At 51.6% G+C, this 65494-nt stretch overlaps 19 protein-coding genes across 19 annotated transcripts in view; 8 read left to right on the top strand and 11 right to left on the bottom strand.

Annotated features, from left to right (window-relative positions):
- Nucleotides 1-22, top strand: part of chl1 (DNA helicase) — a gene marked incomplete at both ends in the record, with an annotated part of 3077 nt that extends 3055 nt beyond the window's left edge. The window contains one exon of the mRNA XM_025572243.1: nucleotides 1-22. This exon is cut by the window's left edge and continues 680 nt beyond it. Within this exon, the coding sequence (XP_025427113.1) occupies nucleotides 1-22 (22 nt within the window).
- Nucleotides 23-369: 347 nt separating this feature from the next.
- BP01DRAFT_328451 (60S ribosomal protein uL15) lies at nucleotides 370-1606 on the top strand (the record flags this gene model as incomplete). The annotated part of the gene is made up of 3 exons (XM_025572944.1): nucleotides 370-401; nucleotides 561-759; nucleotides 947-1606. 3 exons carry the CDS (start codon nucleotides 370-372, stop codon nucleotides 1163-1165), a joined length of 450 nt encoding a protein of 149 aa, XP_025427112.1. The 3' UTR covers nucleotides 1166-1606.
- A 106-nt stretch (nucleotides 1607-1712) lies between these two features.
- Nucleotides 1713-2886, bottom strand: BP01DRAFT_426599 (uncharacterized protein; the record flags this gene model as incomplete). The annotated part of the gene is made up of 3 exons (XM_025579800.1): nucleotides 1713-2087; nucleotides 2127-2431; nucleotides 2487-2886. 3 exons carry the CDS (start codon nucleotides 2884-2886, stop codon nucleotides 1713-1715), a joined length of 1080 nt encoding a protein of 359 aa, XP_025427111.1.
- A 977-nt stretch (nucleotides 2887-3863) lies between these two features.
- pld3 (phospholipase D) lies at nucleotides 3864-10036 on the top strand. The gene is made up of 4 exons (XM_025575972.1): nucleotides 3864-3979; nucleotides 4049-9448; nucleotides 9507-9575; nucleotides 9632-10036. The coding sequence occupies exons 2-4, from the start codon at nucleotides 4050-4052 to the stop codon at nucleotides 9636-9638; spliced, it is 5475 nt and encodes a 1824-aa protein (XP_025427110.1). The 5' UTR covers nucleotides 3864-3979; nucleotide 4049; the 3' UTR covers nucleotides 9639-10036.
- BP01DRAFT_186163 (uncharacterized protein) lies at nucleotides 9919-10935 on the bottom strand. Its single transcript, XM_025570905.1, has one exon. The coding sequence runs from the start codon at nucleotides 10755-10757 to the stop codon at nucleotides 10350-10352; it is 408 nt and encodes a 135-aa protein (XP_025427109.1). The 5' UTR covers nucleotides 10758-10935; the 3' UTR covers nucleotides 9919-10349.
- Nucleotides 10936-10960: 25 nt separating this feature from the next.
- BP01DRAFT_186141 (uncharacterized protein) lies at nucleotides 10961-11992 on the bottom strand. Its single transcript, XM_025570904.1, has one exon. It carries the CDS (start codon nucleotides 11761-11763, stop codon nucleotides 11164-11166), a length of 600 nt encoding a protein of 199 aa, XP_025427108.1. The 5' UTR covers nucleotides 11764-11992; the 3' UTR covers nucleotides 10961-11163.
- A 1651-nt stretch (nucleotides 11993-13643) lies between these two features.
- orlA (putative alpha,alpha-trehalose-phosphate synthase subunit Tps2) lies at nucleotides 13644-17304 on the top strand. The gene is made up of 3 exons (XM_025578388.1): nucleotides 13644-14351; nucleotides 14440-16684; nucleotides 16786-17304. The coding sequence occupies exons 1-3, from the start codon at nucleotides 13929-13931 to the stop codon at nucleotides 16953-16955; spliced, it is 2838 nt and encodes a 945-aa protein (XP_025427107.1). The 5' UTR covers nucleotides 13644-13928; the 3' UTR covers nucleotides 16956-17304.
- Nucleotides 17305-17337: 33 nt separating this feature from the next.
- On the top strand, nucleotides 17338-20883 carry BP01DRAFT_349850 (putative MFS monocarboxylate transporter). The gene is made up of 5 exons (XM_025573770.1): nucleotides 17338-19088; nucleotides 19187-19240; nucleotides 19526-19665; nucleotides 19855-19922; nucleotides 20058-20883. The coding sequence occupies exons 1-5, from the start codon at nucleotides 17665-17667 to the stop codon at nucleotides 20715-20717; spliced, it is 2346 nt and encodes a 781-aa protein (XP_025427106.1). The 5' UTR covers nucleotides 17338-17664; the 3' UTR covers nucleotides 20718-20883.
- On the bottom strand, nucleotides 20816-22484 carry BP01DRAFT_408284 (unc-50 family protein; the record flags this gene model as incomplete). The annotated part of the gene is made up of 4 exons (XM_025578811.1): nucleotides 20816-21600; nucleotides 21656-22039; nucleotides 22141-22240; nucleotides 22375-22484. The coding sequence occupies 4 exons, from the start codon at nucleotides 22482-22484 to the stop codon at nucleotides 21289-21291; spliced, it is 906 nt and encodes a 301-aa protein (XP_025427105.1). The 3' UTR covers nucleotides 20816-21288.
- A 1683-nt stretch (nucleotides 22485-24167) lies between these two features.
- On the top strand, nucleotides 24168-28601 carry BP01DRAFT_306638 (Sec7 domain protein; the record flags this gene model as incomplete). The annotated part of the gene is made up of 2 exons (XM_025572245.1): nucleotides 24168-26685; nucleotides 26746-28601. 2 exons carry the CDS (start codon nucleotides 24168-24170, stop codon nucleotides 28599-28601), a joined length of 4374 nt encoding a protein of 1457 aa, XP_025427104.1.
- A 2031-nt stretch (nucleotides 28602-30632) lies between these two features.
- On the top strand, nucleotides 30633-31542 carry BP01DRAFT_360696 (putative anucleate primary sterigmata (ApsB)). Its single transcript, XM_025575971.1, has one exon. It carries the CDS (start codon nucleotides 30698-30700, stop codon nucleotides 31235-31237), a length of 540 nt encoding a protein of 179 aa, XP_025427103.1. The 5' UTR covers nucleotides 30633-30697; the 3' UTR covers nucleotides 31238-31542.
- Nucleotides 31543-34378: 2836 nt separating this feature from the next.
- On the bottom strand, nucleotides 34379-35782 carry BP01DRAFT_349837 (nicotinate-nucleotide diphosphorylase (carboxylating); the record flags this gene model as incomplete). Its single annotated transcript, XM_025573769.1, has 3 exons — nucleotides 35463-35782; nucleotides 35336-35391; nucleotides 34379-35126 (listed from the first exon to the last, which is right to left on the bottom strand). Exons 1-3 carry the CDS (start codon nucleotides 35616-35618, stop codon nucleotides 34379-34381), a joined length of 960 nt encoding a protein of 319 aa, XP_025427102.1. The 5' UTR covers nucleotides 35619-35782.
- A 1885-nt stretch (nucleotides 35783-37667) lies between these two features.
- BP01DRAFT_185898 (aldose 1-epimerase) lies at nucleotides 37668-39229 on the bottom strand. The gene is made up of 3 exons (XM_025570903.1): nucleotides 39115-39229; nucleotides 38347-38870; nucleotides 37668-38281 (listed from the first exon to the last, which is right to left on the bottom strand). The coding sequence occupies exons 2-3, from the start codon at nucleotides 38844-38846 to the stop codon at nucleotides 37783-37785; spliced, it is 999 nt and encodes a 332-aa protein (XP_025427101.1). The 5' UTR covers nucleotides 38847-38870; nucleotides 39115-39229; the 3' UTR covers nucleotides 37668-37782.
- Nucleotides 39230-41957: 2728 nt separating this feature from the next.
- On the bottom strand, nucleotides 41958-43346 carry BP01DRAFT_360692 (uncharacterized protein). The gene is made up of 2 exons (XM_025575970.1): nucleotides 43184-43346; nucleotides 41958-43105 (listed from the first exon to the last, which is right to left on the bottom strand). Exon 2 carries the CDS (start codon nucleotides 43093-43095, stop codon nucleotides 42403-42405), a length of 693 nt encoding a protein of 230 aa, XP_025427100.1. The 5' UTR covers nucleotides 43096-43105; nucleotides 43184-43346; the 3' UTR covers nucleotides 41958-42402.
- Nucleotides 43347-47044: 3698 nt separating this feature from the next.
- On the bottom strand, nucleotides 47045-48611 carry BP01DRAFT_349828 (putative RAS small monomeric GTPase; the record flags this gene model as incomplete). The annotated part of the gene is made up of 5 exons (XM_025573768.1): nucleotides 48218-48611; nucleotides 48012-48060; nucleotides 47929-47945; nucleotides 47424-47858; nucleotides 47045-47370 (listed from the first exon to the last, which is right to left on the bottom strand). Exons 1-5 carry the CDS (start codon nucleotides 48270-48272, stop codon nucleotides 47045-47047), a joined length of 882 nt encoding a protein of 293 aa, XP_025427099.1. The 5' UTR covers nucleotides 48273-48611.
- Nucleotides 48612-50556: 1945 nt separating this feature from the next.
- lreA (GATA transcription factor LreA) lies at nucleotides 50557-53466 on the top strand (the record flags this gene model as incomplete). Its single annotated transcript, XM_025578810.1, has 4 exons — nucleotides 50557-51219; nucleotides 51291-51362; nucleotides 51424-51862; nucleotides 51931-53466. The coding sequence occupies 4 exons, from the start codon at nucleotides 50557-50559 to the stop codon at nucleotides 53220-53222; spliced, it is 2466 nt and encodes an 821-aa protein (XP_025427098.1). The 3' UTR covers nucleotides 53223-53466.
- A 58-nt stretch (nucleotides 53467-53524) lies between these two features.
- Nucleotides 53525-55104, bottom strand: BP01DRAFT_360686 (uncharacterized protein). Its single transcript, XM_025575969.1, has one exon. It carries the CDS (start codon nucleotides 54890-54892, stop codon nucleotides 53654-53656), a length of 1239 nt encoding a protein of 412 aa, XP_025427097.1. The 5' UTR covers nucleotides 54893-55104; the 3' UTR covers nucleotides 53525-53653.
- An 847-nt stretch (nucleotides 55105-55951) lies between these two features.
- Nucleotides 55952-60895, bottom strand: BP01DRAFT_377277 (uncharacterized protein; the record flags this gene model as incomplete). Its single annotated transcript, XM_025577002.1, has 6 exons — nucleotides 55952-56902; nucleotides 56958-57258; nucleotides 57991-59294; nucleotides 59361-59572; nucleotides 59622-60468; nucleotides 60761-60895. 6 exons carry the CDS (start codon nucleotides 60893-60895, stop codon nucleotides 55952-55954), a joined length of 3750 nt encoding a protein of 1249 aa, XP_025427096.1.
- Nucleotides 60896-63119: 2224 nt separating this feature from the next.
- On the bottom strand, nucleotides 63120-65249 carry BP01DRAFT_306601 (uncharacterized protein; the record flags this gene model as incomplete). Its single annotated transcript, XM_025572244.1, has 2 exons — nucleotides 63120-64518; nucleotides 64600-65249. The coding sequence occupies 2 exons, from the start codon at nucleotides 65247-65249 to the stop codon at nucleotides 63120-63122; spliced, it is 2049 nt and encodes a 682-aa protein (XP_025427095.1).
- Nucleotides 65250-65494: the final 245 nt, after the last annotated feature.

Raw genomic sequence — 65494 nt, 5'->3', positions numbered from 1 at the left:
CTTCCAGGGTAGCAAGCAATGAGCCAAAAGGGGTTTTCAGAAAGAAAATATAATACCTAAAGACATAGATTCAAAGCCACTATTCCTTCGTCCAAAAGTACTACTCCGTAGTACATGGTTTGCTACGCACTGAACCGTCAACTGGCGGTCCCACACATAAAGTCACGTGGCTTGCCTCCACGCGCGCAAATGCCAAGATTCACCTGAAGGGCAGAAGCCCTACTTTAGGGTAAGCAGCTTAGCGCACATTCTAGCCGCTCCCCCCTCCCCCAAGCCTTGATTTCAATATCTGAGCCCAGCACCCACGACCGCATCCCCCCATCGCCAAACTCTCAGACCGGTCTTGTCGAGCTCAGCACCGTCGACAAGATGCCTACCCGTTTCTCGAAGACAAGGAAAGCGTGAGTCGAAAATGCCTTTCCCCTTCGCCTCATACCTCCCGATTGTGATTTCGCGCTTTTCGTGGTGGAATGCGACAGACCTATGCTCTATTCAGCGATTTAGGACCTCACGCGAAAATGACAACAATACACAGAAAGCTGACAACTTCCGTTATATAGCCGCGGTCATGTTTCCGCCGGTTACGGTCGCATTGGCAAGCACCGTAAGCATCCCGGTGGTCGTGGTATGGCCGGTGGTCAGCACCACCACCGGACCAACCTTGACAAGTACCACCCCGGTTACTTCGGTAAGGTCGGAATGAGATACTTCCACAAGACCCAGCAGCAGTTCTGGAAGCCCACTATCAACATCGACAAGGTACGTCGCGCATTACCCTGATAATAAAGATCAGACTCGGTACGGCCCACGGGAGTTTCTGGTTCGCAGAATGGGGAAGCGACGTGAATACGGACACTAGACCCTAAGAAGATGGGAGATTTCAACTGGGAACTAAAGTGGTAGCCGTGTGAATGTAACAAGTTGCTAACTGAGGCTTGTGTTGCAGCTGTGGTCTCTCGTTCCTGCCGAGCAGCGCGATGCCTATGTGAGCGGCCAGAAGACCGACACCGCCCCTGTCATCGACCTCCTTTCTCTCGGTTACTCTAAGGTTCTGGGCAAGGGCCGTCTTCCCGAGGTCCCCATCGTCGTCCGCGCCCGCTACTTCAGCCGTGACGCCGAGAAGAAGATCAAGGAGGCTGGTGGTGTTGTTGAGCTTGTTGCTTAAAGTATGGGAATTGGCGTTCTACCTGAAGGATTAGACTTGGACAGGTGCTGCGCTGGCTACGGCTCAGGGCACTAGAGGGTCAATTTTCTCCCCTGGTGATGGAAACTTCAAATGGGGCCGCGGATCGGGCACCTTGGTCCGTGTATCTACAAAAGAAAGGGTCTTCTTTGACGAGCTTCAAAAGGCCGCTAGATACCCTGACGATCAAATCTTATCAAACAATACCATGAAGGAGGATTGAATCTCTAATTTTTCTTCTCTTCTCGTTTGACTCATCTTCTGACTCCTGCTGTGCTCATCATGATTCGGGTGTACGGGCTAATACAAGGTCATTTGTTGCCACTCACAGAGGCATAGTCACGCTCACCACATGAGAACTATAGTATCGAGCGGATATTGTTCCCCATCGCGTATGACCATATATTCCGGTAAAATCATGCTAGTCAGGCGCTTTCTTCGAATTTTGTTACTATGACTGCGGACCTGTGTTTTGACTAGAAATCCCTGGTAATATCATTATAATTGTTTCTGGTCTATTGTGGTATACCTATATCTTAGTTTCTCGTACGGAGCCCGTTCTAGGACCAGCGCTATCGGTCTCGAGCGTCTCATGAATGAACCGGATTGCCTCATCGACCATCTTCGGAGTCACCTCGTGGCCTGCGCTCTCATCAATAATGTCTTCGAGGGTAACCGCCTTACCAGCAAACCAGCCATTAGGTGAGATTGCTTGCTTCAACCAAGTCAAAAATGCGCTTCCCCGATGGTAAGGCACCAATTTGTCCGCACCGCCAGACAGGTTGAGGATTCTCTTTCCTGCCAAGCACCGCTCGAATAAAGGGCGTAGAGAGGCCTGCTCACTCTCTGTAGGCATCGGCAACGATTCGCTGCGGAGAGCACTGATACCCAGCATTGGGCCCATCTGATTCAGAAACAGGCTTGCAGGGTCGTATTTACGTACCACGTCCAGCAACGAGAATGGGAAATCCTCGGATCCCAGAAACTTGGAGCCAGGAGCTTCACTCTCTGTCCACGATGGCAGCTTCGACAATCTTGCGCGATCGGCCATGAGGTTTACATAGTCCGGGCAGCCAATGATGACAACGCCCGCACTTACGCGCGGCTCATGCAGAATACAGCTCCAGGCAGCATGCCCGCCCAAAGAGACACCCAGTACCAGGTTATCGGATATTTGGCGTTCTGACTTGGGAAAGACAAAAGAAGGAATATAGTCGATCAGGAGGGATACATCGCGAGCAGTACCCTCTACGCGGCAGACATTAGAGGTTTTCTTCTTGCAGATCACATGTATGACACTTACGAAAGATTGAAAACATGTCTTGCGCGTGACGAGGATTCCCTTGTTTCCAAGCTTCATTAGCTAGGGGATCAACAAGCCTTGTCCCGTGGTTTCTCTGGTCGAACGCTACAGCTATCAGGCCTTTGCGGGTATAGCCAGACTCGGAGCGAGGCATCTTGGCGTTCCAGTCGGCGATGACTGCCGTGGCGATACTAGTCATGCGTTCTTGACTAGCCAGCCTCGGATGTAGTAGCCAGAGACAGGCGACTTCTGACCCCTCCGATGGCAGTTCGTCAAGACCGAAAACTGTCGTGAGTATCCCTGCTATGTGGTATTGGTGTTGAGACACAGACAACGGAGCGTTGGCGTCAACTATTTCGGAGCGCGAGGCAACATCCAGAGTCTTGAAAGGGTCCGCCATGATCTCAAATGATCGGTTGGGTTGATGCTCCAGGTTTATTTCGTTGTCCCTTGAGGCACTCTTGGTGTGTCACTCTCTTCCTAAAGATTGCGATTTTGCAGGTCGATGCAAGCTGATATCATGAGAGGTGGGGGGAAATTTCTCTGTCCGACGTGTCCGTCTGTGGGGTAAAAGCAGGAGGGGGGTGGGTGAGGTTTATTAATATCTGGAGATTTAGGACGAGGGATACATTATATATACGTAGTACGTACTCCGTCCGTAATTGTACACGATGGTCTTTGAGCTATGGAACAAGCCTAACCGAGGTACGCCAAAACTATGTCTTGTACTGAACATACATGATACGCACGACTCCGTACATGTACTTCGTACAAGCTTGGTATCTGCGTGACGAACATCCTACACTTTCTCTTCAGTACTTCAATTATCCGACCCTTGGTCAGGATTAAAACCTTGTCTGTATTCTTGGTATAATTACAAACAGAATCATCTCCCTCTTAACTACTCCGTACATGTTTGTTATACTGGCGGCTCTTAATTTATGCAGAAGTACTCCGCAGTGGTGAGTGGATGGATATATGTATGTATAGATGTATGAGTGACGTCCAATTCTGCTATCACAACACTGACTGAGTACTCCGTACCTTATGAGGCAAAAAGCATGACTTACTATGTAGTCAATATGTATACACAGTAGTTAGTTAGTTAGTTGGTTACTGAGCTCATACTCAGAATAATTAGTTAGTCTACCGTACTCCGTACCCCACAGCGGGCGGCTCAAGGAACCCAGAACCCTCCTTTACTCCATATCCCTTGACTTTCCCAAAATCGAACAATCGTCCATTAGTTACGGAGTACATTTCTCCCCTTTGCGATCCCCCCCTTTCTTCTTTCCATCGTCTCCCCGCCCCCACCTCCCTCTTTCTTTTTCTTCCTCTGTTTTATCATAGGTAGTCCTTCCTCGGACTCTGGCATTGACCACATCACTCCCTCACTCACCACCTTGATTTTGGCTGAGATTGTCAAATTTTAGAATGACCCGCGCATATTGAGCTCCGCGGTCGCCTTCGACGGGACTGTCTTGATCTTGCATGTATGTCTAGCTGACGCCTCTCCTCTACCTCTCATTGCCCACTCACTGACGCTCGAGCTTCAATCCTAGCATGACAGACTCCACAGCTGAGCCCTCCGAGCCGAGGAGCTCGGAGAACACTCAAAGTCGCCATCATTGGAGGAGACCAGAGCCTATGTCGCTGTCAGATGGAATCAAGCTATCCGCGTCAGTCCCTTCGCCCTCGTTTTCGACCGCACAGAGAGATACACAGCACCTAGCAGAGGAACAAGATCAGTTGAACGATCTTCAACCCGTACAAGACTCGGGGGAATCTACACCCAGAAATAGATTCAAAACGCGTACAGGACAGACTGTTGGCTACCTTCAAGAGGGAACGACATTGGGCGACCCTATAATTGCCGATGATCCCGTCTCCCTGGTGCCTCGACGGCTGAATGAGGCGACTGAAGTACCGCAGACTCCCGGGAGTAGGAAGCCGCAGCAGCCACAGTCAGCTGCGAGCCGCCGACCAAGTGTTCAGTTCACTCGAGACCCGCCTGAAGTCGACCCTCTCACCGAGTTGTCCTACTCTAGGCCACCATCCATCAGAGGGGATGATGCGGATTTTGGACTGAAAGGAAAACAGTCTCTACTTACGAAGTTGAAGTCTTTCGCAGCTTCGCCATCTTTCGCATCGCATTCTCGCTCAGCTAGTGGCGCAACTCTGAGTGACTTCAGAACCACTAACAACGACCTGGCAACCCCCGGCTCAGAACGGGGCGAGTTTCGCTTTCCAAACACGTTGGAAGAAGAGGGGAGTGACATCGACGCTGATGCGGAGGAGAGCGCAGGAGAAGGTCGTATCAGCCAGCCGAGAAAGAAGAAGAAACAACGTCGACACCAAATAGACGATTTAGATCCGCAAACGCAGACGAATACACCGAAGACCACTAGTCGCCCGTCGTTTCATCTGTCCAGCTCATTTGCACCTTTTGAGAATTATCGGTCGAATTTCTTCCCACGGCGAGGTAGCACTGGAAATTTTATCCCACAGCAAAGGGAAGGTGTGTCGGAGGATGAGGGTCGCGACCGTCTGAACAGAGATACAGCTTGGAGACGAAGAAGTGTCTGGCTTGCGAATGCGCGGGGACTAACCTATAGCGGACGACAGCCAGATACTACGACGAACCCCGACGAGAGAAGACCGAGCAACCTCAGAAGATTAACCGGTCTGGCTGCGCCATCTGATAATACCGAAGGTACCACGCCACCCTGGCGACGCCATCGGGCCGACCGTGGTTCTAGCTTGAGCGCTCAGAAATGGCGCCAGATCAAAGCTGGACTCAAGTTGATCGGGCAGAGACGCAAGGTTGATAACACGGTCGATCATGCGAAATCAGCAGAACTTTTGGCAGAACTTACCTCTGGGGTACCGGCCGCCCTCATTCTAGCCAGTATGTTCCAAAGGGACGAGCACGGCAGCAAACGCATTCCAATTTTACTTGAACAGCTCAAGGTGCGAGTCACTGATAGCAAGATCGACTCACACTCGGGTGATCGTCACTTGGTCTTTCGTATCGAACTCGAGTACGGAAGCGGGATGACACGAATGAAATGGATTATCCATCGAACCTTGAGGGACTTTGCAAATCTCCATTTGAAGTATAAGCTGCATTTCGGAACGCAGAAGTACATCCAGTTGCGGAACACCGAGAGTGGACAGAATCTACCGCGCTTCCCTCGCAGTGCGTTTCCCTACCTTCGAGGTGTTCGTGGCTTAGAGAGTGACATGGAAGATGACGAGGACGAAGGTGGGTATGAGACCGCTGCAGAGGCAACAAGCGGCAACGAAAGGGGCGGCAAGAAGCAAGCACAGCGGCGCCCGTCTGGTGGGCTGTCTCGCAGACAGTCGAGTGCCACAATACCAGATGGAGAGAATGAAGCAGGTGTCTCCGGACCAGTGGAAGCTGGGTTGGCTATCAAGAAAGAGAGCTACCCAGAGAGGCAACGAAAGAAGCTGGAATCATATCTACAGAAACTTATTCGGTTCCTCATCTTCAAGCCAGATAGCAACCGTCTGTGCAAATTTCTCGAGTTGTCGGCACTGGGAGTCCGTCTTGCGGCCGAAGGGAGTTACCATGGCAAAGAAGGATACCTTGTCATCCAGTCGTCTAAGGGTCTCGATTTTCGGAGAGCTCTGACTCCAGGTATGGTGAAAAAGCGTCACTCACCCAAGTGGTTCCTTGTAAGGCACAGCTATGTTGTATGCGTCGATTCGCCCGAGGAGATGAACATATACGATGTTTTCCTGGTCGACCCGTTCTTCAAACTCCAAACACAGAAGGTTAGCTTGCGCAATCAGAAAGCGAAGGAGTTTGCCAAGTCTGCAACAGAGTCAGCTCGACACCCGCAACACCATACTTTGAGACTCGAGAACTCAGAGCGAAAGCTTAGATTGCTGGCCAGGAATGAGCGGCAACTCCACCAGTTTGAGGATTCAATACGGTTCATGGTCAATACCACCCCATGGGCGAGGCCAAATCGATTCGAAAGTTTCGCCCCCGTACGGCAGAAGTGCTTCGCGCAATGGCTAGTAGACGCTCGTGATCACATGTGGGTTGTGTCCCGCGCAATCAATCAGGCCAAAGATGTCATCTACATCCATGACTGGTGGCTCAGTCCTGAGCTCTACATGCGTCGACCCGCCGCTATCAGTCAAAAATGGCGCCTAGATCGTTTATTACAACGCAAGGCGCGTGAAGGCGTGAAAATTTTCGTCATCATGTATCGGAACATCAACTCCGCCATCCCCATCGATTCGGAGTATTCCAAGTTCTCTCTTCTCGATCTTCATCCGAATGTCTTCGTTCAACGATCACCCAACCAATTTCGGCAGAATACCTTTTTCTGGGCGCACCATGAAAAGCTATGCATCATCGACCATACTTTGGCCTTCGTTGGGGGCATTGATTTGTGTTTTGGCAGGTGGGACACTCCCCAACACCTCTTGACAGATGATAAGCCTACCGGCTTCGAAACACGAGATGGACCGAAGGACGCAGACCATTGTCAGCTTTGGCCCGGCAAGGACTATTCAAACCCTCGGATCCAAGACTTCTACGATCTAGATAAACCCTACGAAGAAATGTACGATCGGAATGTCATTCCCAGAATGCCGTGGCATGATATCTCCATGCATGTAGTAGGTCAGCCGGCGCGCGATCTTACGCGCCACTTTGTCCAAAGGTGGAATTACATCTTGCGCCAAAGAAAGCCAACCCGCCCGACACCTTTCTTGCTTCCACCCCCTGATTTTGATGCGGCAGATCTGGAAGCTCTAGGTCTGGATGGAACTTGCGAGGTCCAGATTTTGCGCTCCAGTAGCATGTGGTCAACTGGCACACCGGACGTAACCGAGCACAGCATCATGAATGCTTATGTGAAACTGATCGAAGAATCCGATCATTTTGTTTATATCGAGAATCAGTTTTTCATCAGCACCTGCGAGATTGACGGCAGGAAAATTGAGAATCTGATCGGTGATGCACTAGTAGAGCGCATCACCCGGGCTGCAAAAAACAAAGAAGCCTGGCGTGCGGTGATTGTCATTCCCTTGATGCCTGGGTTTCAGAACACGGTAGACAGCGAGGGTGGAACTAGCGTCCGTTTGATCATGATGTGCCAGTATCGCAGCATCTGCCGTGGGGAGACGTCAATCTTTGGACGACTACGTGCCTTGGGGATTGAGCCTGAGGACTACATTCAGTTCTTCAGCCTCCGATCATGGGGTAAAATCGGTCCGCAAAAGCAGCTCGTAACCGAGCAGCTGTACATTCATGCCAAATGCATGGTTGTTGATGACCGTGCGGCTATCATCGGGTCAGCAAATATTAACGAGCGGTCGATGCTTGGATCCCGCGACTCGGAAGTTGCGGCGGTCGTCCGTGATACAGACATGATATGGTCTAGTATGAATGGCCGTCCCTACCTCGTGGGGCGCTTTCCGCATACGCTTCGCATGAGACTCATGAGAGAGCATCTTGGCGTCGATGTTGACGAATTAATGGAGCATTCTATGGCAACTGAGGAAGAGTTGCTAAGAATTCAGATTGCCGAAGAGGGGTCCAAGCCACCCGAATCTCGCGAGGTACCTGACTCCGAGTCTCTGATGATGGAGAAGAGGGACGAGAGAGACATGATAGAGCGCCGTCATCGGATTCAGGACGAGTTCTTATCTCGATCAGAAGACATGCACAGTTTCAACCATGACGTAGATTGGGAGCAGGGTAATAATCCCAATCTCAAGTCGAATAGGAAACTCACAACAGACCCGCGAGTAACCTCTAACCCAGAGCACAAGAAAGATGTGGACGGGCTTGGGCCGGATCACCACAAAGTGGCCCAAGAGGTCGGCCTCGAGAATGGTCGCGATTCTGAGATATTGGAAGACAAGACGGAGGTTCTGGTCTCAGCCATTGCACCGGAGGGTAAGGGCACGCTGCAAAGCCCCAAGCGTCCTTCGGAACGCACCGTGGGGCATAAAACTCCTCATAACACCGATGGTATCAGCCAGCCGGGTTCTAGTCTAGCTGTGCAGTCGCATGATTGTGCACAGCTCGTCGAAGGAGTGCCAACTATCAGACACCCAGCACTAGTCCCGGAACATGAGACAGAAAATAGTAACAGCGGCGGCCTTGCAGCTATACGGGACATTGGTGATAACGCTAAGTCTTACCTGTCCGCTGCGGAAGTGAAGCATGTCTTCATCGACAAAGATTGCATGAGGGACCCTATACTTGACCTTTTTTACCTGGACACCTGGTCTGCCGTTGCTGAAAAGAACACAAAGGTCTTCCGTAGTGTTTTCCGCTGCATGCCTGATAGCGAGGTGAAATCCTGGAAGGAGTACAAAGAGTACGCTGCATACGGGGATCGTTTTGCTGAAATGCAGAGCCAGCCAGGAGTCAAGGTTCCTCAGCCCTCAAGTCAGCGACAAACCGGGCCCCCAGGCACAGCTGCCGGCTTCGCTGGAGCAGCTGCCCAGATCAAGCATAGTCTGACATCACACGGCCAGGCTAATGAGGCACACAAGGTGGACCAGAAAGAGCAAGCCAACGTTGGAACGCTTGGCAATCGTGAGAGCGACTCGGTACCAGGTCCGAATGAGCAACAAGCTGATGTGACTATCCACGAAGGGCTGTCCCCTATTGATGAGAAGTCTACTCTGAGAGCAACAGCTGGCCCAACATCAGGGCAGATACAGACCGGACGGATCGAGGATAGCGGCTCGTCTGGGGAGGACGTCGAGAAACAGCGATCAGATCCCCCAGTCATAGATTATTCCGAGGCTTTAAATAAAAATGCTACCGGTCAGTCCCAACGGCGGAGACGACGAGCAACAACACTCTCAAAGCGTGAATTCCATGCGGATGAAGTGATGGACAAACAACGAGCGGAAGATCTGTTGAATCGGGTCCAAGGTCATCTTATTCTATGGCCTTATGACTGGTCGGTGACTCCCAAACGCAATCGTATTCAATCTTGCTGACCTTTCAACTCAACGCAGGCTTGAGAAGGAAGAACAAGGCGGTAACTGGCTCTACACATTGGATCAAATTTCCCCATTGGAGATCTAGTAAGTGCCCAGTGCTCAGCTCTCCAATTATTGGTTAATCTCTGACTTCTGAGTAGCAACTAGCATGATCATTGAGCGCCTGGCTTCTCGCCTGTGTATTCAAGGGGCTTTCTTTGGCACGCAGGGCATTACGGATCCTGCCACCATGAGGTCACAACACGTTTTTGCATTTCCTCTTTTGTCGAATATTACACGCCCCTCTGACTCAGTGCCTTGGGAGGTATACTTGTCCTCAAGCATAGCAAGCGGGCCTTCTTTCATGACACTATCCTCTCCATGATACATTTGTATTATGTTATTCCGTAGTAGTTGGTGAGGTGGATGTATCGAGAGCCGGCGGGATTTAACTACACACAAGCAACGAAGGTGACTAAGAGCTCTAACATGTCGTATGAGGTAGTCAGGTGACACTCTGGTTGCTGCAGAGCGAAGATGCTTCGGGCCTGGTTGTGATCGAATGGCGTGCCCGTTCAGACTCCCGAAAATTGAACTGGAGGATCTCTCCCAATATACTCGTGGCCGGGGTGACACGTCCTGGCCCCGGAGGTCGAACGCGCGAGGCCGGCGTAGAGCCTCTCAACTGCTTCCCTGAAGTTTGATTGCACGTACTTCGTATGCAAGCACGTATGGCCCAGATCGTGGCGAAGCTCTGCAGGGTTTTGGGCACATAGTCGTTGTGCCAAAGCATATTTGCCGGTTTCAAGGCAACGTCGCTTCAGGTCCATGAAGTACAGTTGGCCACGAAGACCTGGGGGACTCGGTTTTCTATACCTTTTAAAATGTTTGCGGCACTTCATCGCCGAGTGCCAGTCGAAAGACGATCGATGGCGACTCCAGTCGTTTGAAGATTGACCCCCACTCCAAAAAAAAAAGTGCAAAAACGCAAGAAGTTGCTGCCCTAGTCGTCGTTCCCGGGAAGCGGTCACGGTTCCTCCTTAGAAAATGCCCAATGAGGGCGGCGAGCGCCTCACGTCTCACACCCGCACCAGTGCTCCCGTACAGAAAGTTTGTTTGCAGGATAGCGCGGATTGCTATGAATAGATATTCAAGCGACGAATACAGCTTCACCCAGCGCTGAATCCAGAGGTCCAGAGAGCGTGCAATCATCGGGCCATACGAAATAGAGCCAGACACGTGTTTTCCAGTCGTGTACCATGAGGCGCGGTCCATACCTGTATTCATCTTTTTGAGAAAGGTTCTTTATTTCATGATCCGGGAAACGGTGAAGTACCTCCTGCATCTTGAGGGAGAGCCTTAAGTAATCTTTGTAGCTTTTCCATTGTTTCGTCCTCTTGATATTTGGTAAACTTTGTTTTGGGCCTTTTTTTTTTGAGAAGGGAGATATGCACGCCATATATATAGCGGAGAGAATCGACCCAAGTCCAGTATCGTGACAGTCTGAGACTTTTAGCGAAGCATTGCGCCGACCAGGTATAATTTCTTTGTGCGTGCGGCAGATATCGTCGACGATTCGAATTTTCTCGGTGTGCTCGGCGGGAGTGACCTGTAGGTTAATTCGTAAAGCCTGAATCTCCGCACTTAATTGCGAACCCCCATCGACGAAGGTCTGCTCTGAAGGCACCCGCGTTCACCATAAACAACGGCCTGATGCGTCTTTGGCGGCATCTTCAGGAAAGTTTGAAGTGGAGGAGGCCACGGGAGCTCGAGGGGGGGATGATGTCTGCTTGTTAGTGTGACCGGGTTCACCACCGAGCCGAGAGCCTTGTGAGTTGAATGGTATCTTGTGGAATCGACTTTCATCACGGACGGGGACTTTGGCGACATCTTCAGGACACTTTGAAGATGAGGAGGCCGCGGGAGCTTCCAGGGAGGATGATGCCTGATTGACAGTGGGACTGAGTTTACCACCGAGCTGATATTCTCGTGACTTGGATGGTATCTTGAGCAATCGACTTCGGACGGGGACTTTGCGAACAAGGCTTGCGCGATTGGCGTTGCGGTGCGCATTCAGGGTTTTTTCCAGGCTGTCCGGAATAATGACATCGTTTTTGCAGCTCGCTGGTGTGATGCCGGTATTCTGCTTACTTGCACGTTTGCTACTGCAGCCGTCGGTCTGATGCAAGTGTCGACCAGACACTGTCAGGCGAGGGGTGCTCCAAGACACATTTCTGTGCGTAAGATGTGTAAGACGTGTAAAAGGGCTGTTTCGATATGGGAGGGTTGCCATGGTAGCGCAACAGAAATGACAGAAGAACTCATAACGCTATTGTGTAAAACAAACATGAATGGGAAGGAAATCGCACTCTCTACAGAGTATGTAGTACAGAGGTACGAAGTACTGAGTTACTGCAAACTTGCTCCATGGTCACGGAGTAATCACGTGATTGTATGAGCACATGATTCGATCGTGTAAAATGTGCCGAGTATAGATGAGTAAGCTCTGTGTAGATAATGACTTAGCTTAGTTAGTTATGCAAGTACGTTATCCATCACTTGAGTCAACTAAACTTATAACCGATTCTCACCCGCGCTGAATCGGGTAAGGGCCATTTATTTGTCCGTCACCCAACTCTCCCTGGAGGCTGGAATAACAATGATGTTCATTCATCATCATCAGACTATTATTGACGAGACCCTCTCTCCCAGTGGGGAACTTTCCGGTCATTCCTCGCCCGGTCCACCCAGGCAAGCCAGGGAAAATGCAGCCAAATCCATGGAAGACAATTATCTCGTAGGATCGATCGTCGGGTTTCTACGCGGGACATGAGACCCTGCACTCCATGCCCGACCATTTTCGATGCACGTCCGGAGACTTCGACAATCGAACTCGTTCAGGGACAAGGAACACTCTCCCCACGGAGGGGCCTGTTGTTGGGTGTCACAATCGACCATTATTAGGTCTACCTGCAGCTTCGGATCATGACGTAGGGATGGAGGCTGGTCTTTCGTGGGTAATTCTTCTCTTCGGTGCGTCGGGCCAAATCCCCGCCCACTATGATGGATGGATGTATTTCCAGTGGGCTTGAAAGCCTGAACCGGTTTCTCTTCTTCTGTGCATCAGGCTCTCTCCCTCTTGCGCTCTCTCTCTTTGTTTAAGTTTCTCCGTATCTCTCCAGCCTACACACTACTAACTACACAGGACGTACTTCATATTGTATTTCTCCACTCGTCGGGCTATATGATTTCTTCCCCTTTCGAGCCATCCGCCCCGCGGAGCCTGGAACCTTTTCGGCCCATCCCATGCCTCATAGTCTTCTTCCCTCCGTCTCTTTCCCCTTCTTCGTCTTTCTACCTCACTCGTGCAGGAAGGATTGGAAATTAGAAGCCGATGGCAGCAAACCCCTTTCCAATAATAATACATGTAGTCACCGGGGCCAGCTTGATTGTCCGCTGGCTTTTTTGCTTGCCAAACCGACCTATTTGTAAATATTTTCTTTCTTTTTCGGTATATTTACGATATGCCTCATAGGTATATAACTTTTTGGATTGTAGTCAACATGCTTATAACGGGAAGACTATCTCCAACGGTGCTCGCTATAATTATTGATTCTGCTGCTTTATCTGCTGCTTGATGAGTTGGCCTGGACTAGCTAGGCGGTCAAGGTCAGTCAGTCAGTCAATCATCATCATCATTATCATCATCATCATCATGGTCGTCGTCGTCGTCTGGATTCAGTGAGTGGGCAGTGGGGTAGAGGTTAAAAAAAATCCCGATACGTAACTCCTCACCCCCTCACCCCTCCCCGTGCGCTTCACCGCCTCAGGCTCCGACACATCTTCCTCTTCAAAGTGAACTCTCTGCTTTTCTCCTTCCAATTCATAACTTCCCCGACTTCCTTGGATCTGATTGTTTTATTTTCTCCTATTCTCCTGTTGTTTCTTCTTCTTCTTCTTCTTCTTCTTCCTTTTCCTTCTCATCCCCCTCCTCCTACTCCTGCCTTTTCCCTTGCTTTCATGGCTTGATGCACAAAGTTATCATCGAGCTTTCTTCTCCCCCTCCCTCCCCTCCCCACACCCTACAACACCTATAATCCACCATTACTACTACTTTTTAGCTTATCTCTCCCTCAATCGCCAGCCCCCTCTCTCTCTCCCCTCTCCCTCCCAGGTAACTCAACCCCCTCTTCCTTCTAGCATTTAATGAATTATATCCTCCCCCGCCACTCCCCTTGAACCTTTTCTATGTCTATCCGCCGCATTTGGTGAAATTCAAGGTCCATTCCTTTTGGTCCCAACTCCAAAGAAAAAGAAACAGAAGAAGAACAAGCAGAAGAAGAAGAAAGAACAACGAGAAGAAGGAGAAGGAAAAGTAAAAACCCGCATTGAGCCAGCACTAATCCGGGATACTCATTTCCAGTATCTGGTCTCCCGTCCTTGTCCGCTTTCGTCATCATGGCCTCCGAACAACGCGTTTCTACCAATGTGCCCGATGACCAGCCCAATCCGAGTCCGATCGGGTCTGGTTTGAGTGTTCTGGGCGAAGACGCTTTTCTACAAGCATCTAATGCCACACCAGACTTGGCTAATGAACCGAAACAACCTGTTCTCTCCGATACTCAATCTTACTTCACCGATGGTGCGGTCCATGCAACAGCTGCCACTTCATCTGTTGCCTCCCCTTCCACCCCTGCCCAGGCGGCTGGAGACGTGAAATCAGGACGTGAACTGCTCCGTCGGTTGAGCCTCGTAGGCACGCCCACCTTGTCAGATATGGATCCACGTGAGCAATATCCAGGTCTGCGCCTTACCGGTCGAATTATCAGCGCTGCCTTCTGTGTCCCGTATAAACTCTTCATGCGATCTGGTTCGGACTGGGTATGTTGTCTCTTGATCATCAGCTCGCGTACCTCCTCTGGCTGAAAGATGTCGGTCTCGTTCAGAAATCAAACTGACTTGGCTTCAGGAATTAAAACCACGCCCGGGAACATCTGCGTTGTTCGACTCTCTGGCCTATCTCGGCTCCCAGGACTCGAAATGGTCTCACACCCTCGTTGGCTGGACTGGTGAGGTAGAATCAGTCCAAGAGACGGCGGTGCCGTTGCAGCAGATTCCCCTCAACACCAGCGCCAAGATTCCCACCGCTGTGAACGGAACCGCCGTTCCCCTCAATAAAGCAGCAGCTCCAGTCCCCGTTGATGCTAATCAGCGGCCCCCGAGCCACCTCCTCATGGAAGGACTCCGGGTTGGCCAAGCCGACCGGGATCGACTCGATAGGCAAATGAGCTCTACTCGCTACGGTAAAATCGCCCCTGTCTGGCTATCAGCTGAGTCGGATGTCGCTGAGGAGACCATCCACTTGGAAGACCAAGGACGGTGGAGACGATATGCCGAAAGGGAGCTATACCCTCTGCTTCATTATAAGCAACATGGTCCTACCGATGGGAGATCAGAGCGCACGTGGTGGACCGACTATGTTCGAATGAACCGTCTATTCGCGGATCGTATCGTGGAAGAATACAAGGAGGGTGACATTATCTGGATTCACGACTATCATCTTTTTCTCTTGCCGAGCATGTTACGACAACGCATACCAAATGTTTACATCGGCTTCTTCTTGCACGCACCATTTCCCAGCAGCGAATTTATGCGTTGTCTCGCTAAGCGAAAGGAGGTACTCACCGGGGTCCTCGGTGCGAACATGATCGGATTCCAAACCTTCTCCTACTCTCGTCATTTCTCCTCGTGCTGCACCCGTGTCCTAGGTTTCGACTCCAATTCAGCTGGAGTGGACGCATACGGTGCCCATGTGGCCGTCGATGTGTTCCCTATTGGTATTGATACCAGTGCTATCCAACAAGCAGCCTTTGGTTCTACCGAGATTGAACAAGCGGTTTCCGGAATCCGCAAGCTGTACGCCGGCAAGAAGATTATTGTTGGCCGCGATCGTTTAGACAGTGTCCGAGGTGTTGCACAGAAGCTGCAATCTTTTGAAGTATTCCTCGAGAAGTACCCGGAATGGCGTGATAAGGTGGTTCTGATCCAGGTGACTAGTCCTACCAGTGTCGACGAGCAGAAGGAAGAAAACAAGATTGCCAGCCAAATTTCCAATCTTGTCTCCACCATCAATGGACGATTTGGATCCCTGAGCTTCTCACCCGTCAAATATTATCCCCAGTATCTCTCTCCACACGAGTACTTTGCGCTGTTGCGGGTGGCTGACGTGGGCCTTATCACGACTGTTCGTGATGGAATGAACACGACGAGTTTGGAATATATCATCTGTCAGCAGAACAACAATGGTCCTTTGATTCTTTCCGAATTCTCGGGTACTGCGGGAACCCTCTCCAATGCGATTCATATTAACCCATGGGACACGGTGGGTGTGGCTGCCGCGATCAATAAAGCTCTCTGCATGTCTCCCGATGAAAAAACGGCACAGCAGCAAAAGCTCTACAAGCATGTTACGGCCAACACCGTTTCAGCCTGGTCTAAACAGTTTATCACCCGCTTGCTCACAAATCTCTCTTCGTTTGATCAGTCGGTGGCCACGCCAGCTCTCGATAGAATCAAACTATTGAAGCAGTACCGCAGAGCTCGTAAGAGGCTGTTTATGTTCGATTATGATGGAACCCTTACTCCGATTGTGAAGGACCCCCAAGCAGCTATTCCATCGGATCGCGTTCTGCGCACTCTAAAGACTCTTGCTGCCGACCCACGGAATGCAGTATGGATCATCAGCGGTCGCGATCAGGCTTTCTTAGATGAGTGGATGGGTCATATTCCTGAATTGGGACTGAGCGCCGAGCATGGATGTTTTATTAGAAAGCCCCACTCTGACGATTGGGAAAATTTGGCCGAGCGAAGCAATATGGGCTGGCAGAAGGAGGTTATGGAAACATTCCAGCACTTTACTGAACGAACACAGGGCTCTTTCATAGAAAGAAAGCGGGTCGCTCTTACATGGCATTACCGGCGTGCCGATCCTGAATATGGTGCATTTCAAGCCCGCGAGTGCCGAAAGGCGCTCGAAGATACTGTGGCCAAGCGGTGGGAGGTTGAGGTCATGTCAGGCAAAGCCAACTTGGAGGTGCGCCCGACTTTTGTGAACAAGGGTTTCATCGCCGCTCGCCTAGTCAATGAGTACGGTCCCGAGCCAGGAGATGCACCCGAGTTCATCTTCTGCTCGGGGGACGATTTTACAGACGAAGGTACGCCCGCTTTTATCCCCCTGTCCTGTAACACGAATCTGGCCCTCAGTGCCACTTCCTCCAGCAAATGCTCGATTGCTGACTACGTTTGTTGTTCCCAGACATGTTCCGTGCTTTGCAAGAATTCGACTTGCCACAAGACCATGTTTACTCGGTCACTGTCGGGGCAAGTTCAAAGCAAACATCCGCCAGTTGGCATCTGCTCGAGCCTGCGGATGTGATTGAAACGATCTCGATGTTGAATAACAGCTGTTCCACCCAGGAGTACTAAGTCGCTCGAGGCTCCTCTCATGACCCGGGATGTCTTTATTCTCTGTTTGTTTCGTTTAGACTTTAGCTTCGCGTTCATGCTTATATATCTTCGTGTTCCGCGCCGGGCGTTGAGGGCGGAGCAGCGACATTGAGTGACCTGTTAGAGCTCCAAGCGACTTGGGGAAAGGACTTTCGCCGGGGCATTGGAGAGAAAAGGCTCTACTTCTGTCGCTTCTGAATCCGATAGCCTTTGATACGACTTCCTTTGTGAATTCCTTCATAGATGGTCAAAGTGAAGATGATGTGCTTCCTTTCTTCTTCTTTATTGTTGTTTAGAAGTATTACGCACTCAGCAAATATATATACACACACACACATAGAGAGAGAGAGAGAGAGAGAGTACAAACCAAATCCTCATGAGTTCGACCCTAACTAGCCGAGGGATGGTGTCTTGTCGGTCTGATTCGGTCTTCTGTGCGAAGAATACCCCAACAGGGGAAGACGCTATTCTTCACAATCCGGGGGATTCGGCGCATACTCCGCACTGAACTGTCACAACCCCTCCCCTCCCCACCGCAATTGTTAGTTTTCTGTGTTGCTTCTTCGTATCTTTCCGTGGTGTCTTGCCCTCGACTGCGCCGGTTCTCTTGAGTTTTGTCAGTCAGCCCTTTGACTAGTCCAGTTGCATGTTCTTGCTGCAAAGGAGATATCCAACGTCATAGACCGGTATGAAGACAAGGTCACAGCCACCCTGCAGCGCCGAGCCAAGCAGCGAAAAGAGTCTCCCAGAGGCGAGTCAGCATACTCAAACCGCAAGTCAGATTGTCTTCCACAGAGATCAGTGGGTGGGGAACGAAGAGGCCATTGACCGTCGACGGCTAAAGGAGCTGTCCACCAATTTTAGCCATGTCGGAGCCCTGACCACTCGAGGTCTGACGCTCGTTCGAACGAGGGACTCAGGAAAAGACCCGGGGCCCCCTCCGGATGGTGGCTTCAAGGCTTGGTCGCAAGTGGCCCTTGCCCATTTCGTTATTTTCAATACCTGGGGCTATATCAATAGCTTTGGTGTCTTTCAGGACTACTATACGCAAACCCTGGGGCGGCCACCTTCCGATATATCTTGGGTTGGTAGCGTTCAAATTTTTCTCCTGTTCTTTATCGGAACCCTCTCTGGACGTGCTACCGACGCCGGTTATTTCAAAGCTATCCTCACATGTGGGGCGATACTCGAGTTGGTTTGCATCTTCATGACTTCCTTGTGCACTCAATACTGGCAGCTGTTTCTGGCCCAGGGCATTGGCCAGGGAATAGGCTGCGGGCTCATGTTTTGCCCGACTATCGCTTTGATGCCGACGTATTTCACCAAGAACCGAGCCATCGCCATCGGCATAACAGCCTCAGGATCGGCCACAGGAGGGCTGGTGTTTCCGGCGGTGGTCATGCGGCTTCTGCCGCGAATAGGGTACGGATGGACGGTACGGACATTGGGCTTCATCTCGTTAGCCACTTTGACGCCTTGTTTGATCTTTCTTCAGCAGAGGCTGCCACCCCGTCGGAGTGGGCCACTTGTCGAATTGGCCGCGTTTCGGGAACCATCGTATGCTCTCTTTGCTCTGGGAATGTTTCTGAATTTTTGGGGTCTATATGTGGGATTCTTCTATATTAGCAGTTTTGCGCAGGACATTATCGGCGTATCTCAGTCTACGTCGATTGATGTGCTCCTGGTTATGAACGGGGTAGGACTAATGGGTCGCTTGATCCCGAACCTGCTGGCAGATCGGTTCACGGGACCGTTGAATATGCTCATTCCTTTCAGCTTGGTCACTGGCGTCGTGGCTTTCTGCTGGACCTCGGTAGAGAGTTACAATGGCCTATATGCCTTCAGCGCCTTCTATGGTCTTGCAGCAGCCGGAATCCAATCTCTATTCCCCGCTACACTAAGCACACTGACCACCGATTTGAAGAAGACGGGAGTACGGATGGGGATGGTGCTGAGTGTGGTGGCGGTTGCCGCCCTGATTGGTACCCCCATCGCAGGAGCATTGGTGGTTCGGGATAGCGGTCAATACCTATACGCACAGATGTTCATGGGCAGTGCCATTCTGGCGGGCACATTGACCCTAGTTGTGGCGCGTACGAGCAAAATAGGTCTGTCCTGGCAGCGCGCCTGAAGAAGGTGATGACCATGGGATGTCGAATATCAAAGCAGCGCGACAGAGGAAACTGACTAACAGATGGACGGACCGAAAGAATATATAGTAGAGGGGGACATACATACATTACATATCACACAAAATCGTCTGTGTAAATTAGCTAAAACTACTCCGTAATTCAGTACGATATATGATACAGGCCGTACGTACTCCGTATATACTACCTATATACTCCGTAAGTTACAGTGGCAATTGGTTACATCATTACAATACAATACTCAGACACTCCTCCTCCTCTTCATCTCCTCCTCCCCGCCTTCTCTTCGGAGTAAGCATCGGTGTGACTGATTCAACCCCTCATTGACTGATAGCTGTTTGTGCATCTCTCTTATTTTTCTCTCTCTCCGATCTCTTTCGTACCCACACATACACATAGCACGCGCGCGCGCACACACACACACACACAAACACACACACAAACAAACGCATATACATACGCTCTCTCTCTTCCTCCTTTTCTCAATCTCATCATGGCACCCCGCGGTCGCGGAAAGTTTTCCAAGCCTTCACGAGGAGGTATGTGCAAAAACCTCAACTTCAATCCTGAAAGGGCATGAGGCGGGCAGCTCTCCTTTTTTTTTTTTTTTTTTTTTTTTTCTTTTTTTTGGTTTTTTTTTTCCTTTCTTTTAATTAGGCTCACCACAAGAGAAGGATATTTGGGCTGGGACTGACCAGGTGCAATTTTCCTGCCCACCCTTCGAACAGGTGGAAAACATTTCAGTCGCGATGTGCAACCGGTCGACAAAGATGGAAATCCTGTCGGCCTCTGGAGGGTTCGTATGCCTTACCGTCAGCCCCAGGCTGCCCCCTACATTCCCGTAGCGACAGCATCATTGGTTATGATCCGGAGGTGTCTGTGTAGCCATTGCCTGAAACCTCGGCCTCACTAATTCGAAGCACACATGTAGGATCCCGAGGAAAACAATCTTTCTGTCTCCGAGGAAGAGGAGTCTTCAGAATCAGGTTCCGAGGAGTCATCCGATAATGATGACAACACTGCCCACAGCCCCCGAGCCGGTTCCTCCTCCATGCCTGCAGCGAGCGGCAGCAGCAGCGGTACCACCGAAATGACCCGTGAGGAGCGACGTGCCGCTGCGAAAGCAAAGAAACAAGCTGCACAGGCTCGCCGGATGCAGAGCGCCGCTCAACCCGGTGATCTGCCGCCCTCAGACACCGAGGGGTCGGGCAATGATAGTGATGATGAAGACCTACCTGCAAACCCCAATCACACGGCCAAATCGCGCTCCCAGCTCAGCAGCACACAGGAAGATGCGCAGAAGCCGGACGGAGATTTATCACAGCTCTCGCGGCGGGAGCGCGAGGCTATCGAAGCCCATCAAGCGCGACAGCGCTACCTAAAGCTTCATGCCGAAGGCAAAACGGAGGAGGCTCGCTCTGATCTGGCTCGCTTGGCGCTCGTCCGCGAGCAACGCGAGGCAGATCGCCTGCGCAAGGAAGCCGAGAAGGAGGAGAAGGCCGAGCTCGCGAAGCAGCGCGCCGCCGAACGCGAGACCAAGCTGCAGGGTGCAAAGGGTGGAAAGAAGAAAGCTGCGCCAAAGAGAAAATGAATGCCACAAAAAGGACATCATTAGTCTCGCCTCCGTTCCCCAGCTTCAGTGCCGTTGCTGTTGGTGCATATCGTATATATTCTATACAGGTATTGAAATAACTTTTGGCCATTGAATTCCCTCTCAGATCCCTCAATCGAAATCAAATAGCAATGCAAGATTACATGGACACAACAAGTTGATGCATCATGTGTAGCTAGGAGCCATGTTGTACAGTACAAAGGTGGTGCCCCCTCGCCCACCTCAGCCCCAACACCTTTCCGTTTCGGCAATTGAGGACGACGCTTGCTCCTGAAGAAGGGCTTGTTAAAGGGAATAACGCTAGCGCCTTCGGTCTTGAGCGGGCATTTCGTGCCCAAAAAAAAAAGAGATGAATGGACATTGGCATTGGCATCTGACCATGCGTAACTGACGATATAATTACCAATGAACACGAGATCACATATACGCCAGCGCTGAGCAGAAAAATAGTAAGAAAGCTTGCTGTGATTCGCGGAAATGGCAACGAAGACAAGGGTCCGGCTGAAGCGGAGCGAATGATTTCGAGCGAGAGAAGGGGATGAAGCGGTGCTTATGCGCCCCAAACCAACCACTCCACACTCCGGCCTTGCATAACCAGACCCCAACCGGCAACCAGGCTAACGAGCCAGAAGATAGCAAAGGCCAGAATAGGGAGCAAGAGCAGCTCAGTATTATGCAGGAACGGAAGTGCATTGTATCCCAAGAACGTGATGTAGGTGTAATATGTTATTGCGGACAAATAGAGCGTGTTACCAAGGAACGTGGCCAAGAAGTTGCTTGGATTGCGAGTAAGCAGTGGCAGAAGAAGGAACTGCACTACATATAGATGCAGGTAAAGAGGGAAGAATGCCCGGTTTGACACCTAGAGTTGGTGAGTTTCAGCTTCGCTGCTCCTGGTCCGGGTGGGATCGACTTACATCGAAACAGTAGCCAAACTCCAACTGATCCTTTTCGCCGGGCTGCGAGAATAAGCCTTGCGCCGCGCCGCGCCGCCGACCGCGACTACCTCGAAAACCAGCAAATGAGGCTGCGGCCCCTTCAGGGCCGAAAATCCGGGGAACCACGAGATACCCTAAAGTCGAGACCAGAAGCGAAGATCCGATGAAGTGAATGAAGACGAAGATGAAAGACAGCCGAACAATAGAACCGAACGAGGGCGCATAGGCGAGGCCCCAGGCGAGGGCCGTTAGGAGGAGAAAGAAGGAGAGCAGGTAGGTGAAAGATGGATCAGGGCGATGCCAAGTATTTTTGGTTTCTGGAGGACAGTCAGTTTCCCACCGCGAACGGACTGAGTGGAAATGCTGATCGCGCATAAGTCACGCAACCTACGTTTCTTGGAGTCAGGCAGGGGAGTCAGTAGACGACCAACATTGTCTGAAATTTGGAGGCAGGAACGACTCACATGATAGTATATTGACTTGAAGACTTTCTTGGGCGCAATCAACAAAGAGGTCATTTCCCATATTGCCATTTCAAAGTCCATCTGCGGGAATTTGAAGAGCCTGGATGATAAGTGACGAGACATGGTCAGTTAACTGGAACGTGCTGAGGACAGTGACGAAGGGATCGTCTGGGAAGCACTAGGCTGGTTCTATGCCTCGTACTAGAAGGTCTGGAAGCGATTCGGACGGCCTACCGTTTGAAAAAGCGCGGCATCCGTAGACTAGATCTGCGACTAGCAGGGGCGGTACCGCCAAAGTTCGATGGACTGGCATGTTGGCGGGGAACAGATATGTGAGGGTTCATATCTCTCAGATGAGCGGGCAAGAAGGAGGAGGGATCACAGAAGGGCGCGCAGGAGGAGGTAAGCAGGAACGAGACTCATGCAAACGCAGTGCGTGGCAGAGCGCCGAAATAATGGAAGCAAGTGAGCCGCCGCACGAGTAAATTTTGATATTTCTTAGACAATCAAAGATTGAGAAGTAGGAGGAAGTAAGTGAGTGAGTGAGTGAGTGAAGAGACAAAGGATAAGATGGAGGATGGGGATGGGGGGGAAGTGGAACCTCCATCGGAGCTGAGCTGCGATGGAGGAAACAACGCATCTTATGTCATCATCATCATCATCATCATCAGCAGCAACAGCAGCAGCAGCAGCAGCAGCAATATTAACATCTATCAATCCATTAGGCTTTTTGCCGCGGATTGAACAACGACCCGCTTTCCTGGAATCATATGTACTGTAATAACTTCAGGGTCAAAAAGACCTAACGAGTACCTAATTTGTTCAAAAACCATCATTCTGAATAAATTGGTATATGGAGTGGCATCTTAAACGAATCATGAATCGAGGGCTGCAGCAGTGGCCCCTGAACTGCTCGGTCCTCACTGTCAACTACTCCGTATCCCGTAGAGGGTCCATGACTAGTCAATTATTATTTTTTGATTGGATTCCAAAAAGGGTACATAATTCACTCAACAAGTTAGATGAAACTTACAAGAGTTGATGAACTAACTAGTAACTACAACACTACGGAGTACACAGTAATTCAATTAATTCTTTCTTCTCTTCTTCCTCCTCTTCTTCCTCCTCTTCTCTTTCTTCCACTTCTTCCTCCTCTTCTTTACCCTGTCGACTTCAATTTCCAATGTTTGCTTAAAGACGCTTGCGCATGCATTACCTTTGCATATCTCCTGAACCACTACTTACTTCGTGTACCGGATTTACTTAACCTATCATCCTATCCTTTCCTTTCCCCCTTCCTCCAGCGCGCTCGCCCATCCTCGTGGCCCGTTCGCTCCTCCACCCCCACCCACTATCTCTCACTTCGTGGAGATTTGAATTGAAATCCCTTGGTTCGTCGTCTCTATCACGCTCTCCGCTCTACCAACCCATTGCGTGTCATTCATTCATTCAACCAAAACACCTCTCTCCCCCTCTCCGCGGGCAATCCTTCGCCAACCTTCTCTCATACTGTCGCTCAGACTAATGATCAGAAGAAAGATCGAAGCATTGATTTTGCTGGGTTTCAACCACTAGATACCTCAATTGCAATTCTCTGCCACCCCCGCCCCTTTTACAACACAGAATTATTTCTCTATCCACTCTTCACGCAATCACCAACCACTGGTTAATTTCGACCTACATTGTGCGTCACATACGGACATTGCTATGTCGCGTATCTAATGTCCGCAAATTGGCCCCAGGCACGTTCTTGGTATTGGAAGAGGGGCCAGGGCTTCTGAGTCCTCCAAGGCGGACGGTGACGCCCAACAGTTTATCAAGCAATCCGCTTCCGATCAGGCAGTCGGTGTCGCTCTCACGGCTGGATTCCGATCCTGCTGTTTTTTGTCCTCTCCTGTCCTCCGTTGTTCGTTCGCCTCTACATTCGCTTCAGGCCCCGTCACTCGCTTCGAATTCATGCCACGAACTCCGGCCTTTCGCAGAACTCTTCTCTACCGAGCAAAACCTCTCTTTCTAGAAGTCGCACAATGCCCCCGCCACAGTCAAGCAGGTCGCCCCCTCAAACTCCCCCGGTTGAACCAGGCAATCACAGGGCCGCGAAAAGGGGGATTCAGTCACGACCTTCCGTACGAGAGACCTTCTTGGACGATTTCAATCCAGCCGATAACACCAATGAAAGCGATGAATCAGGCGATGAGCGCGACCCACATGACCTGTCGCTTTCTCCGAAACATGCAGCTCGCACCTCGATTGTGGATAACATGCTCTTGTCACTAGACCAATTTGCTTCTGGTTCTCTGCTGGACGACTATCGCTTGTTCAACTCGGTCTTTGAGACCGATCTATGTGGCAATGGTTCGCCGGAGTCTATAGCTCAACGCCGGTATCGGGGCCACACTTTCTCTTCCTCTGTTTCCTCAGAGGTAGAATGTACGTACGATGAGAGCACTGGGCGCTACGCAACACAGCCGGCGAGAAGCCGTCGAAGCAACAGCAGCTCGAACTATCATGCCAGCCTACAAAGATACGGCAGCACTCGTAGTCGGGAAGGGACTGGCTCCCGCGGTCAACTGTACGATTTTAGAGCCAGTTCGAATATTGCATCCCCGGCGAATATCCGAGTTTCTCGGAGTGGGAATCGAGGCAGTTCGTCACCCCCGGCAGAGCTGAATTCTTCAGTGCAGCTCGGACGGATCGACGCGACCGGCGAGAGACGATCCGCGAGTTTCGACTTCGGTAGCAGACAGCCATTCATCTCCTTTCCAGATCTTGTCTATGACCTGGACTCCTCTTCATATGGAGCGCTCGATGCAGCACCGACGCCGAGTGTCCCCGGTGGACCAAGCAGATCCCATTCGTCGCCGCAGGCCGGATATGCAGACCCCCTGAATCTCCAACAATCCCGGACAACACCCATGGCATCGCGCCGAAACAGCGTCAAGTCCCCACGGTCGAACACTAGTCGAAAAGCTCGACCGGAAAATCTGGGCACAACAACAATTCGGAGCCATCATTCAGATCTGAACAACCTCGGGGAAAGCGGACTCGAACTTCCGCCGACGATCCCTGCATCTCTCGACCCGCCGGCGCCCAGCCCAACCATTTCCTTCAACAAGCCAATCTTCACCGCGCCACCCGACCCCGCTCCAGCAGCCAAAGAACGGCCGGGGTTCTTCCGGCGTGTGTTTGGCTCCGCAAGGGTGTCGACCGCTACTTCAAGCGAGTACAGCCATTCCGACCACGTCTTTACCCCAGAAAGCGACTACAAAGATTTCAGTGGACTAGGGACCAATGTCAGGGGCTGGAGACAGCCTTTAAAAAATAGTGCACCGGGGATCAATTCGCATCGCGAAGCAGCAACGCACCAGGTGGTGACCAAAAAGTCTTCTTTCTTCCGTCGGCGCAAGAAGTCCGTGGCTGAAAGTGCTCCTCCTCCCATATTTTCTCCTCCAGAGCTCACTGGCCAGCATCGCATACTAGAACCAGCCAAGTTGGAGGCTATCTCAGTAAGCAGTGTTGGGAGAGGAATGACCCCTTCGTCCGCTATCGACCCCGGCAGTAGACCCTTGGACCTGCGCCCAACTGCGGAGACCCAAAAACGAGGAGGTTCGCCGCCGCCAAATCAGAGAGGAAGCTTAGTCACAGCCACCCCGGGGCCTCCAAAGGCCAAATACAGCCTTTACCCTACGGTTCCGCCGAGCAGCAACACTCCGGAGACCTCATACCTGTGCGCCAATGATGGTGGGGATGATGAGTCAACTATCAAATCAAGCGGCTCGGATCAGCGACAGGAACAAGATCAACCACGGCTTGCAACAGACTTGGACTCGAACAGTAAGGAAGTAGATCCCGGTTTGGATCCTCGCCGTGCTCTTCAGACCAAGCTGAAACCTGAGACAAAGCTGAAACCTGAGGATAACCCCGTTTCGTCGCTCTCGCCTGTGGTTGAGAGTTTTGCTCCGACGGGTGCCGCCTTCGTGGAGAAGCTTGACGATATATCCCAGATTCAGAAGCCATCGGTGTTGACTGAGACGCCGCATGAACCGGATCCCACCGAGGTGGACAGAAGTACTGCTGAGATGGGGAACAACATGTCTGCCGCTGCGGCTGGCATGAATGGATCCGCGCGGGCATCAACTTTGGAGACCTCAAATTACTACACAGCTTCAGAAGCCCCCACCACACTGTCAACTGAACCACAGCTCATAGATCCTCTCGGAGAGGAGTCCGATCGTTTACTTAGTCCCAATAGCGACGACCCGACCGACTCCGACCGGGAGCAAGCGAGGATGTTGTACGATAGTCAAGAACAAGTGGTCGGCAACGAGCCTGCCGCTGCATGGCTCGGGGACCCCGATCGTGCTGCGATACGCAAAGCGTACATGGAGCTTTTCGATTGGTCCAACCTCAACATACTGGCGGCCCTGCGAAGTCTTTGTACTCGGCTGGTGCTGAAAGGTGAAACCCAGCAGGTGGATCGAGTTCTCGATGCCTTTTCCACTAGGTGGTGTGCGTGTAACCCCCGCCATAGCTTCAAAGCCGCAGGTACGAGTAGCGTGAGCCCCCATTTTTGAGTAACTGACTGTACTAATGGTGCCGGTTTAGACGTTGTGCATACAATCTGTTACTCACTTCTCCTGCTGAACACCGATCTACATCTTGCCGATATTGAGCAGAAGATGACCAAGACTCAATTCGTCCGGAATACGATGCCGACAGTCCATCGTGTGGCTGCCGAAGCCGCCCCTGATGGGGTTGCTGGTGGTAAGTCGAGAGCCTCAACGCAGGATCTAATTTCACCCACAACCGATCACGACCGAGGCTTCATGGACATAGATAAGGCCGCCAACCAGCCGGCAAAGCTAATCAACCGGCTGTCTCGGACGGATTTGTCTGCAAAGCATGCAATTGATCCCGATACCGAAACTGGCCCACTAGTCAATACACCCTTTACCGGGTCGATGAGGGTATGGGAACAACAGGTGGAGGCTGTTCTCCGGGATTTCTATTCCTCAATCCAGAAGCAGAAGCTCCCTTTGTATGGCGCTTCGATGGAGAAGGAAGGGCCGCGGCCTTCAGCTCACAACTTGCTTGGTCCTCATACCAGTGGACTCCGCCGAAGTCCTAGTACCGTGAGTAGAAGTGGCTCTGACATCTACCCTCGCGGTCGCTCTGCCGACTCCCGTTATGGGACTGCGCGGTGGTCATCTAAACCCCGTTCGCGGGCGAGGTTATACCCTCCGTCTACCATGGGATCCAGTCGAACCAGCTTGGACGATCAGGCATCGCTTTGGAGCCCTTCCGCGTCAAGTACTTGGAGTAAGTACTCCTCGGGCAAGTTGACTTCCGCATCAGTAGATTCGTTCGGATCAGACTATCCGCGTGGGGACTATCAGCAGTCGATAGGATTCGCCAATGCGCTAAGTCAGGCCATTATCCGTGAAGATTCGGCCCACTCGATTACCAGTATAGAAGATGCCGAGAGGGACACCCCGCTTCTAGAGGATGAGACTTTACAACTGGCTGGTGCTCCATGGGCCAAGGAAGGCAGCTTGAAGCATAAGCATCACCTGGACTCGGTTGATAAGAGGGCTAAGGATCGAAACTGGAACGAATGCTTTGCTGTCATCCAACAAGGCTGGATGCGCCTGTTTTCATTCAACGCCTCTGTGAAAGGCGCCCGGCAGAAGCCCAAACAGCGCCACCCAGGAGGGGTGGTGGTGGGAGGTGGAAACTGGACAGAGAACGCCGAAGAGATGTGGAAGTTTCTCCTACGTCAGACCATTGCCAGCGCTCTACCACCGCCCGGCTACTCGAAGTCTCGTCCCCATGTCTGGGCTCTAAGTCTCCCCACTGGCGCTGTACATCTCTTCCAAGTAGGAACGCCGGAGATTGTGCGCGAATTTGTATCAAGTGCCAATTATTGGAGCGCCAGACTGTCCAAGGAGCCTTTGATCGGCGGAATCAGTAACATAGAGTACGGCTGGAGCGATGCCGTCATCAATAGCGCTCTCATCACGGCCGAGAGCAGTCGAACGCCACCTTCCTCGTCTGGGGCTCGCCCCAGCATTCAAAGTTCGATCCGGAGCTCAATTGATCAACAAGGCATTCGACCTCGATTGCCAGCCGATCGCGTGCTTATCAGCGATTGGGCCCCTCCGCAGCAAAGTATGGTGGCCTCGGCACTTCCAGAGGCTGACCAACTGAAAGCTCTGCAGGCATATGTCAAGAATGTTGAAGACGAGCTGCAGCGGCACAATGAACTCCGCTCTGCCATGATTCTGGCCTTCTCGCCGCGCCATCCCAACGCTGGCAAAGCACTAGCCAATTGGGAGCGAAAGTCCTCGTATCTCCTACGTGAAATTGTGAAGTTTCGTACATATATCGATTCACTTTCAGGCGCACTGGAGCAGAAGAATCGGATTTATGCAGCCCGCGAAGAGGCCCCTGCTGAAGAGTAATTAGTCTCCTGTTTCCGGCGCAGGATCCTGAGCTAGAATGCCCTTTTGCTCTTTTTTTTTGTTTTTTTGTTTTTTTTTTCCCTTCAATATGGCGCAGCTCATGCTTTCATTATACCCTTATTTTCTTTGCAGTTGCTATGTATGCATTGTCCTTTCGCACTTTTCTTATCTAATCTCCCTTCTCCGCCTCTATCTATTTTTACAACCTTTAGCATTCACTACTTACTCACTTAGGATTATGCTTTGTCTTGGACTGGGGCGCATGATCAAACTTAAGCTCGTTGACAAGATGCAAAAAAAGAACATATAGTTGATATAATCATTTCCCTCTGTAGTTTGGGATTTGCAGAGCGAGAGTAGAGAAGCGGGAGCCCGACTTGGCAGCCTGAGGTGTAAACAAACTGGACGGGACAGTGAATAAGAAGTCAACAGCGCATCCCGCCCGAGACCAACGACGCATCAACACCTGAAGCCCATAGGACTTCCCCTTCCCCCCCTCCCTATTCTTCTCTCCCTTTCCATGTCCCTTATTCTATCTTCCTTTTTCCTCTTCGATTCTTCGAATACCCCCTATGCGAGCGCATCCACCGACTTGAAACACCTCCCTCCCCGAACTTCCGCGGGGAGATCTGCTCGCAAGCACAATGGATGCCATCAACACAGAAGGCGAAGCTGGTCATATTCGCGCAGACACCGCGCCTCCCGACCCGGTCAGTCCACCTGACCCTACGGTCAATACCTCGTCCCTGCGACAGCAACAACCCGAGGATACCAATCTACCGCTGCCCCCTTTGCCCGACAATGACGACAGTAGTTTACTCCTGTCGAGCGAGGAGGACGATCACGAGCGAGCCGATGATCAAACATTTCTTCAGGAAAACGAGATGCGGAGACGGTTGATGGAGATGGAATCGAGTTTTTTACCAGACACTTCCACCATTGAAGTCCCCGCGCCGACGCGAAGCATTACCGCCCATGATACGTACCTGGTTGGAATGCATCGTGATGACTACCTTGGCCCTGCCGGTGCGGACATCAATCAATTGTCATTTGCGGCACCAGATGAGTCCAATCTTGACATCACAACCGCTGGCGACGAGGTCCCCATTCCGCAAACCCCTAGCCCGCCTCCTGGAGTGGCTGATGCTAGGGACATGGACGCGAGATCCGCGGCTTCCCCCGAACGAACCCCTGGTATTACGACAGCACTCGAGGAAATACATTCGTCATCTTTGGCAGCAGTGGCTGTTAGGACAACCAACAGAACCCCTCCCACGTTCGCGGAAGAGTCCCCGGATATTAACCAGATCTCCCCAGGCGATGTTTCACGATATGAACTCCCCGAGAACGAGCCCAACCACCTGCTACAGCCAACGCACCAGCATCCTTGCAGTTTACCGCGCAACCCATCACCCTCATCGGCGAATATATTCCGTGAGAATAGTGGCAGCGATCTAGAAGCGAGCTCGCAGGCAAGCAGCCGCAGAAGTAGCAGGCCAAAGTACCTAACCAGCCGCCAATCGGCACATCGACTTTCATATTCATCGGTCACGAGTAACGTTACAGAAATAACAAACAGCGATGCGACATTGGGGGCTGACTATGCTCTACAATCGGGCGGTGCGGCCCCTGGCATGACGAGTAGTATTCAGACTGGACAGCGCAACACCTTGGCACGATCGGTGAGCTTGGGGAGCATGGCATCAGGCATCTCCGGCTACAGCGATGATACCGTTTTCGAACGCAAGGCGCCTGGCGGAGCTACAGAAGGGGGTCTTCAGACTCTAAGCGAGGAAGACGGACCCTCAAGGTCGCGCCCGGCCTCATCTTACCAGCAGCAGCAGCAGCATCAACCACAGTATGGACAGCATAACACTGAGCAATCCGCTGGCCCAGAATTTGCGGAGCCCGTCACACCAAAAGCTAAACATCATGATATCACCTTGCCCACAGATACGGCTATTGCGGAACGAATAAAAGATGTTCAAATCCCAAGTACATTTGCTAAGCAATTCAAAGAAGATTATGGCAGCCGTTCACTATCTCCGGACAAGCGTACAAGTGCCACTCCTGGATTTACCAAAAGCGGTCGTACAATGACGCTGAAGGAGCAAAGTAGTACGATCGACCGTCTCTCGAAAGAAAACTTCGATCTCAAGATGAGAATCCACTTCCTGAATGAAGCTTTGAATCGGCGTTCTGAGGAAGGTATCAAGGAGATGATTTCCGAGAATGTTGAGCTAAAATCGGATAAGTTGAAATTGCAGAAAGAGAGCCAGAACCTGAAGCGCAAAGTTCGTGAACTTGAGAAACAGCTCAAGGACCAGCAATCAGACAAAGAATCCATGGTCAATCACGATGCTGACGGCTCCGAGGATGAAGATCGAGACACAGCACAGGATGAGGAGATATTGTTTCTGAGGGAAAGGATGGAAACCTATGAGCTAGAAATTGAGAGGTTAAGGTCAGAAAACATTGTGCGAGAGAGCGAGAAGAGAAGACTAGCTGAGATGGTGAAATCACTCAGCGATGGAAGGGGCGACGGCAGGTCCATGGGTTCGGATGTGGGAGCAAGGGAGGAGAGAGTCAGTCCCCCACCATTCTGCGAACAGCTTCTTCTGAGTCACCTTTGCTAATGTTTCATCATAAAGGATATGTGGAAGGACATGCTCGAAGCCGAGGCTGCAGCACGTGAGCAGGCCGAGGAGGAGAACAAGAGACTGCGGGAGGAGGCGCTGCGTCTGAGGACCGACATGATGAGCTTTCCACTGATCACTGCGAGGCCCAGCCAACGAGATCGGGTTGGATCCGTTGCTTCATACTCGGCCGCTTCTGAAAGGGAATTCATTCGCAATGCAAATACTGGGAGTTCTTCCAGTTCTACTCTGGTCATGGAACTGGAGCTCCTGAAGCAGGAAAATGCTGAGCTGAGAAAGGAAGTCAGCGCGCAGACGTCGATGCTTACATCTCGAAATCGGGAGAAAGAGCGCCTATACCAGGAGATCGAAGAACTGAAACTAGGTCAGCGACGCGACGGTAGTCGATCAGTCGCGAGCGACAGTATCTTTGACCGATCTGCATCTCGAGCTCACGGCAGACCTTCATCCCGTGCTAGTGATGGAACAGGTCAATCTCCAGGCGACGAAGCGGAACGAGAAGATCTAGAAGTGCGAATTGGAGAATTGCGTGATCAAGTCTCGGCGTTGAAGCTCGAAAATCAGGCTGTTCGAGAGCAAGCTGAGGAATATCTTCGAGAGCTGGAATCGGTTGACAAGGCTTACCAAGCAGACGTAGATCAAGCAGATGAAGAGATTGAGGCCTTGACTCAGGAGCGCGATCAGGCCGTGCAGGAACGTGATCAGGCCTTGCAATTGGCTGAAGAGCGCAACGAGGCTTTTCAACATTTGAGATCTGAGGCTCAAGAGGAGATAGATGCTGTTGGAGAAGAACTGGACCAGAAGATGGAAGAATGCCAACAACTTAACGAGGAGCTTAGAGTGCAGGATGAGAATTTGAGAGCTTTGCAGGCTGAAATGCGTTCAGCAAGTGAGGGTATCATTCGGCTCGAAGAGGATGCCCAAAACAACCTGCAGCGGTATAAAGCTGTCCAGCAGGAGCTAGAAGACTGCAACCGGGAGCTGGAATCTCTTGGAAAGAACCTATATGAGTCAAACACCAAGGTTCAGCGACTAACTGTCCAGATCGAGTCGAGTCAGAACGAGATTGCATTCCTGCGCGAAGAGCAGGATGGCGACAAGATCAGGATCGGAGATCTCGAATCAGAGCTCAAGACTTATAGGGTGGCACTTCAAAGTGAGCGCGACAAAATCAAGGAGCTTGAAGAACGACTTGCCGAGGAGCGACATCAGCGGGAAGTTGTGGGCAACAAAGAGAAACAAGAAGTCCAGCGAATTATCAATGAGCTTAATCGCGAAGCGTCCACAGCGAAGGAAGAGGTGCGCAAATTGAGGAAGAGCCTCTCAGCACAAGAGATTGACACGAATATGTGGAGAGAGCGGCTGATGGATTTGGAGAACAACTTGCGTGAAACTCTGGGTGATTTGACTGGCAGTCGCTCCAGTCTCATTTCCAATATCATGAAACTGCAAAAGGAACTCGAATCGACTGCCCTCGAACTTGAGAGTACTCGCTCCAAGCTCGACGAGAAGGAATCATTGTTGCGCAACCGGGATGCGCTCCTGGAGAGTCATGGTCTGGAGTCACGCAAACTGGCTGAGCTTCTCGATCGTGAGCGCCAGGCTCGCCGCGCCGATAAGCAGTCATTCGACCAGGCTCTCAAGTCACATCATCAGGCGTCCCGGACCATAACGCAAAACAACTCGCGGATCTCAGACCTTGAAAACGCACGGAATCAGGATCGCAAACGGTTCACCACTATAGAACAACAATTCAAAGACCAGCTAAGTGAAAGGAACGCAATGCTCCTAGCGATCTGGAAGCGTTTGTCCTCGATGTGTGGGCCGGATTGGGCTCACTCCAATAGTCTTATCAATGGCAATCTGCCTAGCCAGGAGGTCATTGGCAATATCCTCTTCTGGCCTGGCTTCAGCCGCAACCTTTTGCTTGCGGTCAAGACACTGGAGAACGTGGTCTCAGGATTCAAGGTGCGTATCAAGGGTGTTGAGCGCGAGTTAGCCAAACAGTATCAATCACTCGAACACACTTTCAGCTTACGAGTCAAAAAACTGGATCGCCTGGAAGAATCGATGATGAACATGCGCGCTCAACAACACAACCGCAGCCTCACTGGGGTGTCTCCGGAGGTCGCTAAGCTCCGTGGAGAGAATCGACTTCTTAAGGCTGAACTTAATCTGCTACAGTCTCATTCGCGCGCACGGGGACCGACATTACACGAAGCCACGGACGGTGCTCTTGTACCAGGCACGCGTTCCCAAGCGCTATCAGCCGACCTCGGCAATAGTGAGAGGTGGATTCAGCGGCTGCGTGAACTGGAGAAGAGACTCAAGGCCGAACGGGAGGCTCGGATTCTGGACCGCAGTGGCGCGCGCAAGCGGCTCGAAGAGCGTGACGCGGAAAACCAACGACTGCGCGCTCAGCTGGAGAGACGGCGTCTGCATCAGGATGTGTCAACGGGCACTTCATCAGTTGACGAAGCTGGCGGTCATATGCGCGTGCCAACTCAACGGCGGCTTGGCGGGTCGGATCCCGGTACAAGCGACGGGTACGAACGCCATCACGACGAAGAGCCGAGTTCAAGTGAAGGGGAGGGCATCTACGTTGACATCGAGGTGTAGGCTTGCTGGCTGCATGCCATTCGTCCCTTCCGAGCCGTCTCCTCCTTTCATTCTTTGATCGAGCGCACCCATCATAGTTTTGTTTATTGTTTCTTCCCGCAACTCCTTCGCTTGTCCAACACACCAGGTTGGTGATATGGATGTTGTATATGTTTTTTTCCTCCCGCGCGAGTGTGCCAGATACCCCTCCCTCTTGGGTTTTGTTTCATTATTGGCGTGTGTTTTGACTCCAAATATTGAGGTCCTGTGCTGAACCCCTTGTCTAATGTGGTCCGGAATGGAAACAATCATTTTCTCTCGCAAGTGCCCAAGGCCCATGACACACCCCGTCTAGGGTTTCAAAGAAAAGCGTGCTGGCAAGAATAGGAAGACGTAAGACATGAATCATGAGTCACCACAGTCTACATAGATTTACAACAAGGTAGCATCGTAATACCGCCCGCGCCCCCCCTCCCCCCCCCCCCCGGGGGCCCGCAGCACACCGGCTCGGATTTCGCCGATTCATCGCAAAGAGACCTTCAGGGAAAAGTCCACAATGCCGGTACCCTGATGAATCGAGCTAGTGGACAAGATATCGACGTCGGGACAAGCGTATTGCGCGGCATTCTCCTCCGTCAACCCGCCGCTGACCTCTATCAAGAACTTCCGTTGTCCCGCCCACTCCGCCTTGAGCTGCCTCGCGGCCTCGCGCACTCCCTCCGGAGTGAAATTATCCAGCATGATCACATCTGCCCCGACGGCGATGGCCGCATTCGCTTCCTCCAGATCCCGGACCTCAACCTCAACCTTGGTTGCGAAGCCGCCGACCGCCTTGGCGGCGTCGACCGCGCGCGGGATGGCCGCCGCGATCGACGAGACCCTGCTGCTGTCCCCGCCGTCCGCCGCGGCCTGATTGTTGGCGCACGCCCAGACGTGGTTGTCCTTGAGCATCGTCATGGCGCTGAGATCATGGCGGTGGGGGTCGGCGCCGCCCACCAGGATGCCGTACTTCTCGACGACGCGGAACCCCGGGGTGGTCTTGCGGGTGCCGGCTACGGTGCCGGTCCAGCCCTGGCGGCGGACGGCGGCGACCAGGGCGGCGGACTTGGTGGCGATGCCGGAGCAGCGGGCGAGAATATTCAGGGCGACGCGCTCGCCGAGGAGAATCTTGCGGATAGGGCCACGAACGGTGGCGCAGTGGGTTTTGATGGGGTCGCGGGAGTGTCCCGTGGTGGTAATTGGGGATCCTTCGGGGAGGTGCCATTCTACTCTGTTCGTTTTGTTTCAATAACACAGAATTTCATGGAACTTAGTGTCTGGTCTGAATGTAAAGAGTTGCCAAAGCAACGCGACTGGGGATATATAGCCAGCAAAAGAATGTGTCTATGGTGGTATGTATGTATGTATGTATATCGTGGAAAGGATGTGTTGCAATGGGGTTTTGAGAGAGAGAGAGAGAGACATCATGGTGTGACATACGTGCATCCGAGTTGCGCAAAGACTTCATTGAAGAATGGAACACCGGCAATGATACCCTAACATTTACCCCTGCGGTCAGCCTGAGTCGGTTTCAAGGAAAATTTAACCAAGGAAGCTAACGACATACTCTGCTTTTGCCCAACAAGCGGGCCTCGCCCTCGGATTCGCCGACGACGAAGCCGCCATAGTCAAAGCTGGGACAGTCCTCTTCCAGCCAAGCGGTGATAAGACGCTTGTAATTCCCGGGTAGGAGATGACTCAGATCACCGTGTTTGGCGGCCATTGTGATCAAGGGTCAGAAGTCGGAGTTGGGGGTGGTAAGGAGGAGTTGATGGATGAATGATCACTAAAAATGATGAATCAAACCCCACGCGGGGCAGGAAGCGGAGATGGAGAAGGGGTTTGGTCACGTGATACACGCGAGGAACCTTGTACTGTACATATAATACATACGGTATGCGCACAACAGAGTGGAACTAGTGACACGCAGTGTTTGGTTAACTTTACTCCGTACGGAGTACTATGGAATGTTGATAGGGATAATTTAACTAGTTAGTATCATCCAGACCCAGCTCTTGCTGCACATAAATTGATTGCCTACGGAGTATCCGCATGTCTTAACTTCGAATACGAACACGAGGCTGCTACGTCGACCCGTGGATCCTGCCTGTGCATCGAGCTTCAGCCTCCTAGCGCTAGAGATCATGACATCTGTCATCGCAGAAAAGGAGAATGAGCTTTGACGCCCACCGGATTAGTGATACTAGTAGCTGGAGCCCGTGGACACGACACGGTTGACGTCAAGAGCCGCTCGTGAGTTATCCGATCCTCCATCATTAGGCAGCAAAAATTTGGATTTGAGAATTTCTGCCAAGTTAATATAGAACAAGAACCGAGAGAAGATGTTTATCTTTCCCTACGTACACCACCTGGATGGGCATGTCATCTTTATAAGTGGTCAGGTCTCCACCTTGGATATATTACCTCCCTACCTGTAACCGACATGACCAAACTGCAAAAAACCACCAGATCCTGAACCCCAAGATTCGAAGATGAGTAGGGTACATGCGGGGTAGACATTTGATGGGACCTTGAGATTTGTGGGCGAATGCAGCTGTGGTTGTGCAACGAGATAGTGTTTATGCATTGTGATCAGACTGAACAGCGCAAGGTATGAGCATTATTGTGCTCGACACCGTATCCTCCTTCCCCCCCCTCACACTCCGAGCTGCACAGGGTCGCGTGATGAGATGGCCTGATGAAAATCAGCCGTCTGGAACGAATCGACCATTGAACTGGCAGTGTGAAGGATGGTGTAGCTGCTTTGTAGCTGTGCAGGACTTAAGCGGGAGTAGTACGGAGAAGTATGAGATTAAGTCCGCAGTTCAGGTTGAGTAAGGCTGATCCGCACGCCAAGCTTTTACCCGGGATTGGAATGTTTCCGTCTTCCCGCGCTTTTTCGGCCTCCGAAGCAGTAGTACAGTACTGTATATGTATAGTACAGTACAAACCGCGAAATATATGCTGCGCATGTATTAATCCGTAATTCCGTAGCCATGGAGGATTTTTGCTTTATGGGTACGGTAATTCCACGGTACTACTTTTTTGTACGCACAATTCATTACTGTCAGTCTGAGCTCAAAGGGAGAAGTAAAGAGACTTGCATAACTCCCTATGAGCATAAACTCCGTCACCTCTTTTGCACTACTCGTATGTTCCAGCGCCATGGTGCATGCAGGAGAGGTACACAGTACATAGAACCTTTGCCCCTCCGTATCTCTCATCTTCGCGCTACTGCTTCTAGTGAGCTTCCAGAAACTCTTGGCGTCTGATTGTTCGGGTCCTGCTGCTCTCCAGTGAGGGAAAAAAAAAATAAATAAAAAATAAAAAAAATAAGAAAAAGAGCGACTGTGCAAGCAAGGGACTACGACTACGAGAGATTTTTGACTACTAACTATGAATTGGTGTAGATCATAAGGGCGTGCCATTGAAGCCTCTAGGACTGATACTAGTCGTATCGAGTGGTACCTCCTACTACAACGCTTTTGACACTCTGAGGCCTTTTCGCCTGGTCTTTCCTTCTTTCATCAATCAGCTCGTGGTGGAGTCGAGTTCCCACCGCAGAGATCCATTCTCCTGGCCCCACGCGGATTCGGATACATATCACGGTGATAAGGATAAATCGGCACACCAAGGTCAAGAATGTTGCGAGGCATAGCTTAAGAGAAAAAAAAAAAAATTTTTCGTTGTGAGAGATTGGGCGGAGCTCGTTCCGCACCTGAGGACAAAAGCTACGTGTACAGGCACTGATGGAAGTGTATTTGCCGAGATCCAAGGCTCAAATAAAAGTTCCAAAGCCCATATTGACCGACAATCAAATCAACCGATCAGTGGCATGATCATCCACCCCGAAGCTCCATTTGTCCACAATCCTTGGCCGCGGCAGTTTATCGCGGGTCTCTCCAAGCCTTGTAGGTGATCTTGCTGCCGTACTGAGCCCCCTTCTTCAGAACAACGGTGTGCCGCCAGGCTGGTTCGTTGATGGCGTTGACAAAGCGACTGGGCTCAATGCAGAAACCGGCAAACGGCCCGCGACTCGGGTTCCCTTCCGTAGCGGGCACGTCAATGCCTTGTCCCGTATAGAACTGGAACGCAGGCTCCGTGCTATACACCTGCAGATTGAGATGCGAATCCGGGTGACGGAACTCCGCCTGCAGTTGAAGGGCTTGTCCGCGCGTATCGAGCGGCACACCAGCGATTTCGCGCTCCATGACGAATACATCGTCGAATTGATTGCCTGGCCCAAAGGTGAACTCTTTCGTGACTTGGCTGGGATACGGTTCAATGGGGCCGCGGGGGATCCCGCCCTCCAGGGGCAGATAATCCTGTGTGGACAATTTGGCGATAGTCCCTTCGGTGGTGGCGCCGCTGCCTAGATTGAAATAGCTGCATTTCGCCGTCGAAGTTGGTTAGAGTGAGAGATGTCTTACCCACGTACTGGGCGCACATACCTGTGGTTGGTCAGGTTGATAACTGTTTCCTCGCATTCATCCCCAACCAACTCAGCCTCATATTCAATATCCAGCACAGATCGAGTGATGTCACCCTCCTTCTCTTCGCGGACTGTGTAGAAGACTTTCAAGTCCACCGTACCCGGGTAGCCGGCTTCGTTGTGAAAGCTCCGATAGGTGTAGAGCAAGGTTTCCTGGCCGTTTCGCTGAAGGACGGTTGGCCCCTCAAACTCGCGCCGGCCCCAGCCTTGACTGCCACCGTGCAGGGCGTTGGGGGCATCGTTCTGCTCTAGTTGATAATCACGACCGTTGAGGTTGCGAATGATCCCGTCCTTGATCCTATTAGCAACCCGACCTATATTGGCACCGAACCAGGGGCTGTTATGTTCTTCGTAGAGCTTTTTAGTCGCGAATCCCTGGACGATATTCTGGCCATCCACGTTAAACTCCTGGATGATAGCGCCCAGAGAGGTGAACTTGGCGGAGGTTTTGTCACCCATGATGTTATTGTCTGTTGTTTTAAGCTTGGTAGATTGGTAGTGAGTAGATTCCGGCGGGTCAGCTGTTGATTATATGGCGGGAGGTCGACTGAGGAAATAAGGATACTGTGTACACATGAGTTCATCTCCCACGAGGTCAGGCAGTCGAACGAATCGAAAATCCACCCACAATTTACCCCGCAATTGCCTGATTTCCCCGACGCTCGACTTGGCGGGAGAGTGAGACCCTGAAGTAAGGACTGAGGACTGACGGGCATGAGGGACGTACCTGGAAACCGGCTCCTTATAGCCATGTCCTCTCGGATAAATAGCTCCACAAAGGATGACAATAGCTGGGTTCAGCAGCTGTTCAAGTTGATGTTCACGCACGACTCATCTTCAATTAGGCTAAAGCATCCATCCCCCTCACCTGATCGGGTAATCTTCCGGAGAACATGTGCCTGAGCGTATGCCTCAGGCAAACAGACCAACAACCAAGCATAAACAAACAACAGGCCTCAGCGTTCCCAGACCGCAGCATCAATGCTTCGTGCTAGAGAGACTATCTATCTAACATCTATCTATCAGTCGTTATTGGGATCAGGCCAACCAGGACTCGTTGGGGCTTCCACTAAAAGCCCTAGTAAGATGAGTGGACGCTTTGGGAGGGAGTCATTGTGTCTGGATGTGTTGCACAAACCAACCAGTGTCTGATCGTCCGTCCATCATCACAGACACTATTGCGGCTTAGCTTTGGCGTTTAAGACTTGAGCTGATTTCGACAAGAGCAGAAATCATACGATACGGCATCAAACAAGTGGTATGTACAGTTGTACATACAGTACAACCCCGTACATCCATAGAGCTCGGAGGGCGGACACCGTCAGCGCCGGCTTACTGGTCGCCGCTCGGGTCGGTCACTACGGAGTGTGGAATTCCGTGCCGAGAGTTGTTCCGCTGAGTCAGTATTTACTTTGTAACTAGTGCATGCATGCATAACTACATGCTACTCCGTAGGTACTAGGTATCAAGGTACTCTGTAGTATATAGTTATGACAATGTGTACTAGTGTAGGTATGTTCACCAGAGAAGGTAAGCTATGCGAAGCTTGTAAAGGCAATCTTGCTCTTCGCATGTCCTCCTCCGGGGATCTTCATTCATATCATCCACTGCGGACTCCGAAAAAGCCCATCAACACGGCCATGTAACTTATACACTAAATAGTACATAGTCGCCGACTCGCCGACTCGATATACAATTGGTCCCTGCAGGGACGGATTTTAATCGCTCATCCCGTTTCGTGAAAATTCCCTGAATAGCATGGTGAGAGATGGTCAAGAAAGAGTACTGTTTCTCTTAATTTTGTATCCACCTATAAGATCACTCTTCACCCTCGAAAATTGACTTGTCTTTGTTCTAGACGCGAATCGAGAGTTCTGTTTCGTTTTTTCTTTCTTGTACTTCCCCAGGAGGCTGATTAATGATTCGGAAGCTTCCAGTGGGTTGGAAAATTGGATTAGTCAGGACGATGCTGAGGTTGAGAACAACCAAAGACGGTAAACTCCGAGCCCGTTCGGTGAAATTGGGTTGGAATCGACCATGTGATCGGGCTCTTTTCCTGTTCTTTCGCATTTTCACCTCTTTCACTAATTCTCTCCAGAAATTCTGTTTCTCTTGTGAGGACGCTAAATCAAGAGGAGCCTGATCTTGGTACCTGAGTGGCTCGGTTGAACTGATGAGGTGGAAACCGATTGATCTCCACATTACCACATGAATACTCATATTGCAAGCGAGGCTACTGTTACGTGGAAACGCTTGTAGAGATACTACACAGTAGACTTTCCGTGAGGGAAGACAGAATGATCCAGAGCTCAATCAGATGGATATGATGCTCCAGACAAGTTATTAATCGTCTCAAATCATAATAAACTACTGAGTAGTAGTGCATTGTGTAGGTAGGCTACTGCAAGAGTCTGCTGTCAATGCCGGTTCCGAAATCCGTTGATGCCTTGGCAATTTGTAGCTGGCCTGTCCACAATCAATCAATGCTCAAGAGTCCCTCGCCCAGCCCATCAGGGGAGAACCCAAGGTGGGTGGGTGCGCTGGTGCGGAACTTAATGGAGCAAGGGATATGACCCAAGGGAGAGAGGAAAGGAGATGTCAAAGGCGCCAAGTCCACAAACATAGGCTAATGCACGTGGATCACGGACTTGGGAATGGAACTGGTGGGATCGAGAAACCTCCGTAGACCGGAAGAAATTTTTTCGAAACAAGGTTTTTTGCAGGTGAATCCTTTGATGGAACTGTGGTCGGCATTACGGATTGAGCAATCGCTTGTCTTTTCGTGTCTTTCTTTAGAACACTGTGAGGGTTTCGGGACGAAGCATAGGCTGGAAGAGGGATGAGGCCGTCAAGCCAAGGCGACATACGGAGTATTAGAGAAAAGAGAGAAGGAAAAGAGGATCGCTCCAGGAGTTCGCTTGGGCTGGGTGCGGTCTATCGATGGTGGAGACTGGACCCTCCCCTCTCTTGCTTTTCTCATCATGATTTAACATTTTGAGTACTGCAGCTGGTACGAACTCGTCGTCCCTGGGGGACGGCTTTCGACATAGCGCAGGATGTAACAACCTCGTTATTGGGTCTATGACCTCGAACATTGACAAATCACGCGTGTGTCATCTCAAGAAATGTGGATTGAGGGGTTCAGTGCTCTCTCCGTATAAAGTATGAAGTTAAACGAAAAAAGTCGGAGAGAAGCCACGGAGATAAGAAGAGGCTGACATCCATCCAGCCCTCCCTTTAAGTCTAACGAAAATAATGACGTCCTCCACCGCCGGATTTAGTCAGGGCGGGCTCCCAACGTCATACCTCCGTGTATGTACTGTACCTGGGTCTGGCCATAATTCGGTTACTTCTCGGTGGTCAACCTAGAAGATTTTTTGTGAAAAAAAAAAAAAAAAAAAAAAAAAAAAAAGAATAAAAGTCAGAATGAAGGTGAATTATATTCAGGTGCTATATAGGATATGAATTAGAATGACTGCAATATATCCAGTACCCAGAGCCAAGACACCGATATGGGGGGGGGAAAAACAAATGACTCGAGGAAAAATGCACGCCGAATAGTCAGCCCAGCCAGTCCCGCCACTATTTTGAGACGCCAACACCAGAACACCAAGGCACCATCATCATCACAAACCCAAAACCCAAGATCCAACCAACCCACAACCAAGACCCAATGTTATCCTTGAAGTTTCAAAGTGGCTGAATTCAAAAGGGCCACAATAAAGATTGGAGGTAAAAGGAGAAAAAGGACCACATCGAGGTGAAAAACAACAAGGAAGCCGTAGGTTATTTCCACAGCAACGGATCGAATGAGGCCAACCACTTTAGAGAAGAAAGAGTCGCACTGTTCAGTCTGGCCACTGCTCTCCGCCATGAGTGGGAGAGCATTCGATCCCAGGAAAAGAGACAGTGGCACTGAACAAGACGCTGGAAGGACAGGGCATGCATGTATATGTTGTATATTTACACAGCTGCCGCGTCACAGTGGTTGAGACTCTCCCCATTTAGAGGATCACTAAGTAGACGCGATCTCAGCTGCGTTTGCATTCAGGAACTGATTAATGTCTTCGTAGTCGTTTTTGGTATCCATATACGATGAGGTCAACATGCAGCTCATGGGAATCGACCGGTTGAACATAGGTGAAGAGACCTGCTCATCGAAGGAAAGGTTCGTGTAATCTGAGGCCCCTATCAGGTCGATGTCATCAAAAGAGCCGAAATTGTTGCTGGGCCATTGTTGCGGGGTCTGAAGTGCCAAGGGGTTGACCACCCCCTGCATGGACATGGATGCTGCAAATGCGGGATTCGATGGGGTTATCTGCGGTTCGGTCTTGATCGTGGGTCCCTGGGCACGAGGAGCGCTGAATGTCGTGGGTGTGGGCGGCATCTGATGAGCAAAGGGATCGGAAAACCGAGTGGGAACAGTGGGCGATTGCGCGCTGTCGGAGCTTCCATCGGACGAATCTTGGCGTTGCATGTGTCCGGCGTTCTGAGTCCATAGTTCCTGCTGCATTGCCTCCGTGCTCTCCTCAAAGCGCTCGCCTTTTGTCTGGTCCAGAGCCCCCAGTCGAGTCAGTAGATCGTGCGTCAGCGGATGGCCGTTTGGCTCGCATTGCAGAGGTTCGCCAGGCCAGCCGTCGCCTTCTGTGGCTCGTCGGTAAAGCTCTTGGAGTCCGTAGACTAGCCATGCCTGTTGCTGTTCGAGCATTTCAACGTATCTGCCACTCAGAAGTCAGCTCATGATTCAGGGATAATTGGACTCGTAGCGAAGGCTGAATGCCAAGGAACGCGCTCACCCCTTGGGGTACACTTTGTCGTGAGCCTTCTTTCGCTCGCCGAAGACACAGATGGCATTATCTGTCCTACACCGACCACATGGGTTGGCTCCGTCACACTGCGCCAGGTCAGTGCATCAGGCCACAGCTGATGCGTCGAACCATGGCTTAGCTTACCTTGGATTTCTTCAATCTACACCGATCGCATGCCTTACAAACCCTCTTACGAACGTTGCCGTCCGAATGTGAGTGGTCTGAGGTCGGTGACGTTTGTCGGGCTGTCATTGTGTGTGTGTGTGTATATATATATATATGTGTGTGTGTGTGTGTGTTGGTAGGTGTGTAGGTAGATTATACTTTCTCCGAAAGGAGCTCCTCAAATGACAAGGAGCGCAGGAGAATAGAGAGAGGAGATGAAGGAGGAAAAGGTAAAGATAGAAGAATAGAGGGGGAACCAGACGAGAAGGATGATGATGACGGCGCCCAAGCCCGGTGGTAGAATCTGGTAGTTAAGTCGAGTAGGTCGCTAGCTTCTCGTCTTCTCTCCTTCTGAAAGATTTAGTGCAGTAGACGTTGTACTGGTTCAAGTGTCGACCCCGGGGGGAGTTGGTTAAGGTTGACCGATGATATAACGATTTTGGGAAAGTAAAGGTAAAACCGATGTAATCAATCCGACCTCAAGCCTCTGAGCCAATGTAAGGCGCATAAGTTGATGGAACGCCGAGAGAATAAGTTGGATCGAGCCAGAACACTGGGTAGGGTTGCAATGATCCAGAGTCGGTGGAAATCAAGTTAATCGAGATAGGGTTAACTGGGCAAGTATATTTGGAGTGGTAGTGTAGGAGAGGGGATCCGCGCAAAGGAATGAGCTCGAGACCAGAACTCAAGGAAGTAAAGAATAGAAGGAAGCTCTTTAGAATTCAAACATAAGAAGTGGAAGGGAGAGGAGAGGAGGGAAGGAGGGCTATTATGGAAGAATTATCATTATTATAATGATTTGAAATGGTCTAGTCCGCATCTCAGTAATCAAGTAAATCGAAGGATGTTTCCAGCACGGGTCATCCATCGTTTTACAATTTACAGGCAACGGCTGTAACGAGTGACCGAACCAGACCAGCCCAAAAACCCACATCCTCCCCCGCCCCCCCTCCCCTTTCCGGTGGAGAATTTCTCATCGGTACAGTACCAAGTGCCTTCTATGTAGGTTGAAAGATCATGAATACAGAATGAATATTTCTGACTGACTGCATATGCACTAAGCTGATAGTGAGTTGAGTTATTTGCTGGTCAGGCTGACATCACCTTGAGCTCCTTCTCCTAACTCAATCAAGTACAACAAGCAGCTCTCCCGTTAGCCAAATAGCCCTTGGTCGTTCGTTCGGACGTTGTATAAAATAATGCCACCGATACGTCACTGTAGGGTATCCTTACCTGATACGAATCCCGGATAACGGAACGGGAGCTGCAACTTTGCGCGAGGCAGAGGCAGATTGCCTGAATCGGCGTGTCGCGGGCCTAGCCTCGGACCCCGGGGTGGTGAAATCCCTTTGGCTCTTCTAGACTTGGGGGAGGGAGGAGCCATAGAATATTCCCCCCCCCCGTTGCGCCCATAAGTTAAGTTCTTCATCCCGTTACATGATCACTGTTTCTGGTTCCATCTTCCGTCCCGTGAGGGTCTCATCACCCAGATGAGTCAATACCGTTCCGGTGGATCGGGTGGAAAATCATTGCACTGAAGCCGTATATCCGATAGTCTGTTTTGGCTCCAGAGTGTATCCCAAGATATGAGCACTCATTTATTCGAGAACTTCTTGCGCAACTTAGTTCAGGGTGAGATCAAGACGGGGGAGAGAATTGACTACCAAGTTCTTTGGACAAATGGTGCTAACTTATCTAATTGATCTAATCGTGGTTGACACCTTGGGTAACTAAGGTATCATCATCCATGCAGAGGAAACATTACCAGACTCTTACCGGGGCCGATACCTGGTATACATGACAGGAGATCGAAAAAAAACATGTCTAAGATTTACCACCAGGGTATGACATCTCCCTCCTGCATAAGCTCGGCATTACGGCACAACAGCCGTTCTTGAGAGGAAGCCCACCTGGGCAGTTTTCGGCAGAGTCATGCCGAACAGGCCAGAAACCGGGAGCTTTCGATGCAGGATGTCTTACTGCAACGGGGTTGGGTTCATTGCCAAGGTCGACGATCTCAAAAGCCTTTCGTTTATCCATTCATGTTCATGTTCATATCTTAGTCGTATCTCTCTGTGTAGTGTGTACTCAGTAGTTACTGTACCGAGTAACCAACTTCCTTTCTTTAGTTATTAACTCACGATACAAATGACAACATCCGTCGGAAAAGCTTAAGCCGGCAGCAGTTATGCCAACTGACCCAGTCTTGCCACCAATATCTCGATAAGCTTCGATGATTTCAGACTGTCGTTTGTTGATCGGGGGTTTGTTCTGCTTTATTTTTTCCAGTCCGATCGCTTCGCCTTCTTTCTCCGACAGGAGGAGTGTGGACTAGTCCTTTCTTTCTTTTCCTGCTCCCCCCCAGCTTCCACCACGGGATGAGACCATGTCAGTCCATGACGTTACCATGCTTGATTAGTTCGAACCGATGTCTACCTCATGATTGCGGAATCAGGTCTACTCAAGCTTGTTCATGCCAGTCGCTGGCTTGATTGGATTCTTCCAGCTTCCATATCTTGGTGCAATCAAGCAGCTGTTCGCAGCTGTGGGGTGGTAAAAAAGAGAAAAAAAAGAAGAAGGAAACGGAGGAGAATGGAGTCGGAGTCGTGTATAGTGTGGAAATTGACTTTGACACTGCGCCACTATTGATGGCTGATGGATTGTGATTGTCTCGTTGTCTCAACCTGGGTAGTACTTTGAATTTTTCCCAGCCTTGCGATCAAAATCAATGATCGAAGGACCTCTTGGACTACCGAACTTTTCCCCTTCACCTCCCCGGCTCCCTTCCTTACTAACCTCCATACTGCTCCCCTCCCTCCCTCCCTCCCTCCCTCCATCGCTCTCTCCCTCTCTCTCTTTTCTCGCGTGTTGAAGATCATCTCCAGATTCACCCGTGCAGCCTTTCTCTTAATTGGGTAAATCGGACATGCTTCATCTATGTGTAAGTGGGTTATCATCTTGATCATCGTGTCTGGGATGTCGGCCCACGAGGGATCGGCAGGTTGGGGAATGCATGGCTGATACAAACAGAATCATCAACGAACTACTAGAAATTTACCTTACCCCGGGGTCTCCCCAATCTCAAACACGCAGTTGAGGACAAACATGGCTTGAGCAATTCGCTTTACGAGTCTAGAACCCGCCCCAATGGAGCGTGGTTCTCCAAAAAACCATAGCGTCATCCCGCGTTCCTTATCCGAGGGGTCCCACTCAAGCAAAGAGACTACCTTACGATTTGAGACACAAATGAACTCCAGCTTAGGAAGAAGACGTCTAGGCCGGATCAGCGCATGAGCAGTCTAAGCACTGGATGACCTGGCGATCCAATGCCGGCGATAAGATACGCTCAATGCCCCGGTCCACGATCTGGACTCACCTATGACCTCATGCAGCCACGGTGTTTGTCGGTGCATTTATTACACAGTACGCTCATAATGGGCCCATTGCTCAATGGCCTGCATGCTGTCCATCTCGTCATGAGCTAAGGGGAAACTTTTAACATCCTCGAATGACTCGTAGTAAAATGGTCTTTGAAGGGCTAGAGCAACCTGGAATCTTTATTCAACAGCTATCGTGGTAAGAACATGTAAGACAAGGGTATATGAATATAATACACGCATTGAACCGCAATAACAAATGCAGGCAGCGGAGAGATCCAGCACGGCTGGCCGCACGAACACCAAATCAAAAACACCATATTCGTCGCCAGGATCTGGCTGCTGGACGCTTGGGTCGCTTCTCTCGTTCTGATGACATGTTCGAATCGGGCTTGTCATCATAATGCTTCGCAGCCTGCCCTTGATGGACTCGTTCCCTCCGCCGAAGCCATTCCAGCCCTCGCTTTCGGGGTGCTACATGCTTCAGGGACGGTTCCACTGAGGGAGAATGAACGATGGTGCTAGCCGTGGAGTTTACTTCTGGAACCAAGCCGCTGCTTTGAGCAAGCTTAGGACTCGGGTTTGTCGTTTGATAATGAAGTTGGCGCGCCTCGACCACTCGGCGGACCAATACTGAGATGATGTTAGAAGCTGCACATCGAGACCGGATCAGACGGAAAGCTTACGGGCAAATGTCTCTTCGATGTTGACCATCTCGCGGGCACTGGTCTCCATAAAGCCGCAGCCATGCCTACGGGCGTACTCCAAGCCCTGGGGAGCCCCGATCACCCGACTCTCCTTCAGGTCGCATTTGTTGCCGGCTACGATTTTGACGGGAGGCGGCATGCCTACCTGCAGGCCTGCCGCACTGTCTCCCAATTCTTGTCGGAGACGGTGACATCGTTCGGCTCGCTGTTCAGTCTCGATCTCAATCATGTCCATGAAGTAATCCAAGGCGTGCAAACTGGACTGATTCGTGATATCGTAGACAAGCAGAAAGGCATCGGACTTCAGGTTGGCAGCCGTCCACAGCCCACGGTACTCTTCCTGGCCCGCCGTGTCGGTGATGGATAAGAAGTAGGGGACTCCATCCACAACACGCGTGACAGAATAGGAATCTTCTGCAATGTCCCTTGCGTGTTAGAGAGTCTCGGGTTTGTGTCTCGGACAATGATAAGATAGGATTTTTACCGATTGTAGGATCGTACCTGGCCCGGGCACTTGGATTAGTGGGCGTTGCGCATGCAGTGACACAATATCCAGTCGGTACTTACTCATGAATCCACTGGCTGCGCACCAATCTCAAAGTGATGGAGGATTTCCCTACACCGCGATCAGTCTAAGCTAGGGTATAAAGATGATGACAAGAACCATGCACACGCGAAACGTGGCAGCGGAGGATTTTCCTCTTATCGCCCCATCAACATTTTCAGGGGTAAATGATGACGGCGTGGGGGGGGGAGTGGAAGGGTTCACGTACCGCATCCACCATCTCCACAAATTGTGATGGAGATCTTCTCCGGGGACTCAGTCATGGTGGTGAGGGTCACTGACTGAAAGTCTCAGAGGATGTGGGGTGCGTGAAAATAATAGTTGGCAACCTGAATTGAAACGAGATTGAGAAGTTGGCGGAAGAATATAAACGGAGGATTGAGAGATTAAAATAAGTGATCGCCCTACTCAGTGGGCCCAGTGAAACGTTCAGCAGGAACTCAGGCACAGGAACAGGGTTAAATGATTTGAGTCAGGCCAGGCACGAGAGGGTGTGAACGGAGAGGGGGGGGGGAATACTATCAAGTAACTAGAGAGTGTTACTACTACTGAATGTCCAAACTATACAATGTATACCTACCGTTAACGAGGGGTGAATGGGCAAGTACATGATTCCCTTCATGATGTGGCATAAGGAGTAAAGGGGATTAAGAAGGGGACAGACAATTGGAAGGAGATTGGCATGGAGGGTACAGAGTACGGAGTAAGTTGACCAGATTTTGCATAATGAAAGGGAGAGCAGAGGGCAATGCCCCCTTAAGCTGAGGAACAGGTGAGTGACTCTTTAATACCATTTGTTTCCGCAGCTATGATTGAGAAACAAATTGATCAGGACAATTGCATCCGTTGGTAATGACAGGAGGGGAGGGGGAAGAACAATGACTTATAGGCAGGGAAGGGAGGGAGAACAAGGAAGTTTTGTTCTGTGCATAGATCTCATCCCCATCCTCATCAGTGTCATGGGACAAGGGGGGCATGATGCCCCCCTGGGACGCAAGCAGCAGCATCATCATCATCATCATCATCATCAACAACATCAACAACATCATCATCATTAGTAGTAGTATCCTTGTAAGTATGTGTGGTGTGGTCTGTCGAAATGTCAAAGCAAGCCAGTGTCCATACTCCACAGACTCAGCTCTGTCTATCCCGGTTGCCTCTTTTTTCACCCGAACTCGCTGGTTGGTCTCTCCACTCTGCAATCTTGGGTGGTGGTGGATGCATCCAAACTGACAGATCAACTCCGCACTTTTTGGTGTTCTCCCAGACTGACTCCCACCAGTTGCCTCCCACCGCCTTCACTTTCCCTCTTCGGGTCACATTCGTGTTTCTCTCTCTCTGTCTCTCTCTCTTTCTCTTCCGTCTCTTCTACTGCTTCCTACTTTTTGATCATCATCATCATCATCATCATCATCATCATCATCATCTTCTTCTTCTTCTTCTTTTTCTTCACCTCCGGCTTCAATCTCCCATTTTCTTCCTTGTTCCTCATCCCAGTCGAATTCTTTCCGAGTGATTGACATTGACAAAGGTCCCCAGCCACTGTACCCTCAACCAAGTGGAGCGGGGGTTGACGACTACTTCATTGTGGGCATTTCCATGCGAGATGTCGACTAGGCTGCCAGTCATCGTCGACAAGATTTCTTTTTTGCCCCTCCTCCTCTTCCCGACTTTATCTTAGCGCACACGCTCGCCCTGTGCCTCATCTTCCAATAATACTAACTTATAGATCATTTTGCTATTCTCTCTCCCTCTCTCTCTCTCTGTCTGTCTGTCTCCGCCTTTCGCCCTCGCTCGTTCGTTCGCCCGTTCGTTCGCTCACCCCAATTTTGCTCTTGTGAATCCCCCAAAGGGCTGATAGTCGACTTCTTATATTAAATTCCCCCCCCAAGAACATGGGTTGACTTGACCATTCATCGTCTCCCTTTCCCTACCCCAGTCGATTTAGTATCTTTATTGTCCTTATTGTTATTATTTTTATTATTTTTTGGCTTCTCCATCAACCACCACCCCCCATTCTGGCTCCCCTTCCTTTTACTTCTTATTCTTCCTCTTTTTCTCTTTCCGTCGCCTCCTCTCTTTCCTTCCTAAACTTCACCTAGCTTTTTCTTCTCTATCCTCTTCTCTCCATCACCCTTTCTACGCCACCCCATCATCGACCTTTGTTCTCCCTCTCATCGCTTCTGCCGCTCCATACTTTCGGATTTGGATTTACATGGGGCCTTTTTGAGTCCGGACCGACCTTGTTTGTCCTCCCTGCGCACTGCCGCGGCCTCGATGCGACTTTCCCATTGGCCTGCCGCCTCATCTTGAATCGATCGGACCTGGTCCGTCGACTGCTTGAGTCGTCGGCTTGACCCCCAATCCGCCATGGAAGGCTTCGACGACACCTTCTATCAGGCACACTATCCTATCCAGGATCCCCAACTGGGTCCTCAGCCCGCTTATTCTGACGCCCAGCATGCTTCCATACTTCCGCTTTCCTACCCCAATGCCGACCAGTTTCAATCGGGAACTTTTCCCTACCAATCACACCCTACGGATTTTATGTCCACCGGTGCCTCTGGGCCCCTGATTCCATCCCATCCGGATGCTTTGGCCCTGCAACAAGCCGTTCTGCACGACCATCCCCCGGGCGCGACCCAGACCCCCGGTCTGGCCGGCCACTTTCAGAATGCTTCACTCCATGCTTACGATACCATGTCTGGCACTGCCACCGGCCATGGCATGGCCATGAGCCTGGAAGCCGCCAATGGTTTTGTATACGATACCTCCACCTTTCATGCCACCTCCACTGGCGCCTTAGATCCTAATCTAGAACACTACCCCGCGGTCCAGCGCCCCTCTATGCCGACCCAAGTCATCGATTTGGACCCTTCCGTACCTGGCGCGTATCCCATCCCTCGAAATCCACCGGCGCTCGCGCCCACCTACTGGACTCCCCCCGTGGCTCAGGCGTTCAACGCCCCGGTGCAACCGCAACCGCAATCTGCAGTTGCCACCGCGCCCAGACCTTCCTCCGAGATGCCCTCCACATCTACGGCCCGCCCCGCGCCCGCGCGCGCTCAGACCGGCTCGCGGCGGGCTGCCGCTACTGCACAAGCGGAGGTGCAGCAGCAGGCTTACCCACAAGCCTCAAATGCTACCGGTTCCCATCGCTACATCCAGCCAAAACGGCCTTCGCCAAAGAGTAGGTCTTGCTTTGTTCTAGTCCTGATCATATCGGATGACTGATGCGGGTTCTTGACGTTTTTTCAGCGGCCTTGCCACCACCGCCTAAGACAGAAGCGAGTAACGACTCTCCATTTTCTAGCATCTACTCCAGTAGCGGCTTTGATGTCATGGGGATATTGGTAGGTTTGGACTTCCGGCTCGCCTGCTCAACGCCACACTCACTGTTTGTTTCTGTACCAGGCCCAGGTAGTGTCCCGACCGGACGCCAAAATCAACATTGGTGCGGTGGACTTGTCCTGTGCGTTTGTGCTCTGCGATATCACCCAGGAGGATCATCCAATTGTTTACGTCTCGGAGGCGTTTGAACGGCTCACCGGTTACACCAGTGATGAAATCGTAGGCCGTAACTGTCGGTTCCTGCAAGGCCCTGATGGGGTGGTGTACCAAGGCATGACGCGGAAGTTCGTCGATGAAAATACCGCCTTTCGCTTTCGGTCGACTATCGAAGATCGGAGCGAAATTCAAGCCACTATCATCAACTACCGGAAAGGTGGACAACCGTTTGTGAACCTAGTCACCATGATTCCGATTCGATGGGGCGGGCCGGATTACCGCTTTTACGTAGGTTTCCAGGTCGATCTGGTGGAGCAGCCCGAGGCCGTCACCCGGCGAAATCCCAGTATGAGCCCTTTTCTGTGAAGATAGCGCGCTGCGCTTTGGAGCCGGACTGACTCGCCTATTCTGCAGATGGCACGTACATGATCAACTATCAGCGCAATCAGTTGCCCAACTATGTAGTCCCGCCTCCAGATATGTACCGAGTCAACGCGCAGCTGATCACCATGTGGGCACCTGAGCAGGTGTCAACCATACTCGACAAACTGAATAGCTACGTGCCCGTCTATCGGAACGTGCTCAATCGAATGCTTGTGGAAAACACGGATGACGTCATCCATGTCATCTCGTTCGAGGGGGAATTTCTCTATGTGTCCCCGTCCTGTTCGAGGGTCCTGGAGTATGACGCGGTCGAATTGGTCGGGAAAGGACTTTCGGCTGTGTGTCATCCCAGTGATATTGGTCCTGTGATTCGTGAACTTCGTGCCTGCATTACCCCGGAGCCGGTGAGTGTGGTTTACCGTATTCGCAAGAAACACAGTGGTTATGTCTGGTTTGAGAGCCATGGCTCGTGGCATATTACTGACCGCGGGCGGCAATATATGGTCTCGGTGGGTCGTCCTCGGGCCGTGTATGATCTTGATTCTGAGGCTGTCGTTCGTCACGGGGGTCTGTCAGAGAATGATCTTTGGGCGAAGCTGTCAATGTCCGGGATCATTCTCTATATGTCATCGAAGGCGCGGCCGGTGCTAGGGCGGTTTCCGGAAGATCTAGTTGGGAAGGGCATTCAAGATTTCATGGGAGCGGACACGCGACCGCAGGCTCTACAGGCGCTCATGGCCGCGAGGGCTGGTCAACAGGTCTCGTTCAATCATAAGATTCGTCACCGCAAGGGCCATATGCTGCCCGTGCAAACCACAGTTCTACCTGGCGATGCGAAAGAAGGGGTCCCTCCTTCTTTCCTAGTAGCACAGCTACGCTTCCCTAAGACAGGAACCGACGAATCGGGATCTGGATCGACGGACCCGGCATTCATGCCGGCCGGAGTAGATCTATCGGGATTGATAGGGACCAACCGGTTGCCGGCAGGCAATCAGCAATTGGCATCTTTGGACGATAATACGCTGTTCACGGAACTGGCGCCCACGCGAGGTTCTAGCTGGCAGCTCGAATTGCGGGAGTTAGAGAAGCAGAACCGTGCACTGTCGGACGAGATGCAGCGGCTGATTACGCGGCGGAAGAAGCGTAAGCGCAAACAAAGCACTCTGATGGTGGAAAAGGTGTGTTCGATGTGTGGGGCCAAAACCACCCCGGAGTGGCGGCGGGGGCCCAGCGGCAACCGAGACTTGTGCAACAGCTGTGGACTGCGCTGGGCGAAGCAACAGCGGAACCAGGCGACGGCCAACGCGGCCCGTGCCAGGTGACCACATGATGAGTGATGACTTGTTTTTAATTGTCTTGATCGATTGTTGAATATCATCAGTTGTCTAGCGGCGGCTGCTTATGTTATTGGAAAGTTCTTTTGAGCAGCTGGTTCTGAGGAAAAGGAGGGATGTACATTGCTGCGGGCGGCGTTCTTGGTTGTGTGTGATGGATCACTATTGTATGGTAGTGGCCGGGGTATCTGACTTGGATAGCAGATTGTGGCCAGACCTGCAGGCAACAGGCATGACACCCTTTTCGGACTGTTCGGTGACTTAGTGTCTAGTTTGTATAGCAATGACACCTGCACATATTTCGACGGTTCTGTGGATCGACTGGCTGTAGATCCCAATGGAACATGTACTCGATACGCATACTATGCTACACATGTAGTACCGGAGCCTGGAAAGATCTCATGACTCCAGGACCCCCCTCACCTCTTTTGCAGCCACTTCTCCAACCACCGTCTCTCTTCCCTTTCCACCTCCCACCCGTCTCTTCCCACCTCCGAGAAACCCACGCCAACCCCGCCGCGTTCCTCCACCGCAATGCGGACCTCGGCCGCTTCCATGGCCTTGACCCCGCCACCTCGCCGGATCAACTCGTCATCTATCGCCAAATACTCCAGATACCGCTCCAAGCGCCTCTGGTACACCAAGGGCACCGCCCACGCCGGAGCCTCATGCGACCTTGCCAACCCGAACACCGCACACGCTCGGGCCACTGCCTCCCGATCCTGGGCCATGCTCCTGCTGATCAACAACCGCAGAGCGCTCATCTCCTCCGCACTGCCCACCGTGGGCGCCGTCACCGTCCCGCGGCCCAGCAGCGCCATCTTCTTCCGCTGCATGCGCTTCCCGCGCTCCTTCTCCAGCTGCTTGGGTACCCGACACGTGCGCGGGGTGACGGCATTTCCCAGCGCCAGGGCCACGAGAGGGGTGAATTCGCCACAGACAATCAGAAGCAGGGTGAAGGGGATCATGCGGCGGATATCGTAGGCGGAGCGGTGGAGGAGCTGGAAGGTCGAGCGCGAGATGACAACTGATTTTTTGTTGTTGGTGGTGGTGTGGTGGTGGTCGCCATTGACTGATGACGATCCTGTTTTCGTCGTCGTCGTCGTCGTCGTCGTCGCCTTCAGCTGATCTTTAATCGCTGGTGGTAGCGATGGGGAGGTGGGGAGATAGGCTGACAACCCCAGGCTTCGGCGGAGGGGCACCGCGGCGCGGTAGTTGTGGTAGACATTCTTGAGACCGGTTTTGTAGAAGGTCAGGTAGGCGCGGCCGATGGCGATGTAGTATTTGAATTTCTCGGCGGGCGAAGTGGCGGAGGAAGTGGAGGAAGAGGAGGAGGGGGAAGAGCTCAGGGCGGAGGGGAGGAGGAGGTCTGCTGGACGGGTGCTCGCCGGGGGATTGATGTCTGTTGCAAGGGTCTGGGTGGCGGTGGAGGAGCGGGAGGACGGAGGGGAGGTGGCGGATTGAGAGGATGGAGGACGGGCGTGAGATTTGGCGAGGGTGGTGGAGGTGGTGGAGAAGTCCTGGTACTTGGGATGTTGGTCTAGCGGTTGTTGTCGATGGCGGAGGAAGACAGTGAGGCTGGACAAGGAGGTTGCAGGTGGTGGTGATCTTGCTCGGAGGAGCAATTGAGCTCGAGGGGCAATGGGAATCACCGGCATTTTGTTGTATCGCCAGTGAAGTCCAACTGGGAGGGAGCAGAGTAGGTTGATGATGGGGCTCAATGGGAGAGATTGAATACCCGAATAGCGTGATGGAACCGATGGAGAAGGGGGATGAATGGTATCTCGAAGTGGTTTTGGACTCTGAACGCGACGCGGCAAGCTTCTCAGGCGCCGAGGCATCAACATTCGTCATTGTCTCAATCCACAGCCACCACAAAACCACCGCTGCTTGGAATCAACGCAAGAAATCTTTTGCCAAGGGTAATCTCTCTCCAGCTACGCCTTGCTCCTATGGTTCAAGGCATTTTGTAATTATTAATCTATTGAGAGTTATACTAGTCTATAATAGTACTAGTATGCCATAGTAACTCATTCACTTCCATCGACAACCCCATGAACTATATATACATGACATCGCCTCCTCACTACAACACCACAATTTGATACCAAGATGAAAGCACCACACTTTCTCAAGCACTTGGTCCTGAGGAACCACGACCAAACTCACATTTCCACCCAACCCGCCACCATGCCCTCCCCCTCACTGTCCGATAACCTTCACCACCCCCAGCCGCCCTCCTCCTAATCGACAATCAAGCCGTCTTCACGCACCCCGCGACCCTCGAGGTCATCCACGTCTTGGTCCCGAGGAGCATGAAGACCCGAGGGCTGGGGCCGGGGTATCAAGGGAGATGGATCAGAGGACCGGCATGTATGAAGTAACCACAGATGATCAGGGCGGATCCTCTTGGTGGAAGACGCAGATGCAACTGCAACGTGGGACAAGGGGGGCTTTGACGCGGAGACGGTGCATGCAGTCTCGTTGGCGAGCTTGGATGGCGAATTCGCTGAGGTGATAGGGACGGAGGAAGGGGTCAAAGCATTGAGGAAGAATACATAGTCCTTTTAGTCTTTCTTTTTTTTTTTTTTTTTTTTTTTTTTTCCTCTTCTCTAGTTCAAGCCAACGAGGGTATAGAAGAATAAGGAAGAGCAGGCACAGTAGGTGTAATGAGGTCCAAGGGAACAATAATCTCCGGGTGTGGGCTACAGCCTCCTCTACAATGGGACCTCCACAGCAATGATATGTTTCGACAGAAAACCGGTCACAAACAACATTCCTGTTTTCTCCGCGGATGTTTTGGGCTCCATCGGAAGTAACAGGGCCGTGCTGGCAGATCGGATATTACTTCCGTCGTCCTCGAAAAGAAGTCGCTTCTCCCATTCCGGGTCCGTTGCGTCTCCGACATGACGACGTAGATGCCACACCATGACGCCCTCTTGTGCGTTCGGGTCAGAATGAGTGCGAGGCAAATCCACGGCCCGCAATAGACCACCAACCACATATCCGCTGGCGTCGTCCTCGGGAGTGGCATAAGGGTCGTGATAGTAGGTCGGGTTATCAATCGTGCTCTCGAACGCAAACTCATCCACGACCGAGAGCGTGCGGTTGTCGCGGTTTGCCCAGGCACGATACATGATACCTCCAGCGGCACTGGCCAGCAGCATTTCATCCTTGGATTGTCCATGTCCCAGTCCGTTGAGATTCTGGAAACCCTGGGATGCTACGACAGCATCGATGCCTGTAGCTGCATCTCTCGACTGCAGATGATCGACTTTCACATGAATGACGTTGGTCCATTTTGCCAGGGGTAGTATATCTTCGACCGTGCGCATCATGCCTTCCCGGTAAAAGTGATCATTGGTTACGTAGATTGAGTGTAGGCTTTCGGCGTAGATATCGTTTGGCGTGACAATCAAGGGATGGAAAATCGAGCGGACATGACGGACGGCGTTCGACCCCAAGACATGATGAAAGAGCTCAATTTGGGAGCGTGCCTTCGGAACGCCTTCAGTCGAGGGGTTGTCGAAGTAGTCCGGATTCGACAGATGGTTGATAGCATAGATGTAAACCGCATCTGCGCGGTCCGGATCGGCAACAAGATCAATGCCATGCGTAACAAAGGGCCCGGAGAAGTTGTCGAATGCAAGTCGCGTGGACTTGAGGGTCTGATCGTATGCGATAAGCCTCGCATGACCAGTTTCCCGGGTGGAGGCGTCTTACCTCGGGATCAATGACGTGAAATGAACCCGTCGATTGAGCTGGTCCCTCCAACTGTCCCAGTGGTGGAAACCACTTGAATCGGGGCAAGAAGGAATCTTCACAGGCTGCGAAGATCTGACCCGAAGGTGGGTAGTAATGCATATCCTCGCATTGCATAGTGTCCTCGATCGTGTGGATTTTGTGGGCCTCTGTCAAGACGACGTCGATGGCGGCTCGGAAGACTCCTATGACAGTGAGCCAGTGACAAACGGGGCCATAGAGAGTGGCCGCCATCAGGACAAGGATGGCGAGATTGAGAGAGCTTTTCATCGTGCAAGAAGGCACCCGAGGCTATCTGGTGCCGCCAGTCTCGTTGCTTGTGACGGCGTTATCGACTGAGCCGGGTGTGCATACGTATTGGAATAGTCCCAATTCTCGTGGCAACGTCCAGGTGGCGGAAGGAGGAGGAGGAGGAGGGGGAGGAGAAAGGAGAATGAAGGTGAAGAAGAGGAAGAAGAGTAGGCAAGGGACGAGGGACCAAAAACACTGATCAGCACTTCATATCACTTGAAGAGGAATGCGGGGAAGAGGGTGGAGATCGCAGCCTCGGTAAAGGCACGCTGTGTACTGTAACTACAGGGCTACACAGTACTCCGTACTACATGGAAATTGGAGTCGTTTTCTGGAGAAAAAGGTTACTTGTCAATCTGAGAAAAACTGTGAGTTGAGTCTCTTACTATACCTAATTTCATACCATCCCCGCCCCAATTGTCCTGAGGCTAGATGCATGTCTCTTTTTCCTTGACTTACAGAACCCCGAATGTGAAAATAAGACACCAGGTAAAGGAATCAAAAAGTAAAAAGAAAGTGGATAATGGAACTGGAAGAGCAAAACACCCCCAAAAGCACCCCACCCCCCCGAGGCATTGTCCCCACTTTCATTCGGCGCTCGTTAACTCCGGCCAGAACCCAAGAAGCCCGTGCTTTGGAAATCCCCGCAAATCATGACAGGTCCACTGGTGTCGTGAAACTGCCTTGGACCAAGCTAGTCTACTAATGCTGAGACTTGGCCTCCAGGTACTCTTGGTCGCTGGCGTCGAGGATGTCGTACTCCTCATCTGTCAGGAGACCAACGTCCGTCTCATCATCCAAGGTCAAACTGTCCATGTCATCCAGCACATCCAGCTCTGAGCGGTGAGACACCGAGCGAGCTGAGGGAGCCGTGGTTGCAGCCTCGTGTGTACTCGACTCCGGAGACTCCTTCTCCAGCTTGGGGAAAATCATTTGACTGCCAGTGAGTTCGGATGAGCCTGCCTTCTCAGCAGGAGCAGCCTTGCGATCTTCCTCCACCGGGGCCTCGTTCACCTCGCGAACTTGAATGTCACACCACAAACGGTGGCCGAACGGCATCCCGGTAGGTAGCTTGAGCCGCCAATAAGAGATGGCAGTACCGAGACGGCTAGGTGTCTTAAGGGTCACTGTAAAGTCGGCACTTTGACCAGGCTCTAGAGGCTGACTCAATTTGTTGCTCTCCATAGCTGCGGCGATGGAATTCAGGCTCAATGGGTGGTTGGTGTCCACATTGAACATTGAGTCGCCGCCAACAAACCGCACATCTGTCCCAGCGGGCCAAGGCGATGGACCGGGGTTGAAGAGAGTCCACGTCTGCTGGAAAAGTGTGTTAGGGGCCATGACCGTGTCGTCAGGAATTGTGTCACGGATAAAAAAAGCCTGGTATCCAGACGCAGAGTCCACAGCCAGAGTTGAGCCCGGCGCGGTATGTGAAACAGGGCTAGCCTCCTTCACAGATTCTGCTTCCTTCACGGGTTCTGCCTCCTTCACGGGTTCTGCCTCCTTCGCAGGTTCTGCCTCCTCGACAGCTTGCTTCACTGGTTCGGGTGCTTCCTGGACCGGAGGCTCAGGTTCACCCAGAGTAGCAGATTCTGTTGAGACAGACTTCGGAAGACAATCGCCGAGCGTAGTCACTCCTTGCTCGGCCTCATTGAAGGTGCTGATCCGAACATCACGCACCGGCGTCTTGAGCATGAGCAAGGGGTGAGTTCGATTATGCGTGTTTGTCGGATGGACCTCGCAACTGGCGCAGAAATCGGTATCATGGCATACGGAACACTTGTACCTAGTACCAGTGATGAATGTAGGGCATGACTTGGCTCGACACAGGGGACCGTCACAGTAAATACCGTAGTGCACCGCGTGATTGGTCAGAGGTTCAGCGATTGAATCGTAAATGGGAGCGAAACGATGACCGGGGTGTTGCTGAGACACCTTTTTATAGCACTCGTTGCAATAATCCCAATCCGGGCAAGTCAAGCACTTGTGACGGACACCGATAATACGCTAGGCACAGCTGTTAGCTTTCTCTAATCGACGAATGAGGATCAATCAGAAAGAGAAAGACGTTACCTTCTCACATCCATCACAGATCGCCGCATGGTGATGGTGACGTCCGGGGTTGCAGCGTGACTGGACAATACTCTTCAAGGCGAACTGTCGGTCCTCGACCAAGGCAAAAGTGTGGGCGGGGTGATGACCATGCGAGTCTTTCAGTAGGCATGTGATGCAAAGGTCATAGTCAGCACAATCGGCACACGAGACCATTTTGCTCTCCTCGGATTCTAAAGCAGGTCAATATCTGATCGGATTGCGTGCAGGGACGCGATTTACCTTTGAGGCAGTCATTACAGATCCGGACGTTGCTGAGGCCTGGCGCCACAGAGGCCGGAGCCGGAGCCGGAGCTGAAACCGGAGCAGGAGCCGGGGCGGGTTCAGGAGAAGGCTCACGAACTGGTTCTGGCGCAGGCGCCATAGGCACCTCCTCGATATCATCGACAGCGACCTTGCGGGGGGGAACTGTCTCAGTGGTACTGATGGTGACCTGACCGTCCTTGACGACCCGTCTGATCAACCAGTGCTCTTCGTTGAGACAGGTAGCCCCGCTGTTCACACACTGGGGGCAGAGATCGTAATCTCCACCGTCACAAATGCTGCAATGATAGTGTTCATTGGGAATGGATAGACCGCAACGGTTGCAGTCGATGCAGAACACGCCACTAGACGACGCATGGGACACAGCCGGGAAGTGAGAGTGGTTGAACACGAAGTCGCGATAATTCGGCTCAGGAGTAGGCTCAGCACCCCACTGAGTGGTCTGAGTCTCTACTGGCATGGGACTGGCCAGGTCGTCGACCAAGTCGGTTGCTGATGCGGAAGCTGTAGTAGGCAGAAATTCAGCCTGGCATTCCGGAAGGGGAGAGCCTAGAACAGTTTCAAGATAGTTGTATCGAGAGGTATTTTGTTGTTCTTGCGGGATTTCCTCCGTCGAGGGCTGAAGGACAGTCTCATCGATAGTCGTGGCTTTGATTCGCAGCTTGAGTTTGGCTTTGGCAGCCCGGTAGAGCTGTTTGTAAACGGCCGGGTTCTGGCTGTCCAAGTGTATATAGGAGCCAGCACTGTCAGAGTACCGCTCGAAGACCACGTTGGCGTCTTCTGGAACGCTGAGAAGTTGGCGGAGCTACAAGCGAGAAAGAGATTAATATGTGGTGAGCAAAGGTCGCGAGACTGGTACAAAAGACTACATCCTGATTCCGGGATGGAAAAAAAAGTGATATGGGAATCGTGATGACCCGGAAATGAGAAGGACACATAGTTTAGGAAATGACAACCTCAAAGAGGATGGCTCCCTCAAGGGAAACACAATGGACAAGAGAGAGCAACAGCCAAAAGCGGAAAAGGGTTTTAGAATTGATGGGGAAAAGCGGAAGAGCTCCGGTCGGCGGTTAAGTGGGTGGGGACTGAAGGCTTACATTCTGGGGTAAAGTGCGAGCTCCAAGCTCTTTCAACGGGATTTTGAAGCGGCGAGTGTTCTCATTATACAAGACCTTGACAGTGATCAAGGTACTGGGGCCCACAGCTGGAGTGGGAGCAGTAGGAGTGGCCATGATGGTTTGATGAGAATAATGATGAGGATGATGATGTCCGACCGTGTGAAGCTTTAGCTTGGCGTCGAGATAAGAAAGTCTGGACCTGATGGATCAGGCAGCACGGCAACGCTAACGGAGTCCAGGAGCGCTCAAGTAGTAGTAGTGGTAAAGCACGAGACAAGCACAGAATCGACCAAAACAGCCCAGCTGAGATGGAGTTGAATTATGGGGGAGAGGAAGATGGAAGTGTAGAAGAGGAGAGCGAAGGAGGAGGATAGAAGGTGAAGGGGTGGCGTGGGTTGGTTGATAGAAGTAGGTGGTGGGTCGAGGGTGGTTGTGAGAGAGAAATGAGAAATCAAGGAAAGAAGAGGCAGAGAGAGAGAGAGCCAGAAGAAGATTGATGGGCGAGATGATGATGATGATGATGATAATGATGATGATGGGAAGAGATATTGGTGGTGGTGGTGGTTGTTGGTGGAAAAGAAGATGGGAGGAGAGACGATGACGGAAGAGTAGAAGGGGAGAAGGAGAGGAAGAGAAGGAAGAGAGGCCCAGAGGAGGAGAAGGGCGGAGTTAAAGAGGGAGAAAACGCAGCTGGAGGTCAGCTGGTGTGAGAGCAAGCAGTTGTTGCTGGGCTGCATTCGGCCGAGGCGGTGAGCTCTTCATCCTTCACTGCATCCTTCTTACTATACCTTAACTAATTTCTTAAATTGACTTAAATAAATGATGGTCCACTCAGCCGTGACGCGATAACTACTAGTTATGCTTCTGATCATTGTCCATTTGACCTGACCAGGTACACACAGTACTTGATCTTCCTCAAGTTCCTCCTCGGATGATTCTCCACTCCTTGCTATCATCATTGTCTATCTGTACGGCACGGATCTCCGGGTCTCTTCCACTTAATTTACCCCAACACTCGGGGACTCCACAGTATCACCCAAGTACTCCGTACCTCCCAGGTAGACTGTACTTCTTTCTGTGATCTCTCTCCCGGTGGATCCGATATCTGCAGACTGAGGCATTGCTGAGTCGCATCTCCATGAGGTCTAAATTTGGACTCCTCCAGGCTTCAATTGTCTATCTCTTTGGCGCAGTATGATGTTATAACTACCGACTGGGCGAACGATACCCATGTTTTTCTTCTTCCTCCTCCTCCTCCTCCTACTGCTGCCGGGCTCGTTTGAACAACCGGCGCTGACGTCACGCTCAGATGCCTGCCGAGGGACAACCCAGCAAATGCTCTTGTCGATACGAGTACTCCGTACATGCTGTAAGTAAGTTAACTAGTTCATTATGTCGGCATACGTCTTCCTGCGGTTCCCTCTTGCATCATGCGACCCAGAAAGAATTAGTATACTGTGTACAAACATACTCCGTACGATGGACGCTCCTTGACAGTAGCTGGGCTTTCGCCGCCGGAAGCTTGCCACTTTCCCCTCTCGAACTGACAGGCTCCCATCAAACAAGCTTAGCCGCCGATCCATCCAGTCTCTCCCACCACTACTAACTTTTTAGGCATCAACACTAATCAAGGTTGTGAGTTTCATTCAGCTCGTGCACACTACACCCTCATAGAGAGACCCTGGAAAGTGGACATGCGGGCAAGTCATTAAAAAAAAAAAAAAAAAAAAAGGGGGCCATGGCCATTCATCCACTGCGTGAGTACATTGAACAGAAATGGTATCCGTACAATGGAGGGAGTGCTGTCCCGCAGCCAACGAGCATAGAGACAGTTCCCCCCCCAGAAATCAATCAAGAACAAAGAAAATGGGGAAAAGGCAAGAAAAGAAAAAGAAAAACAGCAAAGATATCAAGAATAAGAAACGCAGAAGCTTATAGTATGATGGGTCAACGAAGGGTAAAGGACGAAGAAGGGCGGAGATCACAAGATTCGCTAGTAATGCAGAAAAGCCTAATCTAACCACAACTGAAAGACAGTCCGAACGGCGCAGTACGCTCGGTAAGCCTATGCCAGCAAAAGATGAAGGCGGAAGAGTGAGCATAGGTCAAATCAAGAAGAGTCGTCGCAGAAAAGAAACATCATCAGATTTTTGGAAAGAAAGTATCAGAAGAGGCGCATTTCCGTGGGAAATGAGGATCAGAGGTAATAGGCGATAAGGGATAGAGGGACCAGTCCACCGAGGCGGCAAGGACGGGTATGTGAGGGGAAGGATTTTTGGGGAATTGAGAGAAGAGAACATGACGGAGATAGGCCGTACGAAGCCTTCCTGTGAGGGACTCACTGTGAGGCATAATAAACACCGCTTTGAGACTGGGGATAATAATAAGTTGCGCCTGGAGGTGTCAACATCCCACCCATGCCTACCACCCCACCGGGCCCGGGAGCACTAGGCACACCGTATGCTGAGTTGGAATACATCTGATTGGCATCGTAGAAGTACACCGTCCCTCCAGCTTCATGGGCCACCATCCCTGGCTGCGATGCTTGTTCACCCGACGCAGGCGCCGGCGGCACCATGTAGGGGGGCCCATGTTGTCCTTGCGGAAAGGGCAGTGCAGGGGCTCCTGAACCATTTGCCGCGTTGAAAGTGGCATATTCCGCACCAGAATTGGGATAATAGACGGCAGTGGCCTGGTAGGATGCAGGATAAAATACCTGAGGCTGTTGGAATCCGTAGGGTTGAAAGGGCTGGGCATGGATCGCGCGGTCGGGGATGTGCGACACTGGCGTTGCAGACGCTTGAACAGCAGCCGCGTGGGTCGAGGCCTCCGGACCGTAAACGGGCCCATTGGCGGGCATTGGCACCTGGTGATGGAAGGGCTGCTCCTGCTGGGGCTGGGGCGTATTGAAGGGGAAGCTTGCCGGCGTCTCAATGTCGGCAACCGAAACGGCTTTTTGAGGCCGAGGCTGGTGCATCGGAATGGGAGCCGGGCGGCTCTCACGATACGCAGGGGGCAGCGGTAGAGAAGGCAGAGGAGGGGGCACTGCCGAAGGAGCGACCACTGGCCCAGCAGGAACGTGTGGGATTCCTAGGGGCGGTCGCGGAGGAGGGAGGCGAACAACCGGCTTTCCATTCTCAGCGGTGATGATGGTATGCCGGGAGAAGACCGAACCAGCCGGTGAGTGCCACCCTTCCTGTGAGGGCGGCTTGCCCAAGGATGACCGTCGACTGATGCTGACACTGGGGGCATACGCCGAACTTGCATAGATACTGGGGCGTCGCCCCGTCATGAAGCCGCCACGACGCCCCCGAAATGCCTGTTGGTTCGGCCGCAGCGCCCGCGGGATGAAGATGAAAGACCGTTCTATAGCGGGGAAGATATATCGGGGCGGTTGGCCCGGAAGCGAGATCCGGACAGGCTTATCGCGACGCAACGGAGGGCGATGCTGGGGAAGTCGAGTGTGTTGTCTTTTTGTTACTGCCGGATAAGAGATGGGCTGCTCCATGCCTGGAAGAAGAACAACCACAGGCACGTTCCCAATCAACGTAGTACTTGAGAAAGATCGGTTGGGTGGTGATGATCTAGGGGCTGTGGGAACAGGTCGCTGGGGATAGTTTGAGAACCCTGTTGTAACAGTTGGTGCTTTGACTGTCGTCGACGAATGGTCTTGAGCAACGGTATCGTGGAGATCATGAGCCCACTGTCCTTCGCTTGCATCTGGCTTGATGTTGTGCCTACAGCTTGTTAGCTGGTGATGTTGTTGAAGGGTGAAAGCGACCGGGCTTTACGAGAGGGGAGGATGGGTTTTGACGCACCTGCGCACATTACCATCCACAATAAGTCCATATGGTCTGGTTTTGGATTTCATGGAGGTCTTGTGACCATTTGTCACGGTGTCGCCAGAGCGCTTTTCATGAAGAAAGAAGCTCCCTCGCGTGGGCATGACAGCAGAGTTCTCGTCCTTGTCCTTGGCTATGAATTTCTCTTGCTCGCGGCGTTTCTTCTCGGTAACTGTCTCTCGTCTCGGTTCCGATGGTGGTGCCGATGGTGTTCTTCCCGTCGAAGGATCTAGCTCTCCTCTGAGGTCATCGAAATGAATCTCTGCCTCTCGAGTGTTGTCTTCGGATAGTTTCATGCCGTTCATCATGGCCTCAGTGTCCGACATGGTGCCAGCAACAAGCCGTTTGCCTGGAGAGGACGAATGGCGACGCCCCCGTTTCTGGTGTACTCTGAGCTTTCGACGACTGGGCTGTGAAGCATGAGGGTGGTGCAATGGTGTTGGGAGCCCGTCGTCGCTTTCATCGCTGCCTTCACCATCGGCGTCATCGTCATCTTGATGGCTAATCACGGAACCTTCGCTGAGGGAGTCATCCTCTAATTCGCCATCCAATGAACCCTCATCTTCACCTTCCTCATCTTTTCTCCTTCGGCGGCTGGCACCAATGTTGTGACGTCGTGGAGCCATGTTCGAATGGCTGTAATGATCGGGACCGATAGGGATGTCGGAAAATAAGGCGAGCTAAGGGGCAGTGATCGAAGAGCGACAACGAATTGCAGGAGCCAGAGATTGCAGGTGGAGGTGGTGGTAGGTTGAGGTTTAATGGTGGTTGGTGCGTGGGAGGACAGAAGTGAAGGCAAACAATACGGGTTCAAGAAGAATAGCGGTAGTAGCACGCATGTGAGAAAGAGAAGTTTGGGGGAGGGGGGGGG

This window comes from Aspergillus saccharolyticus (genome assembly GCF_003184585.1).
Source record: "Aspergillus saccharolyticus JOP 1030-1 unplaced genomic scaffold BP01scaffold_52, whole genome shotgun sequence".
Lineage (NCBI taxonomy): Eukaryota > Fungi > Ascomycota > Eurotiomycetes > Eurotiales > Aspergillaceae > Aspergillus > Aspergillus saccharolyticus.
This window is presented reverse-complemented; position numbering and strand designations above follow the sequence as displayed.

What these genes read in the sequence shown, in the direction of transcription:
- pld3 (XM_025575972.1), top strand. Translation starts at nt 4,050, where the DNA reads ATGACAGACTCCACAGCTGAGCCCTCCGAGCCGAGGAGCTCGGAGAAC. An exon ending in ATTCTATGGCCTTATGACTG is followed by an intron (nt 9,449 to 9,506) that starts GTCGGTGACTCC and finishes AACTCAACGCAG; the next exon opens with GCTTGAGAAGGAAGAACAAG.
- BP01DRAFT_186163 (XM_025570905.1), bottom strand. Translation starts at nt 10,757, where the DNA reads ATGAATACAGGTATGGACCGCGCCTCATGGTACACGACTGGAAAACAC.
- BP01DRAFT_186141 (XM_025570904.1), bottom strand. Translation starts at nt 11,763, where the DNA reads ATGGCAACCCTCCCATATCGAAACAGCCCTTTTACACGTCTTACACAT.
- orlA (XM_025578388.1), top strand. Translation starts at nt 13,929, where the DNA reads ATGGCCTCCGAACAACGCGTTTCTACCAATGTGCCCGATGACCAGCCC. An exon ending in TGCGATCTGGTTCGGACTGG is followed by an intron (nt 14,352 to 14,439) that starts GTATGTTGTCTC and finishes ACTTGGCTTCAG; the next exon opens with GAATTAAAACCACGCCCGGG. An exon ending in GGACGATTTTACAGACGAAG is followed by an intron (nt 16,685 to 16,785) that starts GTACGCCCGCTT and finishes TGTTGTTCCCAG; the next exon opens with ACATGTTCCGTGCTTTGCAA.
- BP01DRAFT_349850 (XM_025573770.1), top strand. Translation starts at nt 17,665, where the DNA reads ATGAAGACAAGGTCACAGCCACCCTGCAGCGCCGAGCCAAGCAGCGAA. An exon ending in CGTACGAGCAAAATAGGTCT is followed by an intron (nt 19,089 to 19,186) that starts GTCCTGGCAGCG and finishes ACGGACCGAAAG; the next exon opens with AATATATAGTAGAGGGGGAC. An exon ending in TATCACACAAAATCGTCTGT is followed by an intron (nt 19,241 to 19,525) that starts GTAAATTAGCTA and finishes ACATACACATAG; the next exon opens with CACGCGCGCGCGCACACACA.
- BP01DRAFT_360696 (XM_025575971.1), top strand. Translation starts at nt 30,698, where the DNA reads ATGACGCTGAAGGAGCAAAGTAGTACGATCGACCGTCTCTCGAAAGAA.
- BP01DRAFT_185898 (XM_025570903.1), bottom strand. Translation starts at nt 38,846, where the DNA reads ATGGGTGACAAAACCTCCGCCAAGTTCACCTCTCTGGGCGCTATCATC. An exon ending in ATCAACCTGACCAACCACAG is followed by an intron (nt 38,282 to 38,346) that starts GTATGTGCGCCC and finishes GGCGAAATGCAG; the next exon opens with CTATTTCAATCTAGGCAGCG.
- BP01DRAFT_360692 (XM_025575970.1), bottom strand. Translation starts at nt 43,095, where the DNA reads ATGCTCGAACAGCAACAGGCATGGCTAGTCTACGGACTCCAAGAGCTT.
- BP01DRAFT_360686 (XM_025575969.1), bottom strand. Translation starts at nt 54,892, where the DNA reads ATGCCGGTGATTCCCATTGCCCCTCGAGCTCAATTGCTCCTCCGAGCA.